This window comes from Anopheles moucheti, chromosome 3, assembly GCF_943734755.1.
Source record: "Anopheles moucheti chromosome 3, idAnoMoucSN_F20_07, whole genome shotgun sequence".
Lineage (NCBI taxonomy): Eukaryota > Metazoa > Arthropoda > Insecta > Diptera > Culicidae > Anopheles > Anopheles moucheti.
In genome coordinates, this window is record NC_069141.1 from 11,115,905 (window position 1) to 11,173,042 (window position 57,138).

Below are 57,138 nucleotides of genomic sequence, written 5' to 3' on the forward strand. Positions count from 1 at the left end.
GCGCCGTACCTGCTGGTCCTGCTTGCGGCCAAACATGGGACTGGGAAAGTGGAAGCTTCCGGGGCGCTTGTTCCTTCTCGGCGGCGGCAGTGGCCCACCCGACCCGGCCTCGCCCTTGGGTGGCAGGGGTGGCTTCACCGTGCTGGCGCCCGGTGACACAACCGCCGGTGGTTCTATCGGCTGCGGGAAGAAGAAAAAGACGGATCGGAAGTGCACAGAGTTGACCGGCGAAAGGGGTACGGGGGCATGGTGGAAGCTACTTGCATGGCGCAATGGGTTTGCACGAAACGAATATGCCAAATGTCGTGTGTAATCGCCCAAAGACCCAGCCGATGTACTGCTTTTGTCTCGCAACAGTCTCGCATCGGGGTCTTTGAAAAGCGTTTGTGGGTGGAATGAGGTTGAAACACGCTTCATGGAAAACTTAAACATGCACTGGATGGATTTAAAACAAACAAAATGGCTAAGCGGGTGAGTGAAAATGGGAGTTGTTTTCCACTTTGGAGGGGAAAAATTTCTACAAAAAGAAAACACCAGAACTCGCCGTTGTGGTTTTTTCCTACCTTTCTGACATGTGTTTGACGTTTCGGGTGTCGGTGGTAGCGATCGTCGCAGGACACACAGAACAGATTCTGATCGCACTGTTCGCAGCGTACCACGGGCGATACCGAACCGCATAGATCGCACTTCATCACGGTGAGCCGTTTGATGTCTGGTCCGTGGGAAAATGTGTTCCATACGTGAAATCGAGATGGAATAATGTTTTACCATTAGCGCTACAACAGTTTAACGGCTTAGAGATGTGCTCCTACCTGGCGATTTGAGTGGTACTGGTGGTGGTGCATTGGAATATTGCTGCTGGTTTGCCACATCGATGACCTCATACTCAGGATCGTTGTTGGCCGGCGGCGGTGGAGGCGGTGGACCAACACGATCACTGCTTTCAGTCTGGATATGAAATGTGGAAGAATGTTTCATTATTGCACGCTGTACCAACTCTCCCCGTTCTGCTATCTTACCACCCATGCTGGCATGTTACGGCCACTCCGGAATCTATTCGAAGGACTTGAGGCCATACTGGACGAAACTGCTGTAGTTTATCAATTGTTCTGTTTGTAAGACAATAGAGAGACATTTTTCATTAAAGACTACCTATAAAATTTACTTTCACTTTGAGAATAAAAATTAACATATAAAAAATCACCAAAAAAACGTTAACAGAAAAGTCAAAGAGCTCCCATTAGCACCTTACAGCCATATGTTTCAATCGATTGATCAATTTATTTACGTTTTCTGCATCACTTATCAAGTACAACAAACATTAAAAATAATGTCTATTTGCTGCCTCACAATCAACGCCGGTACCGGTTCCCTGTAAGGATTGTGATTTATTTTTAAACATTATTTACATTCAGCTGCAAAGTGTACACGCACGCATCCGCAGGCGCAACGTTGCGTTGTTGAGAAGGTAATGTACGCGCGCGGTGTAACATTCAATTGCACTTATCGCTTGAGTTGTTTTTGCCTACAGTGTTTCTTTTTCTCTCTCCTGTTTTCTGGTCTTCTACAAGAGAGTTTCTGTTTTGTTTATTTTAATTCATTTTCAAAAAAAAATGGGAAAGGGGAAAGTAGCACCGTGGAGACGATCGTACACTGGTGGAGACGCATGGTACACTGGTGGAGACACATGGTACTTTTCACATTTTTCTAGAAATTTGATTTTTTCGCTTTGTTTTTGTAACGAAATGGCAAACATATGAAGATTTTAGGAAAAAAGTCCCCATACCTTAGAAATAAGCTGTTTAGAAATATTCTGGTGGGGACGCATGGTACACTGATGGAGACGCATGGTACTTTTCACAATTTGTGCAAGATATTTGTTTTTTTGGTTTTATTTTTGTAACGAAATGGCAAACATATGAAGATTTTAGTAAAAAAGTTCCCAGCCTTAAAAAAACATCATGTTTTGAAATACGTTCAATACAACTCTTTATGGTTTTCTTTAATGACCTACATCTGCTGCATGATTGCTGCGTGAAAAGAGGTTAATGTTTGTTTTATGATCAAACCTCAAAGCAGGAAGTCGTCTAAAAACTCAGCATCAACTTGATGCACGAGTGCACGTTTTGAGCTCTGTTCACTCACACGATCACATGCACAATCGGTTGGAGAAATTCTATCCCGCTGTGGCCAAAAATAAAACAATTCCACATGTTTCCCACTGCGGCTGGAAAAAAACGGACCAGCCCGGCACCAGAAGGTACCTCTCAAAACGGAAACGATACCATTTGTCCAAACTGACAAACGGGAACACTAGGCGAATCAATCGTCGAGTCGAGCCAACCGAAATTAGAATCACGCGACATTGCGCCGCGAAGTTGTGCCGTATTTATTTAAAGCCAATTCGCAGCGTTTCCCGTTCATTGACTGTTTGCTTTCGAAAGTGTCGTTCGAAAACCTTGCACCTTGCACAAGTTCAGGAGTGTACCGGTTTAGCGGCAGTGACAAGAAAAAGCAAACTTGTCGGAGAAATAGAAATGTCGCTATAATAAGGAACTGCGTCAAGAACATCGTTCAATATTGAGATTCCCTAACACATCGACAGAAACTGACGTAGATCATGGAGTAGATCGCAAGTGTCACACCCACTCTTATGTGTGTCAGGTGTCGGGGCGCGTTTAAAAATGGTATGATGAAGTAAAAATCGTCTTGCAGGAATTATTAATCAGCACTTATTTCGGTAGATCAACACGATGGCGCGCTTAAACCTTCCAAGCGTAATTTATTACATAATACCATCTTCTTTTTTGTCACTTTGCGTTGAATTCCTCGGCGCACAATGTAAGCGAATTAATTGCAATTAGCATGAGACTAAGGCGGAGATTTCTATCGTCACATTTCCGCATTCCATTTCTATCCGCAAATGGTTCTCACAAGCCGTTTGCACCAATGTGCGTCTGCAATGTCGGCGCCACACACGTCCCTCCAGACGAACCACTACACGCGAACGGAATGTCACTTCATATGCAGTCTCCGACGACACTCCGCCCAGGTTTTCTCGCAATCCGTACGGCACTCATCACTTCTCACACACCCGGTAATGTCAGAGATCGTCGGATGGGTAGACATTTGCGTTGATGACCACCAGCGCCCAACTTGGCGCGGCAACTTCAACACTACGCTCATGCAGCGTTATCGTACAAGGTAAGGAGGCACGGCTTTCCGCGGGTACGAAAGATCGGTGCGGGAGAAGAGAAGGCCGTGCGACAAAACGCGTATGAGACCCACTAAAATGGTACCGATTTTCTATTTTTAATATAATCCTAGTGCAGGCAGACACACACACATACACCCGAGGGGCAGACAGTAGGCGCACATACACGCATACCCACACATACACGGAACGCGTGAACACATTCGCTTGGCAATGCACGGGCACCATAATTCCACACCGCGACGCTCACTTACGCTCATCGCAATCGCATTCGCACACCGCCACCGTAGATCGTTTTGCCCGGGTAGCGCTATATTAATAAAATAACCATTATTGCTGGTTATTGGTTTTCACTTTGTAGTATTGAGATTATTGGAAAAAAAATAATCGTCCCAAATGGCGATGATAGGTAGATCGCAAAAATTTCACAATCCACAGTGGAGCAGTATTATTTATATATTTGATCACCTTTACTTGTGGGCTGAGGGCAGAGAGCTAAGCCGAAAAATCTGGATGGTTTCTGGTAGTGGACGAAAATTTGACCAGCACTAGCATATCCACCTGAGCACTTTTCACTAATTCTCACTCCTTTTTTGTGTACTATTCAGTAAAACACTTTTGGAAAAGTTTCACCGAGTTAAAGCAATGTTCCAGGTGAAACTTCTTCGATCGTACGATCCTTCTTTTCGACTTGCACCGGGAGAGTGAAAATAGAAAATTTGCTCTCTTTTTTTATATAACTTCACCACCGGATGATGCAGGCCTGTGCCGAAACTCCGAAGACCGAGATGCGTACGCGCCGACGTTCAATCACTTACTGGTGGAAAGTGGCTGAGCTAAGTCGACGGTATAAAATGAGAGAGTTTGCACTGTTGTGAGAAAAAAGACTGATACTTGCTCTCGTACGGTCTGAGTTTTGGCACATTGGAATGCAAGGTGGAAAATTTGAATGGTTTAATTAATATTCGTTTACTATCAATTCCGTAATTAATTTGTAAATTTCTGAACACGAAGTATGTTATTTCAAAGGAAAAATATTTTATGAAACCTTTACAAAAGTAATTTTCTTTAAACCACCTTTAAACAGCAGTAATTAAGCCTAATCTGATCCTAAATTTAAAATATCTAAAACAATATTATAAACAAACGAACTGATGACATTATAACTATTTAAATAACATTTTGCTCGCAATGTTCTGTAATTTCTGGTATAAAATTTACATAAAAACTTATTACATGCTGCACATTTTACGCAATAAAATCCAACTATGCTAAGCTACGCTGTTGCATCGTGAGCGATTTTGCGCCGTTCATTAGCGCTCTTGGCATACAAACACACACACACAACGGCGGCGACATTGTGCTTGTCGAAAACTAATTTTAGCCAAACTTTTCCGCTTGACTTACGGCAGAAGCTTGCCCACACGCTTCGGACGCTCGTTGCGAGGATCATGTTTTTTTTGGCGCACACATTTATTTTCTTTTTTTCGCTTGTTCTTGTCAGGCAGCACGTTTCGAAACCGGCGCGATTTCACTTTTGCGTCATAACGGTGTCACGTCAACTGTTCGATGGACATGTAGAGGGAGGTGAGGGAGAAGGAACGGAAGGTGGTGTCGCGAGTGGTGTTTGATCACTCATCAATGTTGTTAAATTGTCACCTGCTCAAGGACAGCACTTGATGGAGGCGCCCAGTACATTTCAGTGGTACGAAAGATATTTGCACTTGTTGGGGTATTTGTATGAGGAAAGTTACCCTTTTTAGTGTTGTACTTTAGTTAATTTGATATACTTTTATTGTTAAACATAGCAATCAAAAAGAAATTCTCTCAAAATTCTCTCCGAAATGAGCGTTAATTGCTACAAAACACCAGGTGTCTCCATCGCATGAAGCACGTGGTGAAATGCAACAATGTGAATTTTCTTTTTTTTTGCCACCCGACTGATACGGAAATAAACCAACTTGGTCTAACATAGACCTTGCTTAAAGTGAAACATCGAACCGTGAAGAGCATTGACAGCTCCGAGCCTTGCGTTCCATTTCATCGTCATTAACCTTTGCCACATTTGTACGAGCTACGAACGTCCCTCACAAACACACAGATTACGTGGGTTCGCGCCAACAAACCGCTTTGCGCTAGACTTCAGGCGAAGCTTTTTCGTGTTTTGTTTTTATGACCTCGTTCGTTAAGCTTCAACAGGCACATACCTACGAAAGAGACAAAACGCACACTGTGCAAGTGCAACGTGCGATAGTGGAGTGTACCACACACACACCAACATGACGCGCTCGCCGTGCGCCATTTGATTGATAGATGAAAACAAACATGCTTGGCTTGAGTATGCGGGTACTGGGAGTAGCGAAATCGAAATCTCTTCTGCGGTGGAAAACACTGAGCGCCGTCATTGCCGTTTGACATTTCTCTTTCGGTTATTTCTACCCGGCATTCGATGGACGGGAGTGTGCGCAATATGTAAACTCTCCGGAAAACAGCCGGTGTATCAACAGGGTGTTAGAATGAGAGAGAGAGGTAGAGAGAGAGAGAGCAGAATGAGGCCAGTGTTCCGTGACGGTGTGTTGTAAGCGGGCCCTGAACACCCTGTGTTTGTTACACTACCAAATAAACACTCGTAGGCCGAAGTTTGACAGTTTGGCGCTCCGAGAGCCTGGTTGCTCTCTTCCCTACTGCATTGTTCCACGACACGCTAGAATTCGATTCCGCAGTGCATTAGCAGTCAGTTGTTTCGTAGCTTTTCCGTAGGTTAGATGGAGCGACCGTACCCGGTCTCCGGAGAGGTTGGCTAGTTTTTGGTCCAATTTTTTCCACACACCGCAATTAAAGGAAACCCCTTTGCTGTGTGTTCGCTCCATCGCGCTTTGGTCGGTTTCCCTCTTACCTTTTTTCCATGCCAAGCTACCAACAGCTTATCGGTCTATCGGGCTTTTCCAGCCCGGTGTGCGTATGTGTGTGTGTGTGCCCATCAGTGGGGCCGGAAAATTAAGCCCGCAACACCACCACCCAGTGTGCCGCAGTGTGTGGTGTCGCTTTCGAGTGTTCTGTTCTCTCCTCGCCGTGTTCTAATTACTACCATTCGCACCAGCAGTAGTGTAGTAATCGAAAACGTTCCGTCTAGAAGGTAGCTTCAGCGCCATGCGTTTTGTTTTTGGGAGTAAAACGCTACACTGTGTGTGCCTAATAAATCACTGTTATGAAAATGCTGTGAGGTTGTGAAATTGGTGTGAAAGTATTGTTCTTCTTTTCCACCCCGTGCGACTTAGTGCCACGGTGTGTAGTTGTGCAAAGTGCGCCCCGTTTTGTGGCTGTGACATAATGCGGCACCGATCGGTTTCTCCCCGGGGGGGTTTCACGCATCGGGACCCACTTCAAACCCAGTGCTCCGTATGCTCGTCTCGACGGTGAACCGATGCTACGGTGTGCTCCGGAGCAGGACGGACTGAAAATGCCTAAACGGCAGTGAACGGTTTATCCACTGGGTCATAAATTGGACGTACCAATTTTCCGTCTCCCGTCGATAACCAAAAAAAACAAAAAAAAGTTAAAGACATTGAGAGGGACATGTTGCGGTTGTCCTGTTGACAATAAGAACCAACTCCAGAAGGAGAAAGAGAGCGATAAGAGAATAGAAAGGGAAAACAGAAATACTCGCCATCTAAGCGTGCTGTGTTTTTTTAAAAGAAACGCGCTTCAATGCATCCGACAGGAGGATTATTTGCCACATGATACGATCGTTTTATCATACGCTTCGGGCGAATAAATGAGAGCTTATGATGATTATATAAATTCTATTTGAACGATTGATGGGAACAAACAAACAACAAAAAGGCAAGTAAATATAAAAATTGAAGAACATCCCGATAAAATGAAGCACACCTGCTTGGTGGGATACTGTTCCGACGGTAGATAATTTTAATCCAATGCACCAACCCCGAAGTGCCCGAAGTTCGTCGTCTAATCCGTCGTCGTGTTTGCACATAGTTACACACACAATTTGAGAGTTTAATTCTGTACGATGGAAGGATCGGCACTTTCCACCTTTCCGCGAGGATCACGGTTGAGCCCGAAGCGAACCGCTAGTCAAACGATGGCTGCAACAACGCTCACCAGCGACGCTAGTAATGGTGCATACGATGGCAACCGTGAATCACTGCCCAACGGTGCAATGGGAAGGGATCCGCGCCGGGAGCCACGGGAACCGATGCCGGACAGTTCGCCGCGGGATTCACCGGCCACGAACCGGATCCGTACGTTCATGGGCAAAACACCGAGCGCCATCAAGTCCAAGTTTCTGTCGGTGCTGGGTAACAGTACCGAGATCATTAACGGAATCTCCAACAAGGTAAGCTTTACTTGGATGTCCATTTTTTGTTTCTTTGGGATGAGACATTTTGTTGGCGAAGGTCACGAATGGAGCTGGGACGGAGTAATCAATAGGACAAATCTGTCCCGCCAGGTGTCACTAATTAGCATTCGAGGTTGGTGTGCTAAGGGATGGATTAGTGCGGAGACACGTGTCCTAATTATGCTAAGTGCGAGTACGTGTGAATGTTGGTGTGTTTCCGAGGCGTCCCGATATGGTGGATGGATCAGATGCACTAATTAAATCAGTTGATTGGAACATAGTCTCTCACTCGCGAGCAAGTGTTTTTAATTGTAACAATGAGTCAGTAGAAAGCATTATGGAATTCATCAACGTTCCAGGAATTCTAGAACATTTTTAGGGTTAAATGAAAGAAAAAGCGGATAAGAACTTCTTCGTTCCCTTATAGCGAATAAAGGTCACCACCACCAACATCTCACCACCAGTAAGTTTGCCGTTTCTATTCCCCCCGTACACACTGTGTCAAGGTGTCACGCTGACAAACGATAAATACGTACAGGTGTGCAAACTTGATGTTCAACATTGTGGCCCCACGGATATTAGGGGCTTATCAAACTTGATGCCATTGGCTCCAAAAACTATCGCCCTAAAGGTGGTGAAGAGAAAGTTTTGAAACGCGCTTGTTGACAGGAAGCTATTTAGAAGGGCAAAGTTCCCGTGCGGATTTTCAAAAGTTTCGTCACTTTTTCGAAGTCTCGTCGAGTGAAAGTGACTCTCTCACTGTCAGGAGTGAGAAAAAACATATATCTAAAGTGCGATTATGTTCCACTCACTTGAACGCGACATTGTTTTCCGGTTTTTATTTTATCACAAAACGTATGCATTATTTATTCGGAAATCAAGTTGAGTGAAGCTGGTGGAACTCAGGTGGTAGCGTGCCTTTTTCCTGGAAAAAGAATGTTTCTATCACATTCAAGTTCAAATTCTTCGTGCAGCAGTAAATGGATTATGCCAACCAGCGTACGAAATCAAACATCCGAGAGCTTTTCCGCTTCGATTCAGTCGCCGCGTGGTACAATTCTTTGAACTCCTCTCGGCTGGGGTGCAAATCAGTTGGCCTAATCAAATTCGACGGTGAAAACGTATGGTGAATGCGACCTTCTCTGGTTTGCGCGAGTGAACGCGGTGAACGTGCGGATAATCGATCCGTGCTGGTGTCGGGGTGCCCCGATGCTCAAGGGCGCACAGTTCAGACCCGGTCGAAGACATCGGTACTTCTTCGGCAGGCAGTAAAGCAAACCTGCCGATAAGCGAACGAGCAAACATCCGCGTCAAAACGCTGGTGCTGCCCCGTTATGAAACGCTTCACGGTGCTTTTATGCGGTGGCTCAGTTTAGATATGCGCTTCCAGGAATCCAAAACGAAAAAACCCCGATCGATCGTGAAAGGTTTCCTTTCCTTCCGCTGGGGTTGTAAAAGCAGGCCGGGAAGCCTGGTTGAAGCGGTTGTGAAATCGTTGTCTGGAGGATAATTGATGAAGCGTAAGGTGATGGGAAATAGCGCTTGATTGATTTATTCACGAGACGGGTTGATTTTGAACTTTGCTACGCAACCGTAAAGGGTGGCAAAAGAATATATTTGTCCTTAAAATTTACCCCGCACGGGAAGGGAAATTTATTTATCTATTTCCAATTCCAATATAACTCCTTTCAGCAGTTTAGCAAAAGAAAAACCAATTCCCCAGCATTGAATTGCAATCGTCAGAAGCGAAATGATGATCGGTCCCACAAAAAAAAAAGAAAATGGACGGTCCCAGAACGCTTAATGCACTTTACGCGATACAATCACTCGTAAAGAAGGTTTCACTTATGGGGGTCAACGATGGATAAAAATGAAAGCCCCAAGCTTTGATGACCCTTTCGGTGTGATGCCTTCGGAGATTACTCGGACGAACAGGCCGATCCGAAAAGCAGGTGGAGTGGTATTGAGAGTCATCAATCTGCGTTCCAAATCATCCACCGTGGAAGTATCTTTCGGAAAGGCCTCGAAAGCTGTATGAATTTTAATGGCGAAAGATAAGAAAAATCGGTCCTTCTTCACTCTTTGATGATGGTGGATAAATAATTCAAATAAACATCCACGCGCACAGCAATGGGCAAAGAAGAGAGGAGAAAACGCTTGATAAATATTAATCAATCTGCAAAATCTGATTAATGTTTATAGAAGCAAAATGCAATTAAACCCGAATTTAAGCTCCCTTTTTCACAAAACCTCTGTACAAATAAATTATCGTAAATTATTTCGCTGTAATGCAGTTTCATTCTACTGCAAAAAAAAGGATAATTCACTCATCGCTGATTGCTCACCATTTACACGCATTAACTCCAATGGAACGCATGTGGCAGCAGCAGTGACCATTCCCTTGGTTTTTGCCACGTCTCACCCATTCATCGGCCAATGCGAACAAAATCCCATTATGCGACTAATTAGAAAACAAATTGCGGCCACGGCTACGATTCACGGATTTATCGGAAGAGTTGCCGCGTCCTTTGATTTGCAACGCGTGGCGGTCTCGTCGGTCGCTTTACATCGCTCGTGGTGGTGGAATGGTGCGTTGGTTGCATAAATTATGTATCAGTTTAACCTCCCCTCCGCCCCTCCCCACTCCCCTCCACCCTTCCAAAACCAACACACATACACATACTATCGCGCTTGCAGCCAGTAAAGCCGATGGTTGTGAAGTGTCAAACGATTCCCCGGTGTGCTGTTTGGTTGCCCAGTTGATACCATGAAGTGTGCAATGTCCGTCCTTGGGACGGGAGGCGAAAAAAGACACGAAAAAGCCCTAAACTTCAACACACACACACACACGCAAGCACATACATACACACATCAGGCCATCACCATTGGGCAAGGATGAGCCGCACCATTGTTGATGGTAAAATGTGATCTTTGTGCTTTTGCTGGTTGCGACGAGGTTGCTACGACAATCCACCCTTTGTATGTGTGATTGTGTGTGTGTTTATAGTCATTTTCACTGTTGCTCACTTACATTCATGGACCGGGGCAGCCGTATCACCGATCCCCTACCACCACCGTCCACTGTCTGGCCGTTGCGGTAGAATCTCGGAATTTATGGTGCGGAAAAGTCACCGTGTGCAGGGGACCGCGTGCGATACCGCGAACACACGGGACTTTTCCGAGATATTGATCGGTGTTTATGGTACGGTGTGCCTGGCCGTCGTTCTGCCGCTTGGCAGTAAAGCACAGCATGAGAGCATACAGCGAACCGTGTGCTGCCGAAGATGTGTAGATTGGGCAGGGCCGACATTGGCAGGCAAGATGCGATAAGGTGTACCAGACGACGGCCCTTTCTTTGGCCACTTTATCCAGTATCGTTCAATCGGTTGTTTTGCGGTGGGACGGGAGGTTTGTGTCCTTGTGATCTTTCCGGTGATCGGGACCAACCATTTGGGACAGGTGTGAACGGATGGTACGGCCTTGGTAGCGATAAGGACGATCCAGTGCCTCCAGCAAACAGTATTTACACGACTCTTGAAAGAAGTGAGAGGACTTTATACACCGTAAGGTTCTTGGAATTCCATGAAGATGCGTCATGCAGCACATGTAATTCTAACAAGGATTTTTAACAATGCATTAGTGTGGAATTATTTATCATTTTCGTTTCGGAAATGTCGGCACAAGATTAGTGTAATCTCCGGACAACAGGTTAGCGTCAATTAGCTGGCTAAATAATTCATCGTCGCTAGCTGCATTTGCTGCAGGTAAGTGGGAGGTCTATCTGCAAACTGATGACCACCATTATGTCCCGATCCGAGCACAAAAAGAAGCAACCGCCATTCGATATTCGTGATACTCTTGGTCACGCCAGGAAACGTAGCGTAAAACAAACAAAAACGCAAACGTTGGAGAAAAGTTGTCCATAAAAAAGGGCCCTCCTCCCCGCCGCGCTTTCCTTGGTTCCTGTTCTGACTATGCAAAATAGATGCAAAACATCGTGTTGACCGGCGTGTTGAGCAAATGTTTGACTGTGCTGACTCCCGGGCTGCCCGGGAGTTCCGGGAATGTTCGTTTGACTGCCTGCGGAACGACTTTCAACCGGTGGTTCTACTGGCCATGGAACAATCTTCCTTTTTTTTGTTGTTTGTTTGTGCTATTCAAACAATGTAGAACACAACGTGCCTGTCCGTTCGGGGTGTGCAAATTCCTGTACACGAATTGAAAAAAAAAAACGGAACACACATCAAAACCCTTCGCATCCTATCCGATTAACCTTCCTGGTACATTTCGGTTGTTTAACGCGGAAATTGGGTCAACCTAACGGCACGAAATGAGTGGTTACTGGAGCTCCAAAAGGTGATCCGGATGATGCTCGGCCGGAGGCCATCGAAGCACAATCAAACGCCACCGGCACGTGGCCTTCGGCAAGGACACGAAATAGCCCATCCGATAGCGTTCGTTCATTCATTTCACTGATTGGTTTTCAATTGAATCCTGGTCCCGGTCCCGAAGATGAATGGAACCGCTGGATCCCTTGATGGCTTGGAATGGGTTTTCGTATCGTCCCCGGTTCGCACACACGGTTCGCTACAGCTGGAGTGTCCTTGACCGATCCTTGATGGTGGTGCACGTCCCGGTGGGTTACAGCCAATGGGAAGGCTGATGCTGAGGCGCAAAAGTGCCCATGGATGATAGCGGCTAGTTACTCGAGGCACATCCTTCAACTTTAGCAAAAGCCGAGTGGTGTCCTGTTTTATGATTCGACAGTATTTTTAAGTGAAGGTTATGATTACTTCACGGACAATGCAGCTGTGGACGGGTGCCGTGAAGGATTTTCACAATCAATTTGCGTACGTGGCTGAGGTGGTTTTAAAGTAAGAGTTGAATCAAAGGGATTTTGTTTTAGTTTATCGAAAATTATAACACTGTTTAGAATTTGAACTGCGACTTATTAAGCCGGACAATTTCTTTAAATGGTCTTGTTGTTCTATATCTATATCGGTGTATTCTTAGTCTTGCAACTTGAAAGAGGTCGAATAAGTGAAGTATAACGCAAGAAAAATGTATCTTCTCTTACCTTATCATTCACAGATTGATGCCGCCCTTAGTCTCACATCGTCCTCCGACACCGAAACGACGGCCAACCGCAACCAGATGAAGGTGGACGACATGTTGAGGCGAAAATACGAATCGTCCAACATGAAACATCCAGGTCGGACAACCAATTCTTGGGCATATCTTTGCTAAATAAATTTACATACACAAATGAACGTTTTGGCTTTCATACTGCATTGACTCTGACCCCGACAGATGACACTCGTGGAGAACATCAGATCGATTACGAGCTGCGTCGGGCGAAGGAGCGACGGGCACACGAGGAGGTCCTATCGGGACGCTATCGGAATCCAGCCTTTTCGCATCGTACGTGTGGAAAACGATTTAGAGTAAGCAGTGGATGGGTAGAATTAACCTTCTTTTTCGTTTTCAGTACTACCGCCTCCACCTCCTCCACCACCACCACCACCACTACCACCTGTTCCGAGTACAGCTCCACAACCGGTGCCAACAGCGGTGACTACGGTCAAAGCGACAACTATTAGCAAAGACAGCGAAGAACGTGCAACGGAACGGGCCCCTTCGCATAGTATCAGTGCCGACTTTAGCCACAGCAACTACAGCCAGAACTCGTACTCGCTCGATTCCAAATCTCCACAACCGTCGGCAGGTGGAGCGGATGGTGGAGATCCTGTGGGCAGGGCGGCACCTTTAGGAATTAACACCGTCGCCACTCCGGAAGGGTTTCCCTGGGGCAAGGACTTCTACCATGGTCGGGAGCCACGGTTAGGTAGGTGTTCCACGCTTAAACTGCATCTGAGCTATTTTTTATGCTACGCCTTCACGAAACCACATGCTGAAGCATCTCGTGAGTTGGTGTGAGTTCACGCCCATTCCAATCAAGTAACCTTCTTTGTGGATGATATTGTCGGTGAGATTTTCGTGAATATCTGATGATCTCTGGATTTCTCTGATATTAGAAATAATGGAACTCTGCTGTTCTGGTCAAGAGTTACCTAATGGCAACTCCTAATAAGTTCCTGAGCTAACTCTTCGAATGTTCCATCTAAAGATGAGTTTGGGATATCGCTGTATTTTACTACCTCTATAGTTCAAGGCATAACCTGTAGGTTGAATAAAATGCGGTCTCATTCTTCACACGACCGTCTACAGGTATTCCAAGCAGTGCCTCCACCAGTGACAACGAATCGTGTGCCTTCAGTGGCACGCTCGAGTCGTCCGAGCTGAAGATGTGGATTCGGTCGGAGTCGGAAAACTCGGTACCATCGTGGGCATCCTCCATCAGCCTCGACAGCCAGTCGGAGGAAGCGGTCCTGGACTTCATGAAGCGATTCGTGCGCATTCTCTTCCACGATAGTTCCAGCATAACGCTTCAGCTGAAATCAGACTTTGGGCAGTACGCACGGGTGAGTCGATGAGGTATTCCATGGACCTCACAGAAGAAGTAAATGTGCAAAACAGGAAGCCCAGTTCCAATAATCTAATGTTCTTTCCTATCTTTCACAGACGGAAACGGGACGTTTGTGGTTTTCACGTCTGGTTAATGCACAGCGCGCAAAAACGAAGCGGGTGGACGAATCCACGTTCTACTCACTGATACAGTACTTTGCGATCGTGCTGTTTGAGTGTGCCGAAAGCGAGGACTACTCTCCGGCCAAAACGCTTATGAACATGTGCTTTACCTTTTACCACGATAGTAAGCATCCGTGCACTGGTCTCGGGTTGTGAAAGTAATATGGCGCTTATCTTTTTTTTTTATCTTGCTAGTTGATGTACCGGGCTGTGATCCGTACCGGGAGTACCTATACACCTATCTGCGCGATCAACCGATCTGGCAAACGTTACGCTTTTGGAATGCGGCCTTCTTTGATGCACTGCAAACGGAAAGGAAGCATCGGCCGGTGCCACCGACGGTTAAACATTCTCCGAGTGCACCCACGTCACAGGTGAAGCATGGGTCGAAAGGCACTGGCGCTGGTGGTGGAACCGTCCCCAACACAGCAGATCCTTTCCTGGGATTTGCGGATGAGGTCGTGGCCAGTGCAACGACTACCCTCACTGTTCCTGAGCTGGAGCGTTCGTCGTCGACCAGTGCTTGCGACCGGACGGATCCGGCCGAACTGCAGGAGGACAAACATTACCATCAGAATCTTAGCTTTGGCCAGTTAGGGTATGTGATGCCGTATACCAACAGCACTTTAAAAATGTGATTCAAAGAGTTTCCTTTATTTGCCAGGAGTTTTACATGCAACATGCATGCGTTTGGACTTTCGCGGGAATTGTGCAATGAGTTCCTTGTGAAGCAGAGTGTTATCGCTAATCTTTCACCGGGTAAGAAATATAAATCTTCTTTTTTGCATTACGTCCGTTTACTGACCTACGCCATTGAGTTTCCTTTTTTGTAGAGCAACAGAAACTGCTGCAAGAGAATGTTGACCGAATGTACCGCGAAACGGATCCCTGGAGGGAGAACTGAGGCGAAACAACAGCGAAAAACTCACACACATACAGCTACATACACACAATGCAACCAGGTTGAGGAAACGGATAGTATTTTGTGATAACTTTTTGTGATGCCCAGTAGATGAATGAGCGAACGAGCCGATCGCGTCCAAACAAAAAAAAACAACGCTCAATGTCCAGCGACGAGAGGAAGATAGGTGTAGGTCGGATCTACAATGCTTGTATCCTTGAACGACAACTTTTCGCACATAGACACTTTTATTTGCCTGCTAGACGCGCACTATTTCGATTTATTGTTTCGCAAGCACATCAATGGGAGCGATGGAACTGATCGTGCTGCAGTTCTTTCTTATGAGTGGCAGATCCAGCGGTGGGAAGATTTTGGAACAACAAATGTGCGACGCGCAGATCAAGAAAGCAATAGAAAGCAATTGGGGTGTGATGTGCAAAAGTTTTGACAATAAAGCATGCAGAAGAAGGGAAAAGGATGCAGCAATGGAACCGTTCGGTCAATCGATTCGACGGCATACGGTAGGGGGTATGTGTATATGTATATCATTCCAATAACAAAGTGAACCACAAGACGTGATCAGCAGATCGAGAGATCGTTAAACTAAGCGATAATATGAGCAATGCTTTAAATAGGGTTTAAAGATGGACGTAAGGTGGCGCCCTGTACCACACTAGCCCAGTTGTTATGTCGCGTAAGCAATAAGAACCGTCACGCGTACACGCGGAGAGAAGCACTTCGACAAGGCGCGTTAAAGAATAACATAATCCGTGATAAAACGTTAACTAGTTCATAAAATATTTCCCCCAAGTATTTGCCCGCGGTTTGACGATTGAAGAAAGAAGCGAACACAACTGTTCTGTACGGGGTGTAGTAGCAGCGCAACCGTATCTATTTCCAGTACTATAGATTTCTCGCCTATCACAAACTAAACCAAGACAGAATAAACCCCTCAAACCAATTCAAACGGAACGCGAGCAATTTTTAACGTCATTGAAAATCCAGAAAATGAAATGCTAAACTCGTAGATGCACATTTCTGAGCTAGTAGTGGACGCTTTTAAGTTCTATTTTGCTAACATTCTATCGCGGACTACCTAAACTATTTGGATTAAGTTCTAAAATAATATTATCATCTTAACCCGACTGGAAAAAGCGTTTCGTACATTGGTACATGTGCGTGAAACTTTTCATCGCATGCATGTGCATGAAACATTTCACCTTCAACTTCATTCTAACGGTCGTCACTCACGTGCGCACGCGCAGTTCGCATTAGCGTTCATAAATTAACCGTGTATAGTTTATTTCCATATTTTACTTTTATTCTCTCACTTGACTAAAACGTTTAAGTAAACTCATTCATAGCACGGATTGTTCGTGGATGTTATTGTGTGTGCTGCATGTATGTGCTTTTTCGTTGAATTCATTTCATATCACACGTTCATCCTACTTGTTCGATTTGATCCAACTGTCCGGACCACCAATCAACATAAAAAAACAACAACAACGGTTCGACATTGTCACACGGAGAAGGTACTGATGTTTTACGTTAGGTCCTCCCAATGCCTTGCCCGTTGGGATTCAACCGCATCGCTATCTAATCGATACGCAGCGATATCTGTAGCGAACCAGTTCGATCACGGGCGCCTCCGCGGTACACAATGTTTTTCGCCCAGGCACGGCACTCGATGCTGATGGTCGTTTTTGCTGCAATCGAGAAAGGTGAGTACAGAGATAGTGTAATGCGATGCGAGATTACGCGCTTACGGGCACAGGGCGACTTACGCTTCGGTCTGGCAAGATGTACCGCCACCAGTGGGCTCAGATAGCCTTCGATGTTCATGTACGGGTAGTAGTACGCTGGTAAACCTCGGCTCGGCATATACTCGATCGGTCCGAGCTGGTTTTCGTCGCTCTTGGTAAGCTCCTTGCACGATATCCACACCTGGCGACGTTCGGCGACGGTGAGGGATTTAATGTAGGACACCAGATCGTCGGGCATTTCGGTGGGAAGATCATCCACATCTTCGTAAAATTCGGGCTGCCAACCGTAAATCTAAGCAAACACATGAGCCACATCAGTAAATATGAGGTAGTACAGATTAATCAATGCAGGCTTCTTACTCTGTTTAGCTTGACGAAAATGCAGGGCGCCGACCGATTGTATCCAAATCCTGCCTGTTCCGAACAAGCCCCGAGGTTCTTCACGTCAAAGGCACATACGTTACCGCGCGATGGTAGTGTGTTGAAGTCACAGAGTACCTGATTCTTGCCTCCGCCGGGTAACAGCGTATGGTCGTTGTACGCTGCAAAGAATTACGCAAACAATTAGTTTCTACGAACGCATCCATCGACGCTGTCCCAGGAACTTACGTCGGAGATATTCGTTGATCATTTCCACCCAAAGCCCAGCGTCCGTTTTGTTAGCCGCCACATACTGAATGGAATTGGAATTTTCCTCTTCTTCCGGCCGGGGACGATAGCTAACTCCGGGATTGGTACCGATGCGTGACTCATCCAGCTGCCACTTCGGATGCTCATGGTTTAGCGTGACCAACAGTCCCTGCATGCATATGGCAAACAGTGCCGCCAGTACAATGTAGAAGCAGGTGTAGAATATCGTAAGTTGGGCTGTTGGGGTGTAAAAGAAACCATTAGTAAAGGGCTATAGATGATCGTCCAGCATGGGGGGAAAACTAGAAACGCTTGAAACAGGACAGTCAGAACTGTTATAGGAGTTCAAGAATAATTGCATCAATTACAAGATCTCTTAGATATTGATTAAACAATTAATCCACGCACCAGCTGTTCATCATGAACCTGGACCTTCTATAACATAGATCAAACTAGAATATACAAGACTATTCAACTTTGTAAGTTGTTCAAGATAACCCTAGATGATGTGCTTTAAAACATCAAGGATTTCCAGAGTTTTGGTTTCGAGAGTTCTTGAAGATGGCATGAAGATTTGGCGAAATCGATGATCATGATCTGAGGTGGAAGATGAGCTGTACAAACGCCTATCTACAACGCCTATATTAGACACCATCATAACACGAAAAGCAAGTCTTCTTCTGCGGGGTATGTGTAAGCAAGATCTGACCAGTTTCTAGATCTTAAACCTAGTTTTAAACCAGGAGCATGTATCTTGAGGCTAATGTCGAATCAACTTCCTGAACATACACGAGTGACTTACATCATATCCTCGTAACGAACTGCACAAAACGTAAGACGCTCAAGGAGATGAAGACAACCAATGGAGACCGTACATGTGGATCTTTCCGATATCGCGATAAGTGGATCAATCGTCAACAGCAGGTATCTTAATCAAAGAGCACATAGTAACAAACCCAGCCCAACCGTGATTGTTAGCACGCAGCACAATTAATGTGATCAACAGCGGCCACGAGCGCACGGAACGGCTCCGGCTGCATGTGGATGCAGAAATGCAACTCGTTATCGGGTGGCTGTAAATTATATACATCAACGCACCGTGCACGCTGGTGTCAAGTATTTGGCCTAATGGAGCTTTAATGTCGTTCTAATAGGTGTATATTTTGCAAAATGCATCCTGACGTTTAGCAGTGGATGGTGTTATTCGCTTCATCGGAAGTGACAATCTGGCCAGCTATCCATCTTATCGCGAAGCTGCATTGCGCGCCCTGTAATCGGTTGGTGGTTGATTAAACCACCGCAAACCAGTTTGAGGTATGAATTGATGTTATTTTAATTTCCATTTTACTACTTTTAACGACATGGACTTCTAGTTTTCGACCGTTTGGCAAGTCCATTCGTTAGCTAGAATGTTTAGATCAACAGGTAAACTGAACCCCATTGGCCACCACGAAAACAGCAAGTCGAACGTCAACCGTCGTTAGTCGTTAGTGTTGGTGAGTTAAACGGTTTTTGTATATTTAGAAACCGAAAACCACCCGTATCCGGTTCGATGCAATCGCAATAAGGTCTCCGCCTCCTTCCGAATGCACGACTTCCGTGTTGCCGGCACCCACCACCCTCAGGGTTAGGTGAGGTTACACGGCGAGAAAAAGTATTACACTGATACCGAACATGATAGCTATCGTGGGCAAGCGAACAAAATGACACCGGTTGAAATTGGATGATTAAATTTAGCTCCTGTCTGCTGCCGGTGTTTGTGTGGCACAGCAAAAACAAGCAGTGAGAAAGTGTTTTGTTTTGTTGTGGGTACAGAGCGTATGCGTGCTATTCTTTGCAGCCACGAGCCTTACACTCGCAGACGATCTGAATTCGTTCGAACGAAACAGAACAACGGCTAAAGTCGGTGAAATTTAAGCATATAATTTGCACGCGTTAGTTTATTTGCTGATCTACGCGAATGTACTATCGGCTGGGTTGAAACATTGTCGTCGCCGGTAGACACTCGCCCCTTGTGATAGCGTTCCGAGCATACTGTCGGTAGGAATGCTGTCACAATTTCCCAACATTTTCATCCCATCCCAATTCTACCCACGCGATGTAAAACGGGCGGAACGAACAGCATTCCAAAGGCAGCTGGGCGAGGGTGCGAGAGATATTAGAGGAAATGCAGTAGTGGTGGACCCGAGCGACACCTTCGCTTACCACCACCAACGCGATCGATGCAGTTTTGACGTGCACGGTGCATGCAGCAATAGGGGCAAACAAAAATGGCATTGATTTTGTATGCAGATGAAGCTGAATGGACAAAGGGTGGGCGGTTCATGCATTATGATCATCCGGTGGTGAGGTTGCAAATTGATCGTCAGTGCAAAAACGCATATTGATCGTAATTATAGCACCTCGATTGACTTGTTCGATGAGAAATATGGGTGTAGCGAGAGGAAACACGTAGTTCATGGTAATAATTCCTGGCCTATTGCAACACCTTACACCTTCAGTTCGTTTAATAACAGAAGATGATTGTTTTATCATCGATTAGTGTTGCTGTATGGAGTCGACCAATTAGTGGAGTCGGTATTAGAGGACTCCACTACACGATCGGGTTGAGGTTCAACTCTCGACTACACTTGTCAGGGTTGAACTTCTTGAATTGATGTGCTGCCCACAAAGTGATAGCCAATCAGACGAAATCCTGTAAAATCGGATATAAATTAAGCAGAATCATACTCATTTTACAATAGAAACTTCAATGCTTGTAGCTTGCTTCATAGTAATTTATAGAATTCCACAAATCATTCAAGGGGGCGATACGGTTATTCCGTGTAACAGCCACTATACAACATCAGGTTAAGGTCATCTAAATCTCCACCCCTAGGAAAACGGTTCTTACCATTCTGTTGACAATAAAAAGGCTCCCTAAAGTAAATATACATTAAATTGCTATTTACACCATCTCGCGATGAGCCCGTTCCGTTCCCTCTCTACACAACACACCCAAGCTAATTTCTTCCCCACTACACGCCTTCGATAATCGAAAATACAGCTCTCACCCCATAATGCACGAATCTATCATTCGATCACTAATTTGTTCATCATATAGACACGGATGGAATTTACTTTTCGCTCCAGCCCACCGCATTGGCCGAGCCCGGGTGGAACTAAACGTTGCGCAAACAAGCTCCGAACGTTGCCAAAATGTGGAGATGAAGGAAGCTTGGCACATACCTTTTCCACACGTCCCCGGGATCGATCATTCGAGATTGCGGTGCATTTCCGTTGTATCGTTAATTTAACGCGTGTGAAATAAAACGAAAACAAAAAAGACATCTCTACTAATGTGGATTTTAATCTCACAGATGCACTTGCCATCGCCGTACGTGGCAACGTGGCGAAGCATGGCGTGTGGGTTCCGGCGCGGATGGAGACGCCTGATCCGGGTTCTTCCGATTCTGTCGTCCGAATGCGTGTGTGTGTGAGTGTATTTTTTCTTTTTGTTCACACTTTTACCACTTCGCAAACAGCAGGCCGGCAGCCGAAACTGGCGTATCCGCTAATTAAATGGCAGGCGAGCGTGCGGCGTGACAAACACACAGGGACCGACCGAATTAAGTGCCATCAAGATAACGCCAGCCCTGCCGGCATGGGGACGGTGCTTCTTCGGAGTGTGAAGAACCCCGGCCGGGCACTCGGCGGAAGGAAGCAGTGAAGGTGTCGTTCAATTGCGGTACTCCCTCTTAACACTCCGTTTGTGGTATTTTTTATCACTTCTTTTGTTTCTGACTCTAAGAAAGCTAGTAAAGTAACAGCATAATCGTTTCTCGGTATTTTTTATGGATGATTCATCCAACTCATCTAACTGGAGCGATGATAAGATTAATATCGAGAGAGAGAGAGATGAAGATATTGCTATGGAACATGGTTTGCAGGCGGCAGTGGATTAAAAGTGTACAGTAGTATTGAAAAGCAGTTCAACAAAGTTGCTCCAAGAATACATATCGAGATGCACTTCGACACCAAACCGTGCCAGGCCCTCGATTTGACTAACTTGGCTCCGTTACAGCGGCGAACGTACAACGACCCATTTACACTGTTTATTGACCTTGGTTCTATCGTCGCACCACGTACATCTATGCGCCCGCAAGTTCATCTGAGAGTCCACCCCCGTCGCTATCTTATGGGCGAACACCACGACGGCATATCGCGGACACCTGTTGGGTGTGCTAAATTATAGTTGTGGCTCACCGGGCGACGAAATGGAGCGATAAGTAGCAAACGGTATGGATTTTGGCGCGTCGTTATTTTTAGACTTCCAAAATTTAGAGTAAAAAATCACCACCGCGAAGTATCACAGATGTGTGGACGATGGTGCCACATTCGTGATGTTCCACTTCCATCCAAGGAGGATGTCATAACAGGTAGAAAAGGAATGCAAAAATCAATTTTGGGAAAAAATAGCTGCTTCAAAAGCTGATCAACTCCTCAAACAGTGCCAGACAGTTCGGTTTGCCAGAATAATTGAGATATCCGTAGGAAGTAGATCATCTGCATCGTCTCGTATCGTGCCACAGGTCTCAGGCATTACTGATAGAACCCAAGGCTGCCAAGGAGGTAATTAGAAGAAAGCTATTCAGTGTCTGTATCGTTACATCGCACAAAGGGAAGATATTGTTGAAGACAACTTCATCCATCAGCTCTGCCGGATAAATCCAGCTTCAGAAACTAGTTCGATCTGGTTAAGAACACTTAAAAACAAAGTGTGAGTAAGACACTGTAATTAGTTAAATAATGTTGTTTACCGATTCAATCGATATTGGGACACGAGGACATCAGTTCTGAAAACATTCATCCCATGGTCCATTTCAGGGGTTTAGACAAAGTGATAATCAGTACGCATGGACGATGATTAACATTAGCATCCTAACGAAACATCACGTCAGCTGGAATGGAATGACTGTCCTCGTGTCTATCAATCTACAATTGCTCAAGAAGACAGGGAAAGAGAAAAGTCTCATGCGATTTTCTGGAATAAAACTTGGGATGTCCATGTTATAGGTTATGAAATTACCTCAACATTTTCCACTGATATTTCCAGGAAATAATAGACTAAACATATTGGAAAATAACTTTCAACAGTGAAGCAACAAAAAACCCCTCGGATTCCCATAATTGATGTAGAGAGCGCGATGAGACAGATGTTTTTTTATTTCATTTACGATCGAACAACCAAGATAATGATCATCAACCAACGCTATATAACAAGAGCCGTAGGGGTAATTTGAGTGAAGTTCTCGCGTGTAATCAAGCCCGATGAAACGCACGTATGTTCGATTGGAGGTGCTTTACGTACATCCACGCAGAGTAATTTTGTTCATTTGGCTCTGCGAATTAAAACTCATGACACGTGTCTGAAGTGTCTCTCAAGTACAAACCCCACCCACCCCAAAGTGGTTCCACTGAATGGAGCATATTCTGGGGCAACAGCAATCGGCAATAAAGAAAATCACTTCAACGTAAAAATGCAGACACAGAAGCAGTAGAACCATGTGACCGTGTCGCACCAGTGTTCGGCAGTGTTGCAATTTCTCGACCTGCTTCAATACGAGCACCCAAATGCTTAACCCCACCGCACCGCACAGCGTTGGCCGGCATGGTCAGGATGAGTAGTGAGGTGAGGCATAATTCTTTCACTCTGGCTCTTATCACGGAACTATGCCATCGCTAGAGCGCGTGTATGCATCCGCAGCCAAGCAAACCGTCCGTAAAACCATCCCCAGCGCCCTAGTTGATGATAACGTTATCAGCCACGGGACGAGCTAAGCAGCCTGGGGGAAGTGTTTAAATACACGTCCAAGGCCTTCCACTCGACCCGGTACGGCACGGCAATGGGTACATCGGGGAGCCCATAGAAAGGATCATCACTATATTTGAGTTCCGCAATTAGGAATTCTGACTGTCCTTCAGATTATTGGACACAACATTGAACTTACCCCAATTAGTTGCCGTTCGGCCAAGAATTTTGCCATCCTTCGAATTGTAGATATACTGTCCGATCGTTAGCTTTTCCGGCTTCGTTGGGAACTCGTACGTTCGCACGATCCGTGGTTGACTGGAACGCTTTTCTGCAGGCATTGTTTAAGTCCACGCTGTGCCGCTGTATAACAAACCGATACGGAAATGATGCGCTAACGCCTAAACACTTGCTCGAGAGATCACCGTAGATCAGATTCACTAATGTTTATTTCTGTTTTTGGGCGAGAGATTTAAGTAACTCCCGATGTTTCGCTCACTGCTCCAACAACACGCGTAAACTTCACGCTAAAATAACTGGCCGGTAGTCGTCCGATACGAATGCTGCTGGGGTTAAAGGTGAATATAAATTAGATAAATACTTTCGATTGCGTTTTCTACTGTACTAAAAACTGCACTACATTAATTGCTACCGTCGGAGAGGAATGAAGGAACTAAGAACGCTTGTCTACCGTCTGAAACTGATACACAATGAACAATGTACGATTGATACAGCTAGAGCGTTTAAATTGATTGTATTATCTAAGTAAACTCAGGGATTTTGAAATTAAAAACAACAAAACAATAACACTACACCCGTGGATAAAAACAACTAACAAAACAAATGTGCAAACTGTCAAGTGGTTAACTTTGCGTTCGAAATAACGCACACCGCCAACTGCGATTGTATATTTTTGGTGCGTTGCTGACAACGCGCTTCAGAAGGAAAAGTGGATTAGAAAAGTTTCACACAAAGAAATAAAAAACCACACACAGTCACGCACACACAAACTCACACTATTCGAAACAAAATGTTCCAGCCCGACGAGCTTGGTCGCGAACAGATCTTTCGGGTCGCGCTTCTGCAGCCAAACGCGTACGCACGTGTGGACGACCGAGAGACAATTGACAGCTGTTTGATCGCGCCAGTCCTGTTTACGATGCGTTTCGAAAACCGATCCACCGGCCGCGCCCGGTTCGTGTGAATGCGAGCGCGAGCACCAATCGTGCAGGGTTAGTGCATCGATTTGGCTACTACTGCGAAGCACTAAGTGTGATATTTTTATAACAGAAGTGACAGTTAGTGGAAAACGGCGTTGAAGTGTTACTTGCTGTAATTTACTGTTCAGTAATCGATTTTTTTATTGATTTAAAGTTCAATTTTGCTCACAACTACTTTAGGCAAAGCCAATGCCAACCCCTTCAATAGGGGTTTCTCTCCCGCTCTTTCTACTGCACACGCAGCGCTACTTTTAATCGTTTTGATAAAGACGAAACCCGCGCACCATCGTCACAGTACGGCACGCAAAAGATGCCGCTGTCTGTGATGAGCGGTGACGTCACTACCGACTGTAGTATGTTTAATGGCACTGGTACGGCAGAGTGATAACGCCGTTTTGAAGCTTTGGCCGATAAGAGCCGCTAACGGGGCAGCCCATAAGTTGGCCTTTTGGCGGAAATCGAAATTACCTCCATTATATCTCATTTACTGGTTGATAGGACTGGTGTTGGTAATATTTTAGGCACGAGCAAATTGTGTCATTTGTTTTTACTTACAAAATACATTTCCAATTAGTTTTTTGTAAAAACAACATTGCAAAATGCAACAATAGGCAATTTTCGTTGGTGGGAGATGTAATAACTGCTAATAAAAATAACTATTTTATATTATTTTTTATAAAATTTACATAATGGCCGTGTGTGCTTTTTTTCGGGGTGCTCTGTACGATTAACGCGCGATCGTATGAGATTCGTCATCCAAAAAAGGGCCCATTCCCTTCCAAATTTTCAACCCCCACCGGACAAAACATCACCCAGCCTGCTCGCCCTTTCTCCCTAACGCTACCCACATAATGAAGGGCTCCAAAAATTGGGCGGCCTTCGTGATCGCACGGTCGTGGTGCACGTCTTATACCCAGGGTTAAATCGTTTCTCAGAAGCAACGTTCGAAACGAATTGGTTTTTTTTGTTCTACAATATTTCAAAAACCAGTTTTACCCCAAATGCACTTCGTCCTATGTGGAGCAAAAGTCGTACATTGTTTTGATTCGGTCGCGTCTTCGACATCGCCACCCAATTTGTCCCTCAAAATGTTAAACCAAGCATGGACCTTGGGATACCTTGCTGGCTGATGGGCGCTGTACGGCTCAGGTTTTACCTGGCGTGATGTCGACCGACGCGAGTCGGGAGGAACTAGTTTCGTTCAGTTTGAGCCGGGTGCATCTAAAGGCTACCGGTGGGATTGCTCTCCCTGCAATGGACGGTGCAATTGGAGGCTTGTGCTTGTGGACTTTTGCTGACCGGGGTGTACATACATTTGACGTAATTATCGACGTTCGGGATGCGAGGTTGTATCGGTGCATAGTCGACGATCATTTTAACGTCTGAAGCTGATATCACGGGTTGATAGCAGGAAGAGAAGATTGCAACGCTATATCTCGGGATGATTTTGTGAAATTTTAAAAATAGATTCGATCAATATTGTATTCATAAAGGGATGGCTGATGTCTATTGTCAATTGGCAGAATCCCCTGTTTGTAGAGTGCCAGACACTTGGAGTTTTACGCGCTCAGCAATCTGCCGTGCTGATCAAAAATCCAATCTGGCGTGGTAGACGAAAGCATTTTTTCTGTATTTTTAGTGTCGACCGCCAAATGATTTTTGCATTGCATTTTCATAACACTGTTTGAGTTTATTTTAGCTGTCTTCTGACCCTCCAGATGCTGCCCTTGAAACACATCTCTTCCTGCGACCGTGTGGGCGTAGGAGAAATCACATTGGAGCAGTGCCGCATTGCTGCTTCGGAAGGTAATTAAAAGCTGGGAGACAGCTTCTTACACGGTGTATTTACGGAATAAACAAACTGTAGCGGGTTCGGTTGTGGGAACAAGTAGCGCCGAATGTGTGTTGGTTGTAAAATGTATACTGCTGTATGATTGGTAGATAAATTTCCTGTTTAATTTTGTAACGTTGCTCATCTTGTTATGAAAAATGAGTTTTTTTAAGCACAATTCTTATTCCCCACAATGATTCCTTTTCTCAAGCAGTTTAAGTCCACTACGCTCAGCAAAAGATGGTATCGATTGTTTCTTATTCGCGCAGTAGTAGGTCTTCAGCAGCACCTTCGTTGGCCAAACCGGATACGCACCTCGCAACACCTCGCGATCGACCTAATGAAACACGCATGCGGACAAGCATGAATGGGATATAACCGGATTGTACCAGGTTCGTATTACCGAGTTGATTGACTCGGCTATGGCGATACGATGTGGACGCATTTACCATGTGGATATGCTGCCCCAATGCCCTTTATACGTTTGGGTGTTGGATTTTAAGCGCGTCGAAGCTGATAGTGCTTCAAAGTTTCTTTTTCGTTATTAAATATGTGTGTATTGATTATGAAAATATACATAATATGAGATAGAGAAGAGCTAACTCTATATGTAGATTTAATTTAAATAAGAAAGGGTAATATGTCTATATGACAACAATTTTTGGTTGAATAAATGTACTATGGCATCTTCGTACACTATTATTACCCTCTCATTACATTCGATAAGGTCCTCGGGGATCAACCAAAATTCAACAGGGTTGCATAATAATTTTAATACTAATAGAACTACCACACAAAAGGTAACTCTTATCTCCATTGGCCATGCGATATTCTAACGGATAACGTCATAGGTATAGATCACCAATCTAGAAAGAATTCCTTCAGATGCTGAAGGAATGAAGAGCTCGGACTGGGACTTCCTTGTACTTTATTCTGGGTGGCAATGAAAGCTTTCTCTTAAGTGGTAGATGATCTCTTAGTATCAAGTTTTAGAAGATTTCACGATAAACTTCTGGAGTGTGAAGGAATATACGTAAAGAAACCTGAAACATGCTAATAAATGAAGTACAAAATTTAACCAAACCGCTACGTAGCTTACGATATGAGAGTTTAGAGCTCTCAAGCTGGTTTTACGATGACTTCTTCCAAACCAGCAACCAATGACGAACATCAGCGTTTTTTTACCACTAAATAGAACACAACTTAACACGTGCAAATAATTTAGCTTGGAGATACTAATTGGAACATAAATTAATAGTCTCAAAGAAGCGCTGAAATGGAAATGCGTGATATGGAGTTATTAAATTATTGCTCTGCAAAGCATCTCAACCAAATCTATAACGTTACTGTTTTGTTTTGTTTGGTCGTACGCATGTTTTTGTTTGTCCCAATATAAATCAGTAAGGTTGAATATCTTCACCCCAAGCTGTTAACAAGTTTGTTGTTTGGTTTGCAGTCATGCCAAACATGTTTTACACTATGCTCCACTGTTTACTCTTTCTCGAGCCCCTCAAGTTAGGCTCTATTGCGTCGAGTCAAAGATTTGAAGAAAACAAAAACCCAATGAATCACGCTACAAATCTGTGAAGATCTTACAAATTAACTTTGGTATACGCCAATAACCGGGGACATCCAATATCAATCGAACTGACGAACGAAACCGATGGAACTCGCACGAATTCCAGCCAAATGCAGAGTGACGATAAAGCATTATCTAATCGTGGTGGTCGTTCGGTCCGCAGGGTTGACTCGTTTTTTGGCGCAGTGTCAATCACAGATTAGGGATTCACTACGGTTTGTGGTAGCGGACAGGAACTTTCTGAAGGTTATAGACTGCAAGCCTTTTCATCTAGATCGGTGGAATTGAGGTTTCGCCAGCGAACGCCGTATTGCCGTACCATCTTTATGATACGAATTTTACAATTCGTGTCCAAAGCGAATGTTAGACGTCATTCTTATCTAGCTGAACGATATTCAGCATTGATGACGTTGAACAGTAAAAGCTATCTGTTTTGAAACGTTTAATACGATGCGCTAGGGCGTGGAGGTTGCAATCATAACCGTAACCTATTATGATCAACTTCTTGCTTTCGGAAAACGGCTGAAGTATAAACGAGGAATAAAGGATAAATAATAGTCCCATCCATCATCACCTTCGTTGCGTAAGCGCGTATGCGAGTATTCGCCGAGGTGCGCTACGGATGATATAATACTTTATGTTCACTGAAACCTAGGAGTCACTTCACTCGCACCAACCCTTCGCAGGCGCCATGCAAATATGGAAATGCATTTAATTTGTCTACGAAGTGCTCGCATTCTACATCCATTTGCTGAATTTAATTCATTTCGCATAATATTTTAACAGAAATCGTTTTCAGGGAAACAGACATGGGGTTTTATGAAACGATGTTTGCAGTGTACGGAGGCTTTAAAGACAATGGACTACCTACAGTGTTTCGACAAGACGTCCCAGAGCTTATCAAATTGAAACAGTAAGGGAATTTTACGCAAAACCAGCAGGATGTGTTAAACTGGTGTTATTGCCTCACACAACACTTGTTATTGGAAGATCGATTGCCCGTTAAGTGTCACTTCAAGCTGTGACGATGGTCTATATTAATTATCGCTACATGTTGCCAATGTTCCGAGCATTCTTCTCGGACAATCGACTATTGCGTAAAATTAATAAGGACACAATTGTAGCTATGAAGCGCTTTTATTCTTAGATTAATTAATACCTACTATCGTTTAGCAGAAGATTTCGGATGTTAAAGTCGTGTTATAATTCTTTTTTTGTCATTGAACTTCTTTCAAGCACGTATCAAACTCATGGTTTATCAGTCACTTCATTCTAGTATCATCATTTTGTCGGTAACGCACGGTACACAGAGCACTTACACAACCGGTCCGATGATAATCGTCTGTGATAATTGCTTTCGATGATGATGAGTCCCATTTGCTGCCACAAGTGTTTGAGCGGGAATTATTTTATAGAAGTATCATCACATGCGACGGACGCAACACGCACTCACCCGGTGGCGCCGACATATCGCAACGATGATGGGAGCTTTTCGACGTCCTTCTGGTTTCTAAACCCCGGACAGATGCACACACGAGCGCCGTTAAATGGTCTTTCCATTTTGTAATCTTTATTCGGATCGATTGGTATTATAGATACACAAGTTTTTCCTTCACGTTCTCCGCAATTATAGCACTATCTATAGCAATGCTTGCGAATTGGGCAAAACGATGGCCACTGTACGGGACGTTTGGGAAGAAAGGGGTTATCTGTCCCAGCAGAGCTGCCTTTGCTGGCATTGAAGCATTCTACCTCTTTGCCTCCAACACACCGTTGCAAATCGTACGGAGCATGTAATGAGAGAAAGAGATATATAGGGAAAATACTAAACTGCGAATGCTAACTATTAATTTTGGCATCCATTGTGTAATTCGTCCTTACTCGCAGCACATTTTAGGGATGAGAAAGATAAAATGGCGCCTGCTAATGAGATGTCTGTTTCTTTTTTAGCTTTTCTACCTAACGCTGGTTCCTGCTGCAGCGCTTTACCATACTACTGTCTTTTTTTTTGTTCTTGTTTAGGTCAAAACTGTTTTAAATCTTTGCTATCGAGCGCAAAAATAGACACACACACAGAAACATCCTTTTTGTAACACGATTAAATGTCGCTTTTCACGATCGAGTGATAGATTGTAGATATAGTTAACGCATTTTCCAACAAAACAAATAAAAATTAGAGCGGAATTTAGATTCCTTGGACGAATTGTTGCAGATTTGGTCTAGATTCTTGCGAGAGTAATTTGCATACGTTTCTGTGATTCAAATGTTTAAAAAACCCACTACACACAACTTGCTGCTAGTGCGAATCTATCGACACATACAAACACACAAACACACACGTTGCGCTTGTGCTGAGATACCTTAAAGGAGGGAGCACACCGAGGGAACTAAACTGTACAACTAATTCTACAAGGGAAGGGAGTTGCTGAAACCGGATGAGCGCATTTTGTACATGTAACCGATGTAAAGGTAAGGCCTTGGTAATGGTAATCAATTGGTGGATGTGTCGTGAAATGGGATATATCAAATGCACGTTTACTAGTTACAAAGTGTGATGAATCACGTGTTGAAAAATTTTAAAAAAACAATAATAAGCTATTCAAAACATTTGTAATTTTCTACAACTTTGCGAACGTCTTTGAAGGGTGTGAGAGCAACTATGGTTAGTGATAAAATCAGCTATCTAAACTTTGAGTAAGAAATTGTGTTAAAATTTCACACTTTTGTTGGATCTATTCCACACGGCAGTGCATTTTCCTCACACAACAAACGCTTTTCTTCGCATCGCTCGATTACTACGTTGACGAACCCTGCCCAAAGCTTTTCACTGCGATTGTGGCGCCATCTTGGCGACCACACATAGAAACTAGCGCCATTTGCTTGGCGGGGTGGTAGCTTTTGTTTGTTTGCACAAATCGATGCAGCGAATAGAGGTTTGGTTTAGCAAAAATAAAACGATAATCATTCTACTGATTGGCACTTGAGTTGCACACAGTCAGCAATGCACGGTAAAAGACATCCAAAAACTGTGAACTATTGCTACGTTTACGGGTTTTCCTTTTGTCTGTGTTTTGTTTTAGGTGGTGTTTGTAAGATTGTAGCTGGTTTCCATCCAACATTACGTACTGCCGGTTGGCAGCGTTTCATCAAGCTTGATGCTTCTCTCCACAATTAAATATAATATATCTTTTGTTTTCTATTATTACTACGCTACAAAGATTTGTTCCCTTAGATCGTTTTGTTTTGTTTTTGACACACTAGCGTGCAGTATTTTTGTAAAGGAAAGAACGGTAATCGAGCTAAAGGTGGTAAGTGACTATCTGCGTGTGGGACCTTGCTGAACGGAAAGGTAAACTGCATTTTGGAGGTGTATTTTGTGTGACATTCATTGCTCTTATTTTGCTGCTCGAGTGCAACATACAATAAAAATCTCCCACAATAGTAATACTAGAACGAGTGAATCACGTCATCAAGGTTTTTTTGTTTTCTTGGCATGTCCGAGGCAGAAGCGATCCACAAACCTTCAAGGCGTTACTTTGCGATGCAAGCGTTCGAGCAGTTATGAACGGTTGGGGATGAGATATTTTTAGTCGCTTATTATTGCTCAATTGGCAGTAGTACAAAATCGAACGTGTGGATAATATACGTGTGACGTAGCTAGGTGTATATGGTGTAACCGGTAGCGAGCCGTACGTCGATGAAGGTGCTTTCGAAGCATTCCAACGAATACGCTCCCTGCTAGCGTAACTTAGCAATCCTGCACGTTGCTTTACGATGTTATTATAATACTCGCAGCGATCTGAGATGCGATCTTTATCACGCGATCATATATTTACAGATGTACAAGAACCGTTCTTTAACAATCCCTCTACTTAGACCCTTGGATTAGACCTAATACCGATTTTGTTTCTTGACAGTATGATCACTGAGATCATCAAGAATGGTATGCCACTGTGTACGCTAGCGCGATAAAGTATGAGATTTAAATTTGCCTTTGAACAATTGAACAACTTGGATGTAACGAGATTCGTAGTAAGCAGCCACAAGTGGGCCCATACCATGAAAGAGATTCATTTCGATATCAGAAAGCTCATAGATGACGATAAAGAGATTACGCTACTCAAACAAACACGAACCGCTTTGCAAAAGTGGTCTTAACGATAAAAAAAAAAACATCACAACGCAGCTGCCCAAAGGAAAGGAAAACAATAAAGATTTACATAAAATTGGGTGCTCCTAACGGTGGATAAAATATTGCCCCTATGGCTGTTTCCCGTATTGCAAAAGAAAACACACAAAACGTTTGCACATTAACGTTTTTTTGTTGTTGTTTGGCGCGTCGAGAATGCACGCGGCCCGCTGTTAGAAGAGATGTGTGTGTGTATGTGTTGTGAGGGGGTGTATTTGCTGTGCATGAACGTGTATCCTGTTGCTCTGTTCTAATCACCCATCGCAGGCCATCCTCGATTGCAATTAGAGATTCTGTTGCGCTTGTAGCTGATGGCGCGCGGGAGCTACAACGCGGATTTTTGTTGCTGTTGTTGAGAATGAGTCTTTTGTGTCTCCTCGGTCGCCGTACGAAAGACTTCGGTGTTCCACCGGAGGGTCGTTAGCGCACGATCATATTGCGCCACTGGAACACCACCGTAAAAGCCGTAACCGCTTAATCAATCATCAGCTCGAAGTGGACCGATCCCAATCGTTCGTGTCGGTCGTGCTTGATGTTGCGGGCCCAAGCTTTGCACTCGATGTTGATGATGATTCCACCTTAGGGGGAAGAGATTCAAACAGGTAAGACATCCTTGTTCCGATAATCGGGGGGTTCGAATTCAAATGGTAAAGTTAAAGGCTATTCTGGATAGAATATGCGGGGGTAGATATGGACTGAATGATGTCTCAGTTGAGAACTCTCTTTACAGAATTAATTCGATTTAAAACGGAAGGATCTGAGGGATCTTGGGACATCTAGCTTCATATTCAATTTAACTTAATAAGAATCCAGAAATAGTTCCAATTATACCTCTTGATCTCAAACCCTCATCAAAGTACAGCAGCGCGAAAAGGTACTTACGAACTGGGCGTTCAAAGTGCACCGCAACCAGCGGGCTCAGGTAACCTTCGGAGTTTTCGTACGGATAGTAATAGCCGGGGAATCCGCGTCGCGGATAGTACTGAATCTGTCCCACATTCTCAATATCGGCCGCATTTTCACCCTCGCACGTTACCCACACCGTGTTCATCTGCAAATGGAAAGGCGGCGGTTTATTGCTGCCCGTACTACTCAGGGCGTCTGCTTCCGTTCTTACCGTGTGACTCTCCTTCTGTTCCTTCTCCTTGATGTACTCCTTCAGCTCGTTCGGCATGTTGTTGGGCAGGCTGGACGATTCATTGTAGAACTCCGGCACCCAGCCATAGATTTTGTTCAGCTTCAGGAATATGCAGGGCGCACTCTTGTGATAGTTGTAGTGATTCTCCAGCGTGCACGGCCCGTACTGCTTGATGTCCACGTCGCACACCATGCCCTTCGGCGGTGGCTGATTGTATTCGCAGTTGTAGATGTTCTGGCCGCGACCCGACACCTGGCCGGGTGTTCTGTAATCTGGAGTGGAACAGAGGGTGCAAATTGGTTTAACCATTAGGACGGTTTTCGCAAAACGGCAATATATCTCTCACTGTTAACCAAAAAATAAAGCAAAACGTACGGTGTCCCAGGTGCCATTCAACCATCACAAGATAAATAAAGCAAATCACTTGTTAGCTTAGGACACGTTGGGAACAATGTCTAAATATAAATATATTTCACATTCAGATGCTACACAAATCTCAGCACGAGACAGATGACGTCCTTCTCTTAATTGAGGAGCAAATATTGAACGGGAAGGAGGTAAGGGAAGGAGTTAAGGGATTGAGTGTCAAACAAAAAAGAACTTCCCGCATTGATACTGCCAGTGTCCGATGTTGGGAGCTGAATTAAAAGAGCCAAAGCAAGGGAATAAACCATGCATAAAATATCGTTCCATTGCGATCATGTGAGCTCGGGATATTGTTGGTTTGGTTGGGTGTGTTTGCTACACCCAGGAATTCTACCTCAATCATTAGCCTCTGCTTCTATCCTTTTACCACTTTCCGATCTTCGGGCCGTACCAGACATAGGTTGCTCGGTACGTACCCCAACCGGTGGACACTCTCAACTCGATCGGGGTGTAAATGTCATAAACAATACGAAAATAGAAATGCTGCTTCACTTCAATGCTCCTACTGTTTGCGTGGTACCTCGTGGTCTCTTAAACCGGCACGAACATGAGCAGCTGGCACCGCTCCATTGGTCCATTATTTTATTAATTAGTTCGCTGTTTTAAGCGAAATATCATGTGAGTGCGGCATGTGCCCACCGCCTCAAACAGGCGCCCTCTTTACGTCTCGTGAAAAATAATACCGGTCGTGAAATCGCATGCAGCGCTGCGTGCACCATCGTAAAAAAGCAAGGATCACCGCCATAACCTGCACCACCGTATCTTCTTTACGAGCTGATAGAGGTGCCTGTATTAGCAGGGGGGGAGTACCTTCTTACCTTCCAGGAATTTGTCCAACGCATCCGTCCACATCTTGTAGTTCTTTTCGTCCGTACCCTTGTACCAGATCAGCGTGCTCTCGACATTATCCTCCGACGGTAACGGACGGAAGCCCAATCCTGTGTAGGGACAAGAACAGAAAAAGTAAATACACACACAAAAATAGAAATAAGCCACAATAAGCATGAGTAAGGCGCACTAAATCTAACATTTAATCGTATCAAACTCGCTGTCTCTCCCTACTCTTCCGTTCCCATCGCTTCGCTGCATCCTCGTGGTATCGCCCTTTAATAATGTCGTCCATTTTTTTGTTGTTTTGTTGTCCAAAAAACACGACCCTCCGGATATGAACCATGGTCCAATGGTCGATTATACCGAGGAATTACCATGCACAATTTATGGCGGATCGGACGCCCGGAGAAGAGCCCAGCCACAGTGAAGCTTTCCCGGCCGTGCGGCCGTTACTATCCGGAAGTACCCACGCGTAGCGAGTAGCATGTCCGTGGACTGTGTGTTTTCCACTGTGTGTAGCTCCAGCATCCGAGTAGAACATCATCAAAGAGCCGTACGATGCGGAAGAACGTGCGTTCTTTGTTGTGCCTCCACAAGGGCGAGCCTTCGTGCTCGGGGGGGTGACGGTTTTTACGTTCTACGCAGGAAATGGGGAAAATGCCTTCTGCAGTACGTGCGTTGTGTTGCGGAGAGGATGTTGATACCATTTGATGGTGGAAATTCTGTGCGCAGGAGCATCGCCCGTGAAGCGTAGTTGTACCGGGCAGAAAGGCTGCCACTCTGGTACGCGGTGCGAGATTGTCGGTAGGCAAAAGTAGGTTAATTTCCCTTTCTTTGTGTGTTGTGTGTGTGTGTGTGGAAGCTTTACGCACCGGGCTTTTTTGTCCGGGCGCTGGTTCGTTTTCTTCTCCGTACCCGCTGATATTATTCTGCACAGCGCTTCGGCTCAACACCTGTGCGAGTAATGGGTGCGAAAGGAAAACATTGAACCCATTGTACACGCCATTTCCGTGCCCTTTGTGTTGGGTGTTTTGGTAGCGAGAACAGAAAAAAACCCCAATGATTCTTCCGCTTTTACGACCTATTTGCCAAATCTTAACTGTCAGGGTGTGAAATTTCTACAACCAAACGCTTATCGCTTCATGTAGGCACGAATGATCTCCGGAAGGGAATTCAATCAGCAACGAAAAGAAATCACACAACACTCGGTCGAATTGAATGATCAGCTGCATTGTTTACAATTCCATTTTGGCACTCCAAAAAATCCAACGAAAAACGACAGAAAATACTCCCGAACGGCGCAATCGTGCGTTTTTCATATCAATTTGCTTAGTGTTTCGCCCGAAACCGGCTGATTGTACTGATTTCTTTTTAGCAGCCCCAAAAGCTTTCACCGATGCTAAACGGTAATCGGTGGCGGGTTTTGTTATGCTTTTCCCCATCCATTCCATTCCTGCTTTTGCCAATGTCAGATAAGGGAAGAAGAACACCCCCGTTGCGTTGCTTTGTGCATTCGAAATCAAAGTCAAATGTAAATTTATGCTGCGACGCTGGGTGGCCTTTGCTGATAAGGAAATCCTTTCGGGTGAGGTTGTATCGGCAAGAAATCGAACACCCCATCCCCCCACGGGATGACAAAGGAAATAAGGAAAAATACTTTTCGGAAAAGTTTGCAAAATAAAAATTTGATTGAGTTGAAGTATTGTAGAGGAAAGCGAAGAAAAAAAAAACGCAAAAGGACCGAACTTTCATCGCAGATTTGATGCTTTGAGAGTGGAATAAGAGGTTGATTTTACATTTATTATGCGGAAAGTTTTTATGACTAAAGTGTACAGAGCAAAAGTTGCAGAAAAAGATGTCTAAATGGAGTTTTGAAGCACCACAGAACGCGGAGCTATACCTTTTGTTGGAAGATGCTTTTTTTGTTAGAATTTTGCCTTGAGGACGAAACTATTATAATTGACAATGAATATGTATTATTCTTCGCCACACTATATGCATTAAGTGATATTTGTGCCACCGTGTCGAATGATTTCTAACTCATTTGCTAAACAAATGTGACTGATTGGCATGTATAATGGGGCCGTCCAAGTCGTGACGGCAATCGTTTGGGAAATTATTCCCGATAATGCTACGCTAACCCGTACGCCTAGCCGTTACCGGGTTGCTAGAACGATGTGCCATTTTGCGGCTCGCTTGCATTAACAATAACGCCACAACGGCAGCAGCATCACATTACATCCTCCAGCAGGTTTCGGTGTTGTATCCTTATCGCAATATGCACCACCTCGTGGAATGAAACTGTTTTCCAGCAGTTCTTTTGTCTTCTCTCTCTCTCTCTCTCTCTCTGTCCAAACCACACACCATTTTGTGGCCACACATCACACATAACACTTACGGCGAACCGCGAATATCACATTTCAGGGTTGCCCGGCAGAGCAGACCGCAGCTGATTACGATGTGAAATAATTTGATCGTCAGCTTCCTGCCATTATGCAACGCCACCAATTGAATGCGACCGCCCTCGTCCATCATCCGGATGCTGCCTCGGTAGACCTTGCCGCGGTGGCAACAAAACGGGCAAAAATATAATAAAAACTGGAAGAATTCATTGAGAGATCGCATTCAAATGTGCGATCGGTGCGGGAGTTGTTGAGCTGTACGTCGAGCATTAAATTTATTCTCGATCGTAATCGGACGCGAGTGCGTGCGAGTGCTCGTAGGTATTCGAAACACACCAAGTATTATTCTGGAGGAAATGGGTTTAATTAAATGTTAATCACTAATATCTTGTTGGTCGAATGCAATTGTACATGATAATCAAGCTCAAATTGAAGATCTTCTCAAGATGAAGTTCATGAAGTTTAGTTACCACAACACAACATAATCCGTTCCCACGGCCAACCTTGATTCAAGCGAAATTCAATAGGAAGAAAATAGATAGGCAGAGTTAATTCAGCATTCGGGCGGTTAGGATGCAGCTTTAAATAGTAGAAAATAAAATTAATTTTTATGGCCAAACCCACTAAAAATTAACTGTTTAAATACAAAAAATACTCCGACAGCTTAAAGCTGATCGACTTATTTATTCTAAATGTATAGCCCGTTTTTTTTTTGGTAAATTGATTCACCGTTTGCCGAATGTCCGAATCTTCGCAACAATGGTTGATTTGCATGAGAAAAAGCATCCAGTTAATCGCACACAGCGTGTTCTGGATCTTTTTTTCTTCGGGGCTCGTTACGTGCGGGCCATCGGTAGCGCACAATGTCAAACGGTGACCTCGATACAGGTTTTCTCGTATGGAAAAGCGTTCAACCATGACGGTAACCGACGGCAATCGCGTACAGGCCACCATGCGTGATCGCAATCGTGCACAAATCCAATGGAACGGGCGCTAGACCCGATCCTCCGGGCCTTGCCCGGCCATACCCTACCGCAAAAACCCCAGTCCCACTACGCTGGCCTGTCATTGATGAAAATTCGCTAAAATTATACCACCCGTTTGGCTAATTATAGCTCCCCGCTTCGTCTCACTAAAGGAAGCAGGTCGGTCGTTGCTGTGGGTGGGTGGGTGGTCGGCTGGGAACTACTTAAGGGATGCGGGTCGCCTTTTTTTAAAAATACTCCTAATGATCCCTAGACGATGCGCCGATCAAGGCGACGACGGATAAAATGAAGATCTACGCTTAGCGCGTGCTAATTGGTGGTTACTCACCTGGATTGGTGCCGATCAGTGACTGGTCCATTTGCCATTTGGGAATGCGGGGATCCAGTGTCTGGAAGAAAACCCACATGCACACGGCTACAAGCGCGGCTAGTACGCTGTAGAAGATGATGTAGAACGTGCCGATCTTCGCTGTAAAGATGAAAACAAACAGGAATAATGAGTAATCGATAGAACAGTATGTCTATCACACATCAATTTATTAAGTCTCATGTGTTATTTTAACAGTCTGCATTTTTGAGACTCATCCACACATCCTCAAAATTCTATTAGACTACACATGATTTGTCAGTTTTCTATGCGCGGGGCCCTTCTTGTCATCGTAGCTAACAACTCGTAACGGACGAAACATAGTTGTACAGACGAATAAACTACAACGCTTTGTCCGTTTTGAGGTTAGGGACATGAATTGCATCGAGCTAGTGGATCACCTTTGACAGGTTCTAGTGGGGGGACAGCCTTGGTTCGCTCGATCACACCGAGACACTAGACATTCACTTGGCCGGAAAGGATGTGCCATGTCGGGGGGGGTGGGAGTTGTGGCGCAAAGGGGTTCGCTCATGAAGGCTTCCATACCAGCATGCGGACAGCGAGTTACGATACCACACAAGGTGATGCCCGGTATGTGGCCGAAGTCACTTTCATCAACTTGCGGGTAACCCCTGTGCAATTTACCAACAACTGCATATCGCGCCGCTCGGTATGGTAAGCTTTGTAGTTTTTTGGTTGGTTGGCAAAAAATATACGAATTTTAATACCAAACAGCAAGAAGAAGCATTCGGTGGCCTTCTCGCATCAGTCTCGTCAGTCGCAGTAAACGGATATGGTAAATCTAAAATTATACGCGATATATTTTTCCTCTCGTACAGTCTCAAGGTATTCTAGCGCGTTTAACGATGGTTGGAAATTCGAACAAAATGTCAACCGTTCACACACCAACAACAGGTGCATCGATGCATATGCGAGTTTAAAAATACAGATGTGTAAACCTACCCCTATTTTAAATGCACCGAACCAATCACCGGTATCAATGTCCAAAAGGGGGCAGAATATTTTCGCTCTAGCACTTTTTTTCCCAAACATAAAAAAATCAAAATATAACCTTTCTTGCCCGAGCGGGTTTTCCAATTTCCTTTCAAACGTGGGGGGGTTAAAACTCAGACCTGACAAGAAGCACGTTTTGGGTATCGGTGATGGATGGATTTGGATAACATGACACCGAGAAACATTATCCATCCAATATGCTGACAGCTGCTGTCGATGTCAATTTACGGACTTTGTGGAAAAAATGGGGCAAAAGTGGTGAGACACAGTTTGTTTATTTATGGCAACAATGTGACCACTTGTGGAATGCACCGTGGTTTTGTAGATAATGATGAGTAACGATAAAGATTTTTACCTTCAGTATCTTTAGTACCTTTAGACCTTTAGTACCTTTTAAAAGATCTATCATCAGAAGGAATGTTTCTAATTTCGTTCTATAAAGGTAACTTTTCGATTCACCCATCACACTTCCAGCACTGCGGGTATGATACCACCTGTTTGTAAAGGGGTTGAAACGATCGAGAGATCGCGTAGATACGCACACACCTGAACCGATGCAAAGCGTGGTCTATCGGTGAGTCACCGACAGTACCACTACACGCCCACAGGAGAATAGAACCGGTAAAATTGTATCGTACCTGAACCAATACACGTCCCACCGCACGGCAAACGATGCCAGACGGAAGCAATAGAAGGAACGAAACAACAACAAAAAACAACCCCCTGACACATTTACCCAATCCCGGTTGCGAGACGGGATGGAATTCGGCAACCGGGAAGCAGGAAGGCAAGCGCTTCGATATGGGGGGAGGGTAAAATTAAAAACAAAAACATCGTGCTTAGCCGCCCATCGCTCCAGAGACACGCACACAACTGTTGTGGACGCAGATGGTTGCCATGCGAACGCGTGGCCTCCCCATGCATACTTTTAGCCCACCCTAAAACTATGCTGCAAAGTGCTGTAAAGCAAGACAAGGGGAAAAAACATCATTCGAACGCCGGAACGTTGCGCGTGTGTTGGTGTGAACGACGTGTGGAGTGTTTAGAGTACCGCACCCTAGAAGCTTACAACAAAAAAAAAATAAACCCCCGGACCGTTCGCGACCCAGTAGCACATCGCGCAATGGTAGGTCAGGCTCCCTTGAGGGTTTTTTTTTGTTCGCTAGTCTGCCACCCAACATCCACCAATGGGGAACAATTCGCGAACCGAGAGCGAGGGGGGGAATCGAATCGAATTAATTAATCAAGATTGAGTTTCATAATAAGTGCACCCCGGACCCTGGAAGCCGGATCGGTAGGTCATCTCCGGATGGGAGCGCCACGTTAACTCGAAGATGACTGTTGGCGGGTCGTGACCTCTAGAATGGGAATTGGTTCTAGCCGCTTTATTGGGCAGCCGCTTGTATGGCAAACGAAGTGTCAAAGTGGAGTTTGGAACATGAGATCTCTCCTCGGGTCGCGAGCTTACCACTGTGAATGAAGTTGGCGTGCTACGAAAGGGCAAGCGGGCTATGATTTACGATTGGCATTTTCTTGTCTCCCAAAAATGGCTATTTAGCCGGACAATCAACATAATGAGACAGCATAGAAGAAGATATTACAGCGGTAAGATACATCCGGAAAGCTATCGAAATCTGTATGTAGAAGCTACGGCTTCCTGATCGCGATTCCGACGACGACCCCGTGTTCCCCTCAAGAGAAACTATGACTGAACTGATCAGACACGAGCATGAAGTAGAGAAAATAAAGGCATAGATGTTTTTAAAAAATTATCCCATGCCTTGCGTTTGATTAACTGACTCAATAGGCTCGCGTCAGCGCTAACAGAGCCCATAAACACTGTTGGCGATGAGTCACAGAAGCCAATTTTCGGTTTTGATAAATGGAATGTCTCATATTAATATACGCTTCCTTGCGCTCTCAGCCACAAGAAGCAGCGAAGAACAAGCTGAGCGCTGATATATGACGTCTAGCAACTAAAGGAAAAGGATTATCTCGTGCGTTATCGTTATGGTGTCCTATTATTTACAGGATTTTTGTTACTTCTTAGCTCCTTTTTTGTTGCTGAGTTGGTTCTCTTTCTTTCTTTCTTATTAATTGACCTTCAAACGTTGTTGAAGATGCTGTGCATCGGTTTGAAGGAAACTTCGCACTTCGCGTTTCGCCTTTCTTTCGACCAGAACTTGCGTTCACCCCCACCCTCTATCGGGTCGCATTATTCCTCAAGGTTTTTCACTCAAGATTTCCATAAACTCGGCCGACATTGTTCAAAAGGTGGCCTATGGAACTGTGGAGGTCGATATCTACACCACTACCCCTATTGCTGATCGTCATCGTCTGCCCATGAGTTTTGCAAATGCAGTACACGTATTGGTAGTGTGGTACTGCGTTTTGCTGCTGCTGCTGCTGCTGCACGTGTGTAGGCGCTTTGATAAGCATTTACAACCATTTTTTCGCACAACCCGACTGAATTGCCTGTGTTTGTTTTCGACTGGTGTATGTGGGTGGGTGGAAATTGAGGTGAAATTATAAATTAACACTAAACGCTGAATGCAACACGCGTGTCAAAAGTGGCGCGGTAAATGCACCTGATAAGAGCTGTTTGCGCCAGGCCAACAGTGGAAAGAAACGTATGGAAAGCGAAGACCGTTCCGCAGTTCAAGAAGTGTCGTCCAGAATAGTGGAGTTTGGGGTTTAATGACCCTTTTGTAGCTCGTATTTACACGCCATTAAAAGGAGTCTGTGTGATTTACGGTCAATTTTTATGAGGTACTATTTTGGAACCATAAACGTATTAACATAAACATGGAAACCCCATTTATTGCATTTATTGCTGGTGAAACACTAAGCCGTGCAACAATAAAGTTTGATGATATGTAAATAAATAGTAAGGCGCAAATGCTTAGGGAAAATCGCGTAAATCGCGGTTTAATTAACAAATTGAAGTTCTAAATTCCCGTGGACATCGATAGAGAGTTTTCGGTGAGTAAGGTGGTTAATTAATTAGCCAGTATTTATTCGTCCACTAAAAAACTATTCCTCCAAATTCATGCCATTAAAATCACTTTGTCTTATTTTCCGAGATATATTCTCATTCTCGCTGAGCGTGCGATCACATTTAACACATCGTTTTCATTTAGAATATCGTTCCCAGATCAGCAACCTCAAGATCACAAACGGTGGGGAGTTTTCTCGTCGATAGTTTTTCGACGAAAATATTACCCGCAAGAGAAGATTTTAATATTCTTAACCCAGAAGTTTATGGACATCTCAAAAAAAAAAGCAATGAAGGATACGTTTGCAAGCAGGAGCACAGTAAAATTGAAGTATCTTTCTCGCTGCGGTAAACAAAACGGTATGTTTTCGCTCAACCTGACGGATTTATCGCTGGCGATGGTCTACCGGTGCGCTGGTTACAAATGAGCTAATGCTAGTGGCCGTTTGGAGCTAGCAATCGTTTGTTCGACCATATCCATCAAACAGAATACGCTGGATTGTGTAAACATCCAGAATTCGGGGCCTGGTGGTGAAACATATCTTCTCTAATTTCTAATGCGGTTTAATTTATCTCCTGCCGAAAACCGAACCCTTAACCAGTCTACTACGTCACAACCAGCGCGTGATGCCCTTGAGGAAGCGAAGAAGTGTGTTTGTGTTAAGGTTTCTTCATCGCAAAACACCGGTTATTGTTTTTTTTTGCGTCTTCCACTTTCGGCCAGGATTCGCCAAACGTACATGGACGCGACCCTCAGCAGCAAGGTATGAAGGATTAAGAGGGGATTCCCGCAGTTGTAGTTTGTTTCTCCGCTGCCAACAGAGAAAACAGGTTTCGCCAAGGAAAGGAGTAATGGTGGTACAACTCATGCTGCGAAAAAGTCTACATCAATCCTCACACACTTCAAGCCAAAGCGGTGAAGATTTGAGGAGTAAAAAATAAACCATCCCCTATTTAAGAAGGGTAATCCATGCTGCATGGCATGGTTTTGCTTGCGCTGATAAATATCTTACGAACCGGTTTATCTGACCAAACGATCGGCTTAAAACCTTGCCATTTTGGTCCAATGGATCATGCATTCCTCTCCACGGCTTTGTGTTTTGCAGCTTTCTTTTTTATTGTATGCGCGAACAGCTGAAGAGCGATTAATATATTGCATAATCAAACTGAAGGAAGCTATATTTTCGATCGGAAAATAATAAATATTGAATGTATGTCTTCCCCCGCTGCGAAAAATAACACCTTTCCTGGTTGGGGTTGGTTGTTGAAGGATAAAAGTGAACCAGTTTCTCAAGCAAACTCGAAAAGATGTGCTCCTCCCAATCACTTTTATCAACACAGCCCCGTCCGTTGCTCGAAAGCAAACTCGACAATCCGTTCGACCGTGCTCTCTCAAGCTCAGAACTCGGAATTGCTCCGGATGTCGTCCGTCTTTGCTTTTGTACTTCACGCACTGCAGTAAGCGTACCCAAGTGGGTAGAAGAACCGTATTGTTTCGCTTCATATTGACACGGGCTATTATAAAATCTTTGCGAAAACTCTCCAGTAAACGCTAGAATTGCAAGAGTGCTCGGACAAATTCGGTCTATGGGCTACCGGACCAGAGCCGGTGTCGTCCTAATGTCGTCTCCGAAAAGGTAATAACAGTAAGAGAAAACGGCTCGACTCGGTAATTGGGTGCCGTAATGGTCGTTAATGATATCGGAGTACAGTCGATGCTACGGGTCGGACGCGTAACGAGTGTTTGGGGAACCGTTTAGACCGAACCCTGACGTATGCGCTGCCCGGGGCTGGTCGTGGATTGGGTTTGGGCGCGTGCGGCGTATCGGCGGCCCCATGAGTGTCACCTGAGAGTTAACAGGAGGAAGTTTGCATCGTGTGTCTCGCATTTCGATTCAATTTCTTACGGAGGATCAATTTAACGATAAGACATTTAGGATGTATTCAAGTCTCTAAAATTGAATTAAATGCGGAGCAATTATTGGTTTAACGATCATTTGAACATTGGTCTTTGGAGAATAGTATATTCCGATTCCGGTTGGGTTAAATCCAGAACGAACTCTGTGTCCTTCATTTCCAGCTCATATCAGTTGCTCCTCCAGACTTACCCCAGGACAAACCGTTGCGACCGAGGACGGTACCCTCCTTCGAGTTGTACAGGAACCGATGGAACGGAATCGGATCCGGTTTGCGGCGGACGAAGGCCTCATGTTCGGGATCCGGTACGGTGGTCGTAGTTGGCGATCGGGACTTGGACATTGTTGGAGAAATTACACAATACCTAAACACACACTCTCGGTTTCACAACCACACGCAAAACTACGGAACAAATGATGTAGAAGACCGATTAGAACGGATAACAAAAAATACCACTAGGGGAGAACGAAAAATACAAGGACATCTGTCGTCAGTTGGGTTATGACCACTAGAGCGATCATAACCGGGGGTTAGGAACTGATCCAACTGCAAATGTTGGTACGATCGGAGGGTGGACATTCTCACATGGGAATGGGAATGTTTTTTTGTCCCTTGTTCTTGCAGTCACGTCACTAGCACAATAAAATGTGAGACCCTCAAGGACTCGCTCAAGGTGAATCAAGCGAATTCTATAATAACCATCCACTCTGTCGCAGACGGAGTCCAAAATTAAACCATTTGTTCCCGCTTTAATCCTTCACAAACGCACGCTAAAACTCACAAACGAACCGAGCTGTTCCGTTATTGTTGGCGCTTGGTAAGAACATAAAGGTGACAAAGCACAGACCGTGTTTGAGGAGAAGAACAATAATTTAATTTTACATTTTATTTCAGTTCCCCACACACGTTCGCGATATTCACGCACACATACACACACTATTATGCTTATACACACACACACACACACACACATGAAGGAAATAAACACGTTCATGTAAATGTATGGTGGCCGCGCAGCACGAAAGGGAGATTTGTCTTAACCACTCAAACTATTTGTCGGCAAAGGGCGCGGCATTTTCGGAAAACAGAACCGTAGACCGTCCGCAAATGTTTCACCGTGGAACATTCACGTCCCCGAGGGGATCTTCTTCCCTTGCGGTTTGTACGGTTGGCAGTTGCGTAGACGAGCGTCTGATCAAGGGACGCCAGGACTGATCACCTTGCGCCAGACACAGGTAGCTGAGCTAATCAAAACAGGTAACAGGGCCGAGCGTTGAAGGTGCGAGCGAGACGCTACGCTGGGACACGCATGAACTCGAGGTGCGTTGGTAATGATCGATCGGTACAACGCTTCAAGTGGCATCTTTAAACAGGTCTACCGTATCCACGCGCAGGTGAAGATCAAACAATTAGCGTTCTGTACATTGGTCTCCGACGTAAAGGCTGGGGCGCACCACCAAATTTGATATCGTCACACGAACGTAGAACGCGCCAAGCTCTGATTATGCTTATTTTTAAAACACGCGAGATCCCGGGGCTTGGTTTTAGACCAAGTGTAAATAGGCGCCCTTCCCCATCAAACCGTCCCTTCTCACCACCACCCCCTAGGCACCGATTGCAACCCTGAATCATGGCCAACGACACACTTTTAACTAAGGCGGGGTCGATGAGTTTCGAGCGGAGAACTGGCGGCGGGCCTTTGGCAAAGCAACTCAATTTTGCTATGTCGCGATTTCAAAGCGCACGCACTCACGCACCGCCCAGCAGCGCGGGGTTTTTTGGCCTTAGTTGCCGCTGTGTTGGTGATTCGGTGCTGCTTTGTTCAGTTGCACACCTGCAATTACACACTGCGTAACAACACGTGAAACTGTCGAGGAGCACGATTTTAGGTTTTGCAAAATTTATCACTATGCCCCGTCGATTCGTTAGCGGTGCAAACGTTAACGATCACTGCAACTCAAAAGCAAAGGGCCTCGCCAAATGCCGTGGCGTTAAATGCACTTCACTAGCGCCGAATTGAAACAATGGATAAATCGATCGCACACCGATTTGCTGAAGACAATACTTGATCTCGTCTGCGAGAGGGCCGATATAAACACACACCTTCCGAGGCGACCGACCGAGAAGAGCGTCTCTTCCGTACGAGGGTAACATATAAAAGTGTATGTTTGACCCGGACGGTGTAGCGCACCGCAACATTATGCGCACTGTGCGTCAGCATAACGCAGCCGGTGGCAAAGATGTAGTTTAGAAGATGTGTAAATATTAAACCGGAACGTAGCAAGCGAGTGACAAGTGTATAAAATTTGGTCTGAGATTTGTTTATTGAAAATCTACTGCAGGATTGTTACTAATACCATGCTGATGCAATAAAATATTTTTCTATAAGTTTTTTAAAGACAGTTATGCTATCAAAAAATTACGTTCGATTGTCTGATAAGCGAATAAAATTGAATACAGTTTATATGATCCCAAAAACAAGGAACAGCTAGATGCGATAAGCGAGACATACCTCGAATATCCGCATATTTCGAATTACCTTAATATCCGGTTTTATATCGTATTAAGGGATCGAATGCTTATTTCCACGTTAACAATCATATTCAAAATAGACTAGTCTACGTTTAATTCGACATTTAGGGTAATATTTCACCAAATGTAATTTTTATGATCTTAAAATATAACAAGTTTTTAGGATTAGTTGAAATAAGCAAATTAGAATTTATATATTACATACAAAACTCCAGGAAATGTCAAATTTGTGAAATCCATGTACGCCGAGAACCGCGGAAGCCGGGTATTGACTGTATGCTGTAATGTGCAAGACGATATATAACATTTAAACTGGCCCCCAATGAGTTTTATACAAATCGGCCAGTCAACCAAAGTTTGTTTGACATTGCCGTTCTTCAATGATACATGCTCGGCTACAAATTTACACAGGTACCATCGTTCATTAACTTGTGCGCTTTTATGGTCATTTGGAAATCCTTTTACAAGATAATGTTTTTTTGAGCAGTTGTCTATGCATCAGAGTGGTTTTTAAATTTTTTCAATAATTAATTCTAATTTGATTTATTTGTTTATTAATGTAGGCTCTTGTTTAATTGTAGAGAAATCGATTATTGTTACTATGACTTCACTTAAGTTTAATAAAAAAATCGGAAGGTTAGTGTATCGTTTTATCCGTTTTATCAAATTTTACGTCGTCTTCAACATAACAAATATTTAAAAAAATATTTATGTTTATGCGGCACAAATTTTCCCATTGTTCTTTTCAAACAACCCTTTAGAGAGAGAGAGACAGAAATAGTTATCTGCCAGAAAGAGAAACAGCTTGACGAAGTTTGCCGAGCTGAAACGTGTAAAGGGCTCAAGAAAGTTATGTTACCAGTAATGTTTTCAAGCAAATAGCTCTTTTTTCTTCATGTTGCCCTTCATGCCCTTTGTTGTTTTAAATAGTTTGCAACCGTTGTTGTAATGAGAAATAATGCTGCATTGATAAAAACGGTTTCTTAGTAGATATGATTGGATATTTCGTTGTTTGTGGATCGTTTTCCTCATAAGCCATTTACATAGAAAATTAAATATTATTTCATTTCACGAGTTAGTAAGAAAAGCTGTTGTTATTACTTTTCACACTGGTAACTGACCGTTAAAAAAATAATAAAAATATACTACATGCTCACATAAGCACAGCTTTCGTTAACAACTCAAGATTAAGATGTTTTATTCTTAAACGAACAAATACGATTGTATAAAGCCCATCTGTACTAAGGTTGATTGAAATAGCTTTTAGGCTCTACACAGGTGATTTTAAATGAATCATGTTCTACAAGATGATTCCTTTAAAGTGTGCTTTATTTGCGCTACCCTTGCCTGACTGGGACTAGTCCCAACTTCAATAACGCACGTAACATTGTCATGTACCGATGTAAGCCCATTTCGGGGTTGGCTGTCGTTTGTTGGATATTAAAAGCAAAAATACCATTGCTTTCAATTGCCGCGTCAATGGGACAATAGGATAAACAGGGCAACAGCACCAGCCCATCGTATCAGCACCGAAACAGCAGGCAACTTCCGTTCTACGGTACGTAACCCTAGATCCTTTTCACTGCCGAAGCGCCAACGAGTTTCACGAGCATAAAATTCCCAATACCCAAGCCAACGGTCTTCACGTTGCCCCAGCATCCATTATTCAAATGAAAGTAATTTCGCATGCACACCCATTCAAATGCTGGGATCACAGCGAACGTCCAACAAGGGTCGGTAGCACCGTTGGAATCGCTCCGATGTAAGAAGGAGCATTTCGCGGTGCGTCTTGACCTGCTTTTCGGTGGCAGTCGCTGGTCGTGCGGTACGTTTAGAACATGCTTTCACTATTTCGATTATTGGCACTGATAAGGGTCGAATCAGATGGGGTCGATGACAACTCTTTCCGTGTTTTGTGTCTGGTCGACGGAGTTTGAAGGATGGGGCGGTGAATGGCAGATTCCTACTACGCATGTTTCTGACCCTTCCGTGTGGTTGTCTTTTCTTCGCCAGAAGACTTTCTATCCCATTGCTTCAACTGAGCCACCAAAGATGTCACACGCACTGTTGATTGTGCCATGTTTGCGAATATTTATTCTAGAACCACAAGTGACAGAGGACTTTAAGGTCCTTTAATTGACAAGGATATTGATTCAGTTTTAGAACCAGTTTCACAATATTTCATTAACCATGGAAAGCCAAATATCTTTCTTAATTACAAGCATAGCAGCACAGACGAATGATACTTACACCAACTGGAGGGTGTGCGACCAAAGATGGCACCCTCATCCGGATTCCACAGGAATAGTTGGAAGTTCTCAGTCGTAGTCCGATTGCTCGGTGTTCGGTAGTACTGCTGGAACTGGTCGAACGGCTCTTCCACTGGCTTCGGCATGGTTGTTTCCTATGTGAATTAATGAACACTGCCACAAATGCACTATGAGTCGCCTAATATGTTTCACAAATACAGAATTTAAAAACATTATAACCCAGAATTTATTCCTCCCAAAGGGGGGATTTGATGAAGAAAAACTGAACTGTGTCTATTATTAATTGCATCAGCTTGACCTTCATTTGAGGTTTACGATGATGGCACACGCGCTTCATCACACTGCCATCGATTGGCGATATTATCTCTTTTATAGCCATTAGTTGCATAAGTTTTTCTTCGAAAAGAATGGAAAATCGGTAAGAAAACGGCACGCCTTTGTTTCGCGCACGATGATGTCATGATGTCCTATATTTAATTCGCACTGCTTAGCTTCTGGTGCTGCAGTAAAACAGTAAACGGACGCGTCGGAAAGTCTCGGGCACTAGCACGATTTCTTCTGCCCAAACCTAGCCCAACGGCGAAGGACATGGAAGGAGTATTGCTCTTTGTATGATTCCAATGCTTTGAATGCAAATCACACACTGGTTCGGAAGGGCAAGATGTCGCCATCCGAGCGGTTATCGCATTCACACGCCTTGCTGCTGTGCAAATCTTGCCTGATTGGCATATTGGAATCACAAACTTCTGTTACGCATTCTTGCCCTCTTGCACTTGCACGTGGTATGATTTTGAGTACATCGAGGTGCTTGAACTTTAGGGCGAAACTTGCTTAACGTATATGCTCTTTTGAAGTTCATTTAAACACATCCACTTCACAGTTCATTTGGTGAAAGTTTGCACAAATATTTCCACTTATTCTGCTGATCGTATATCGACTTCTTTAGAAGAAAAACTGAGAACATGCACACTGGAAACTCGATGTAGATAAGGTAAATCCTCAAAAGAGCTGAAACACTGCTGGAAACCCACCGATCGGCCAACGTCGTACGCGAGTGACTGCGAAATCGAACCAAGACGCTACAGGTTGCGCGAACGATCAAGAACCGACTGAAGACGCCCCAGTTACGGTGATCGTATCGGAAGTGTGTCTTGGCCTGTGCGTGTCCGTGGCGTACGCGAGCGAAGCTGGAACTGGAATCATACCCGTACCAGCAGTGGTCTAATCCTGATCGTTCAACGGGGTAGTCGACGGTCAGCAAACGGGGGACCCCGGACGATTGCACGATGTGCGATCCTCAAGGGAAAGTGTTGGACCGAGTGCGGCGAATTCAGTGCAATCTTCTAATTTAGGAAATGTGCCGTACGATGATGAGCTTAAACGAGCGGTAATTTATTACGTGTAGCGTAGTGCAGTGGTTTTCGGCCGGGGGAGGATTTCGGGCAGCTCGGACAGGCATCGCGCTTGGACAGGCTACCGTTGGTTGGTTGGTTTGAGGGAGGTTTGCGGATCATACCGGAACGTGATATTATCGTCGTGTGTGCTTCACGCTGGAAGGTGATCGATGCAATGGGAAGAATCGACAGCATTGTGCAAACGTTTCTAACCTGGGGTTAATAACGATCGGTGAAGGAGATTATCGTGAATGAATAGTCTAAACAGCTTCTCGGTTGTTTCTGCTACTGATCGTGTGCCTGTCATTCATAAGATGAGTTTTTGAGTTCATTGCAACAGTCGCGTAACGCAACTAAGAATTCAGTGTGACAATTGAGAGATTTTCATAGGAAAAATTGCATTATTGATTAATAAAGTTTACGAAAGAATTCGATTAAATACAAGAAGTAATCAAACAAAAACTAGAATTTATGACATTTTTGCAACCCAACTGGACAACATCCGTTCGTTAGTCTAGGCACCGAACAGAATAGTACAATCAAGAGCACATCAAGACCGAAAACCTCCATTCGACATGGACCGTTGATTGTATTCAGCGATGAATTCAAATTTCTCCACGCGTTACCACATGAAGGCCATCGGTCCAGAACTAGCCGCTGGACAAGGGTTAGATAAGATTCCGGCTGTTCTAGCCACTACCTTCAAACACCGGAGACACTTTAGACGGGTGAGCATAAATTTCCAGACCAACCGTAATTTACACTTAAACCGACGGCCCTCGCTGGCTGGACGACATGGCCATCCTCTCTACCACCAATTGTTCCCTAGCCGTGCGCGTACGCGAAGATGTTCTGCGGCAAAGCCGCGCTAGCACAGCACACAACCGGACGATGATGATCATATCAAACATGATGATGGTCCGTTTTGCGATACGATCGCCTTAAGTGAAATGTCTTTTCTTTTAATCTCACTAATCTCGCGCGACCTAGCGCGAGCTGGCCATGCAAACTGTGTTGTGTGCGTGTATGTGTCAGTTTTGGCCAATGTGTATGGTGCTCGGTCGCATACGGGCAGCATTGAAGCAGGATGTGCTCATATTATTGACAATGGGTTTATGCATGTGCACACATTGGGTTTGTCAATAGGTGATTTCCGCTCCGCCCACTGCCACTCGGTCTCGGTACGGGAGTGTATCACCAACGGTTCTGGTCGTACTCATCGCGAACGGATGAATAAAGCGTGCCCGCTCGGAACATCCGAATGCGAGCGATGAATGAAAAGTAATCTGATCAATGAATGAACGATGTGTTCGAAGGTTTGATCGGTTGAGATTTATGATGCTTTGTAGCATCAATTGAATTATAGCAGCGTTGGATGATGTCGATGGAGTATGTAATCAGAGGAAACAATGTAGCATTAAAGACATGATAATGTCTTTCAATTTCTATCACACATTGATTTTATATCAAACATTTGAATGAATTAGAGCAAAAAACATAGAATGACTCTATTTTACTATTTTTCGTACGTTTTTCAACTGTGGAAACGATTATTTAAATTCATTCTTAGCACATATGATAACAAAATTATGACGAATTCTATAAAATTTAGCAAGTAATCAAACATAATAAGTGCTCATTTTTGCTATTTATTCATGCTACTGTATGGCTCATGTTATGTTGACAGTAAAGTTCAAAATAGTTATGTCACGCACTGTTCATTTTCGCACTGCAATCTCACGCACACCAACGTGTTTAGCACTGCACAATGTGACAAATGCAGCATAAAGCAAGGACACTTCTTTGGTAAAATTTCTCTATTTGTGGTTTTAATTTAATTCGATTAGTTTGTTTTTTTTTTAAATGTTATAGATTATTTTTTTATTGATTAATTAGATTTTTTTTTTTAACCGATTTGTTTCAGTGTGAACTATGAAAATATAAGTTTGTTAAGCTAAAGCACTTCAAAAATCCAGTATCAAATACACACGAATATTGTTATAAGGTTTAAAATTCATTTAGAATATTACCATTGATTTCGTGGAATAGCTACTACCATGAAATACTACCATTTGTCACATAAGCGTTAAACATCGATATCAATTCACAAAAAAATGGAAGTTAGAAAATCTGCTGGAGAGCATTGAGAAAGTAAAGAGAAAAAAAAGAAAATTGCTGAAAAATTTGGCATTTAAAATTTGCTGCAAATGTGGTGAAAGTTATGTAGCGAAATTTGAAACACTTCCAGAAATCCTTGGAAACCGCGTGGTGACCTCGTGGAAAGCGTACTATATTTGATGGTCGTATGCACGAGAATTTCCCTTCATTTGGATCCGGATGGAAAACAGCTTCCGTGAAATTAGTTGTCATCATGAAAATGATTATTAAACAATAAAATAAAATAAATTTAAAATTGATTAAAACAAATATGATAATTAAAATATCATTCAAATAGACGCAATCGATGTACGCTCCTGCTTTCGGCAGCTTGTTTTTGGTTTCATTTTTAAATAAAAAATACTTTATTTTCCCCCATTTTCTTGCATTTCACTGCTCCTTGTAGGAGCGTGTTGTGTATGTGTGTTTTTGTGTTTGAATGTTGCCGTGTAATAGTGTGTGTATTGCTGTTCATATTAATCTCCTGTCTAATAGTAGCATTGAGAATAATCATCAGGCCCCCCATCGCTGGGATCAGCGCGCGCCCAAATGGTCGGGGTTTTCCTTTTTTTCCCCCGCGATCGTTCTTTGAACTAATAACCTTCCTATATATGATTTTTTAAGTTGTATAATAGTTAATATTAATGATAATCATATTACAGTGAAATGTATAATTATCATAAATATATTCGTTTTTCCATTGTTTTTTCTTCTTTAATCCTTGCTGTTGTTTTAGTGTGTCGTTTCGAGTGGCATGTTTCGGAGCGTTCTGTTCTTGCTCTAGCGACTTTTAACAAGTTCAGCAGTTCCACAAACAAATGGCGTTTGTGTACTCTCTTGATCTTACTGTAAGGAGTTTTTTACGTTAATTTCCGTGTTTCTGTTCTATTCGGGTGTGTGTGTCTCTCTGGTATCTGGAACCGATCCTTTTCTCGACTCTGTTTTACTAATTACCATTTCGTTTCAGTTGCAACCGATCGGCTCACTTTTTTGTTTTAGAAAAAACCTAATGGCAATACTAACGGCGAACATTGAAAAATAATAAACATCGATAAAGCTTTCTGTAATTGTCTCCAGGTTTAAATTTTTCGACGGGAAAAGTTTTTGGTTTTAGGTGTTGTTTGATTGAAAGCGGAGGATCAACGGTCGTTCCTTCTGCCGGAACGTTCTTCTTTTCTTCCTGCTTACTGCGTCAATTTATCATATTTAATATACCATTGGGAATGGCATTGGGCATTAAACAACTTCGATTTGGAATCAATTTCATCAGCACCGCACTCGTTGACGTTCGAGGGACGACTCTATTTTTCTTCTTCCGCACTCGATCCATACGACTCAAATACACGACTCAGCCGTGTAGCAGGCTGGGTGAAAAGTATCACATTCTTTTTTTTACATAAATGCACTATTGCACACCCAATATGGCCATCCCTTGTTGGGTGGGGAGGATCTGCTTTTGTGTAATACATTCTCGGCTTTTTTCCTCTAATTATTTGCATTCTACCAGAAGTAGAGCACACTAACACGGGTAAAGTGAAATGAAAAATAATAATTTGAAATTAAAATGAAATTTTAGCGTAAATAAGTTAGCCAGACAAAATGAAAAAAATAATAATGGTTGAACGGTGCGCTAGAAGCCATCAATTTTCCTACGCTGATTGCATTGCTTTAGTTAAGCTTTTCTAATTCCAGACGGAAAAATGTCCAACTAATCGTTTTCCTTCCTATCGCAAAGTTACTCTGCGCAGTGCAAAAGCCTAAACGCTCCAAATAGTTGCCTAAACTTTCTTTACCTTGTCTCTTGCTTTCTTTCATTATAAATGTACATAAATTTCTTCGTTTAGTGGTACTACACCTTCTGCTACCAGCCGGCCTCGCCCTTCTACTTGCTGTGTATTTTTATTACTTTAACTATTTGCTCCGTTCGGTTGCATGTGGGTGTGAATTCTTTGTGAATAGTTATAGCTTCTGCTTTCGGTTTGCTTTAGCTGGCAAGAGATTAAATGTTTGCTATGAAATACGCTTCAACGCTCCCCTACTCACATTTCGATCCTCAACCGAGCGGGTGGAGGGAGCGTTATGGATTGTTTTGTTAGGGTTTACTTTTTCTCAACGTTTTAATGCTTTTGCTTACTTACTTATCGTAATTAACTCCCATTTTGGTTCACTTCTGTCCACTAGGCTTCGCAAATGTGTGTTTTCTTTTATTGTGTTATTTCTATTTTCCACTCTTTTATAAGTTTCATTACGCGTTTTGTCGCAACACAGTCGCACATTCGCTTGGTTTGTTGTTTTTCGTTTATATAGTTATTTCCTTTGTTTTTCTTTTATTCTCTAACTAATTGAATAGATCTTAGGATTTAAATAACGCCCCGCACGCTTTCACCCTTGTTAGTCATTTTTCATTCATTTAATCGACATTTTTGTTATAAGGTTTATAAGTTCTGTGAACTGCACGAGAAACAAACCGGAACAAACCAGTTTTACAAACAGTAGATAAACATGTTTTTCCCTCTTTGAGTTAATCCTGCTATTTGCAACATGGCCTCTTTTTAAATTCAGTTTTTCACGGAGGGAAATAATACACAAACTTATTTGTTTTCATTAAATGGTTGAAAAACTAATGCTTGAAAAAGAAGTTAGTTTTTAATTGCAATACTTATTCGTTAAACAATAAACAGAACATTGTTAACATAAAATATTAAATTGCACAACGCTTAATAAGTTCAATAAATTATTAGTTTTAGTATAACATTCTACGAAAAACCAACTGTCATTACCAATTCAATATCCATCTCAATGACTTTTTGTGTTTTTTCTACGTTTGTTTTATGTACATGTTTTGTCAGTCATCGTTTTTAAAGTTGAAAAACTAAACAAACTGGTATTTGCTCTTACCTGTTACGTTCGCACCTTGCTTCTCCTGGCTTGTTGACTTGTTGTGTGTTTTCGTTTGGTCTTAGCTTTTAGCCTTGGCTTGTTTCGATTCTTTTTCTTTGCAGTGCTATTTCTCTTGCAGGCTTTTCTAGTCCCACCGTTAAAGAAGAACGATTTGCCATGGGTTTTATGTTGATTTTACGTCTTTCTTTTATTGTTTACTCATGTGTTTTTTCATGTTTCATTTTCATCTTCAACATTGCATTCCAGCTTTCCCCAGCGGCCAGTTTAGCACGGTAAAACATGGTATTAATTTCTATTACCCTTTTTCTCCTTTTTCCCATTCTGTTTGTTAATCTTCTCCCGCTTACTCAATGTTAGATTTTCGGTTTATATATTAATTTGCATTACTTTTGTGTTTCCCTATGTTTTAGAACGAAATGAAACGGGCACGTAGTTTTTTTTCGCATGGCTTAGTTTGAAGAGTATGATTACTTATGAACATTAGGAAATGGAAAGGGGGAGAGTAAATAGTATAATTCGAAAGCGTCGAAAGAAAGAGGAGATTAATCGTTAGTGTGTTGATTAGGGGGTGTGTGTGTGTGTTTGTGGTGGCAAATTTTTCACAGACCTGTAACCGTGGCCCTTAAAAGTGTTCGCCAGCCATCTTTACTGTTCCCACTGGTTGGTTGTTTTTTTGTTATTGGATGAAATTTTAAATACCGTTCACTTATAACGTGTATAGCAGAGAGCACAATAGTTGGCGTGAATTTTGGGTAGGTATGAGAAAAAGAGATCCGAATGATAAGTGTTAGTATGAGATGAGAAGGAAAAGTGTGTCCATTAAATGAATCGTCTTGGCGCGTGTGTGTGTTTGTTTTTTACGTCTATTCGAGGCTTCCGAGGCCCATTACAATATGGCCTTTTCTTAATGACCGGGGCGTACTTATTATGCGGGTGAGTGTGGGTGAGTGTCACTAGAAAAGAAAACTCGCCTTTCCTTGTTAGCTGGCGGGTGAAAATAGGCAGAGGGATGTTATTGACGCTGTAAACGGTTCTATCAAAACATATGGCTCTTGGGGTTCCTCGGGCATTGTGGAGGTGTTGGGTGTGTAGTTTCTTTTTTCTTCGCTTAACAATCGGTAATACTTGCAGCAGCACCTACCTATCCCACTATCAACAAGCATTGAACTGTTATCAAAGCGTTACGCGACCGTGCTTGTATAGTTGTATAGCAAACAAGACTTACAGCTTTCATTTAGAGTCGACCTTTCTGTTATGTATTACTATGTTCACTTGCACTCTCGAACTCGCTCGCCTTCGCACCTCACCGCTTCTTAACCTCGTCAATTATCACCTAAACCTATTGTTTCGCTTGTAGATTTTTTCCCTATATGTTTTGCGTTAATATATGTATATTTATATGTATAGGGCGTTTTCTTCCATGGGTGTGTTTTTTTATCCATCTGCTTCATCTCCTCTTTTGTTTACTTATGTACATACAATCCAACAGTGCAGCGAAATTAACAAATAGACGCCTTCATCCGGCCGGTTTCCTTCATTCTTGTGGTCGTGTCAATCGCGAAACATGCCAAAATCGTCGTACCTGGTACGGGTTTGTACGATAAAAGAAAGCATGTTTCACATCTTCCAAAACTTGTCCCTCGGTAGGACGCAGCCATTCCTACATAAATTCTCAACAATAG

The 57,138-nt window shown here is 43.7% G+C and overlaps 4 protein-coding genes across 9 annotated transcripts in view; 1 reads left to right on the plus strand and 3 right to left on the minus strand.

The window, feature by feature from the left end:
• Positions 1-1,076, minus strand: part of LOC128305788 (E3 ubiquitin-protein ligase lubel) — a 16,109-nt gene extending 15,033 nt beyond the window's left edge. Inside the window, exons 1-4 of the mRNA XM_053043396.1 lie at positions 1,020-1,076; positions 813-948; positions 564-712; positions 10-180 (exon numbers count right to left, since the gene is read on the minus strand). Coding sequence (XP_052899356.1) covers positions 10-180; positions 564-712; positions 813-948; positions 1,020-1,076 — 513 coding nt within the window. The remainder of the gene's footprint in view (positions 1-9; positions 181-563; positions 713-812; positions 949-1,019) is intronic.
• Positions 1,077-7,001: 5,925 nt separating this feature from the next.
• Positions 7,002-15,350, plus strand: LOC128305789 (uncharacterized protein KIAA0513). The gene is made up of 9 exons (XM_053043397.1): positions 7,002-7,571; positions 12,666-12,786; positions 12,885-12,995; positions 13,063-13,419; positions 13,803-14,056; positions 14,157-14,346; positions 14,418-14,820; positions 14,887-14,981; positions 15,056-15,350. The coding sequence occupies exons 1-9, from the start codon at positions 7,245-7,247 to the stop codon at positions 15,124-15,126; spliced, it is 1,929 nt and encodes a 642-aa protein (XP_052899357.1). The 5' UTR covers positions 7,002-7,244; the 3' UTR covers positions 15,127-15,350.
• Positions 15,351-15,761: 411 nt separating this feature from the next.
• On the minus strand, positions 15,762-24,425 carry LOC128301429 (sodium/potassium-transporting ATPase subunit beta-1-like). Of its 2 annotated transcripts, none has more exons than XM_053037901.1 (6): positions 24,323-24,425; positions 23,507-23,870; positions 17,496-17,753; positions 17,247-17,428; positions 16,908-17,178; positions 15,762-16,829 (listed from the first exon to the last, which is right to left on the minus strand). In XM_053037901.1, exons 2-6 carry the CDS (start codon positions 23,646-23,648, stop codon positions 16,720-16,722), a joined length of 963 nt encoding a protein of 320 aa, XP_052893861.1. In that variant the 5' UTR covers positions 23,649-23,870; positions 24,323-24,425; the 3' UTR covers positions 15,762-16,719. The 2 variants fall into 2 exon arrangements, with proteins under 2 accessions (XP_052893861.1, XP_052893862.1); XM_053037902.1 differs by having other exon boundaries at positions 23,507-23,873; positions 24,323-24,409.
• Positions 24,426-29,913: 5,488 nt separating this feature from the next.
• Positions 29,914-50,176, minus strand: LOC128300699 (sodium/potassium-transporting ATPase subunit beta-2-like). 5 transcript variants are annotated; one of them, XM_053036860.1, is made up of 7 exons: positions 50,036-50,176; positions 48,985-49,182; positions 38,238-38,378; positions 34,509-34,628; positions 33,244-33,536; positions 33,009-33,177; positions 29,914-32,704 (listed from the first exon to the last, which is right to left on the minus strand). In XM_053036860.1, exons 2-7 carry the CDS (start codon positions 49,127-49,129, stop codon positions 32,601-32,603), a joined length of 972 nt encoding a protein of 323 aa, XP_052892820.1. In that variant the 5' UTR covers positions 49,130-49,182; positions 50,036-50,176; the 3' UTR covers positions 29,914-32,600. The 5 variants fall into 5 exon arrangements, with proteins under 5 accessions (XP_052892820.1, XP_052892816.1, XP_052892817.1 ...); XM_053036856.1 differs by lacking the exons at positions 48,985-49,182; positions 50,036-50,176 and adding exons at positions 44,394-44,604; positions 46,306-46,348; XM_053036857.1 differs by lacking the exons at positions 48,985-49,182; positions 50,036-50,176 and adding exons at positions 44,394-44,604; positions 46,248-46,315.
• Positions 50,177-57,138: the final 6,962 nt, after the last annotated feature.

Bases quoted from the DNA above. Each gene is read 5' to 3' on its own strand.
- LOC128305789 (XM_053043397.1), top strand. From the start codon at position 7,245: ATGGAAGGATCGGCACTTTCCACCTTTCCGCGAGGATCACGGTTGAGC. The intron at 12,996-13,062 runs GTACGTGTGGAA...TTTCGTTTTCAG, and splicing joins GAATCCAGCCTTTTCGCATC to TACTACCGCCTCCACCTCCT. The intron at 14,057-14,156 runs GTGAGTCGATGA...TATCTTTCACAG, and splicing joins ACTTTGGGCAGTACGCACGG to ACGGAAACGGGACGTTTGTG.
- LOC128301429 (XM_053037901.1), bottom strand. From the start codon at position 23,648: ATGCCTGCAGAAAAGCGTTCCAGTCAACCACGGATCGTGCGAACGTAC. The intron at 17,754-23,506 runs GTAAGTTCAATG...ACACCCCAACAG, and splicing joins CCGAACGGCAACTAATTGGG to CCCAACTTACGATATTCTAC. The intron at 17,429-17,495 runs GTAAGTTCCTGG...AATTCTTTGCAG, and splicing joins GATCAACGAATATCTCCGAC to CGTACAACGACCATACGCTG.
- LOC128300699 (XM_053036856.1), bottom strand. From the start codon at position 44,544: ATGTCCAAGTCCCGATCGCCAACTACGACCACCGTACCGGATCCCGAA. The intron at 38,379-44,393 runs GTAAGTCTGGAG...TCATCTTTACAG, and splicing joins TCGCAACGGTTTGTCCTGGG to CGAAGATCGGCACGTTCTAC. The intron at 32,705-33,008 runs GTAAGTACCTTT...CTTCCCCCTAAG, and splicing joins GCACTTTGAACGCCCAGTTC to GTGGAATCATCATCAACATC.